The 60,567-nt window shown below is 43.3% G+C and overlaps 1 protein-coding gene and 1 pseudogene across 1 annotated transcript; both read right to left on the bottom strand.

The window, feature by feature from the left end:
* Positions 1-7,394: 7,394 nt before the first annotated feature.
* On the bottom strand, positions 7,395-14,260 carry LOC138784414 (extracellular calcium-sensing receptor-like). The gene is made up of 6 exons (XM_069959976.1): positions 14,178-14,260; positions 12,050-12,338; positions 11,112-11,930; positions 10,162-10,389; positions 9,947-10,070; positions 7,395-8,308 (listed from the first exon to the last, which is right to left on the bottom strand). The coding sequence occupies exons 1-6, from the start codon at positions 14,258-14,260 to the stop codon at positions 7,395-7,397; spliced, it is 2,457 nt and encodes an 818-aa protein (XP_069816077.1).
* Positions 14,261-28,950: 14,690 nt separating this feature from the next.
* On the bottom strand, positions 28,951-51,205 carry LOC138802654 (extracellular calcium-sensing receptor-like; annotated as a pseudogene).
* Positions 51,206-60,567: the final 9,362 nt, after the last annotated feature.

The raw sequence follows: 60,567 nt of genomic DNA, 5'->3' as shown, positions 1-60,567 counted from the left end.
AGTAGTAGTAGTGTAGGTAGTGCATTATATGGGCCAAAAAGTACCCAGAATGCTTCTTTAAACCCATTACAATTCAAATTGCACTTCATCTTGTCTTCATCTAAATTTTCTATTGATCACTCCTAGATCAGTTTAGGAATAGACTTTTTTGCCACTGATAAATTCTTATGGTGATGGTTGAGGAGATTCTCATTTTGCATATAATCACCTTTCAGAACCCAGAACACAAGGAGGGTGCAAAACGGGAAAAGGATGAAGAGAAAATTGTAAGTATCTGCAGACCTAGACCCATTGCAGGCCTGAGTCTCTATTTGCTTTCTATACAGAGGATCATGACGCGTAGGAACCCTGTAGTTGGAGGAGGGCCACTTAAAGGGGTAGTGCGGCGCTAAGAAATTATTCACAGAATAACACACATTACAAAGTTATGCAACTTTGTAATGTATGTTATGTCTGTGAATCGCCCCCTTCCCTGTGTCCCCCCACCCCCGCACGTGTACCCGGAAGTGTTGGTGCATTATACATTACCTGATCCGTGTCGCGCCCGTCCGCCATCTTGTGCCGCAACGTCATCTTCGGCCGGCCGATGTTCTCCGATCTTCCCGAGTGCCGGCCGCCCTCTTCTGCGTCATCAGATGCTCAGCCACAGTTATGCTCAGCCAATCACGGCTGAGCATCTGATGACGCGGCCGAAGATGACGTTGCGGCACAAGATGGCGGCCGGACGCGACACGGATCAGGTAATGTATAATGCACCAACACTTCCGGGTACACGTGCGGGGGTGGGGGGACACAGGGAAGGGGGCGATTCACAGACGTAACATACATTACAAAGTTGTATAACTTTGTAATGTGTGTTATTCTGTGAATAATTTCTTAGCGCCGCACTACCCCTTTAAGGCCCTATTCCATTAACAGATCTGACGACAGATTATCTGCCAAAGATTTGAAGCCAAACCCAGGAGTGGATTTGAAAAGAGGAGAAATCCAGTCTTTCCTTTATGACCTGATCTCTGTTTATAGTCTGTTCCTGGGTTTGGCTTCAAATCTTTGGCAGATAATTTATCGTCAGATCTGTTGGTGGAAGGTGGAATAGGGCCTTTACACCTGAAGATTTTAGGTTGGGTTCACACTCAGTGTTTTAGTCAGTATTTGGGACTCTTTTTAGGGATGATCGAACTCAAACCTTGTCGAACCTTCCGAATTTGATTCCTGATGCCTACCCATTCTGTGGGGAAGGAGGAGACAGCCTGGGTAGCGCCTGGAATTCCGAGATACAGACTTACGTAGGCTGTATCCCGGAATTCCAGGCGGTACTCAGGGTGTCTCCTACTACCCCATGGAACCGGAAGTCATCGGGAATCGAATGCGGAAGGTTCGCCGAGGTTCAAGTTCAATTGAACCTAAGACTTCTCGATGTTCGATCATCTCTACTCCTTTTAGCTTTGGTACTTTTACCAAATCCAGGAGTTAGTCTAAAACACAATAAAAGGTGCTGATCCATTCACTGCAATAATCCACCACTGGTTTTGGTAAAAACTTACAGACCAAATGAGTAACAAGCACTGATCAAGACCCATCCTTATTGTTTCCTAGTGAAGCAGTAAATTCCTCTTTGGGCTAGAGCTCAATATCTGTTCCTGCCCCCAGAAACCATTGTGTCACGCCACCTCTGTGTCACGCCACCTTTGTGTCACGCCACCTTTGTGTCACGCCACCTCTCAGATGGGTTTCTTGCACCTGAAGGGTCATGACCACTTGTTGGTTACAATGTCACCTTGTTCAGTTACAGAAGTAGTGAAACTATGCAATGTCACAGCCCAACATGGTGGCTTTCGGTTACGGGACCAAACAGACGTCTGAGATGAAGTCTATACAAGTCTATACAAGTCTAAACAAGGAAAGACAGAGATTTCTCCTCTTTTTTTTTTTTATTCATTTCTGACTTTGGCTTAAAAAACTTAAATCAAAAAGTTGAATTTGTGAACAGCCCCTAAGACTAATGTCGACTTTAATTCATATTCACAGACTGTAACATCAAGAACAAAAAAGGCAAATAGACCGTGGGTGTATCATGGGAGTGTACGCCAGTATGGCAAGATTTACCAGCCGGGAATTAGGAAATCAAATTTGTTAATGATCTGGTTTCCTGTTGAAACAAACTAGATTATTACAGCACTTGTTATCTCTATTGGCATTGATATATTTTACCTTTACTTGTCCAGGAGAACATTCTCTATTCTAAACTGCAACCAACACGTCCATCTTCTCACCAAGCACAGGAGGAACAGGGGGTCTATGATGCCGCGAAGAGTCCCGATCCCGTCAAATAAGAAGAGACAGACGTCTCCTGCTCGATTGGATATATAATAATGGCGGCCCGGAGGTCACAGAATAAAGTTGTTAAACTGCAAAAAGTTAATAACTCAACTAATATTTTTATTTTTGTGAAATTCTACCTCAAGGCTGTGATCACACACAGTATTTCTGTCAGTCTTTTTTCAACCAAAAACAGGAGTGGGATGAAAAAACGGAAACTGCAAATCTTTTCATTATAATTTTGCCCTCCTTTTTCCTCTCCCGATTTTAGTTGAAAAAATACTGACCAAAAGACAGAAGTACTACGTGTGAGCATAGTCCGTGACTGTCTCTCCGAGCCTCGGTTGTATTTATGAGCCTCAGTGTTGTAAAGGATTTTTTATGTGCTGGTTTGTCCTTTTTGTGACAGATAAACATTTTAGGAGTCTGATGGGCGTGGTCGTGTATAAATTGTCCTGGAACGCTGATCTCCAGGCAGATTGGAGCTGGTTATAATGCTGGTTTTCTCCTTAATATAATAAGTGGGTGGATTTTTTTATTACTGCTTAGTCCCGGATATTATAAGCTCTAAGTTCATAACTTCACACTATGTAAAAATGACGGTCGTTGTTATGAAAGATTAACGTCATTGTTACATAGTGTGAATATTGATGTTATAACGGTGGGACAGCCGGTCACTTGCTAGATGGGAAGTGTGACGCCACTTGTGGTGGAGGGCCGAGATACAGCCGGACCTTAAGGTTTTGTCACGTGACACCAGTGCCAGGTGGGCACACAGGTGTGATGGCACGCCTGCTTTTAAGGTGTAAGGCCAGTTGTACCCCTTTCCCCTGTGGTTGGTGTCCTGTTGGGTTGGTACCGGGTCCCTTGGGATAGTGTCGTCACGGATGATGTAGTCACAGGTGACCCGAGTGGTGTAATGACCCTCCCGAATAGTAGGACCCGCCACCCACAGGGGGGAAATGTCCCAAGGTTGCGGTGTATATGCTGTGCAGGTGGTCGTGAATAATCACAGACTCCTGATATGACGTTGACTTGTTTTGCTATTGGCAAATGTGCAACAGGTAATACAGATGAGAAGTACACGTGAAAGAATTCCAATAAATAACAAAAAAACACCAGATTTGCTTGATAAGTGCTGAGCAGGATGTAGTAGAGTTGATAAGGTTAGCGTAGTGGAGAGGAGAGAGCCCTGAGAGTCTCAGCCCAAGTAGTAATGTGCTCTGCCAGGATGTTGGAGTGTAGAGAAGACTTGTAGAAAAAGAAAAATGAGAAAACCTGTGCCTGTGTATTGACCTTCTTATAGTCTTTGCACCACCTTATGACCACTAGCATTGGCTGAACCGTACTAATAGGTGACACAGGCCCCAGACCTAGTTACCTGGGTTTCCTAGAGGGATAGCACAAACCTAGCCTAATAATGTAATCTAAGAGCCAACCTATTTGGTATAAAGCTGGGGCTAAACAGCAATTGCCAGTCTTATGACCAGAAACTCCATGTTGCATCGCCTGTGGTACTACCTGAGTGACTCCATCACTCATACAAGTGAAAAGGGTTGTGGTGTGGATCACAGGTGGCCATGACTACAGTCATGGCCACCTGTCGCAACAAAACCCTCTTCGCATGTATGTGAAGTCATGTGACGGGGGATCGATGTTCAGTGTCGGCCTCATTTAGTCTCTTCTAGTCAGAGCTTCCTTCCTTCTTTTCCGTCTTCTTTCTTCCTTTGATCCCATCTCTACCTCCTCCATGTTTTACTCCTTAAGGTTGATGGGAGATGTCAATCTCACTCCCCCTCGATGTTCTATATGTGATCGCGATATGTAATAACTATAACATTTGGTCCGTTAATGCCGTTCACACCACAATTGCAATTATCCAAACAGCAATACCAAATATTTTTAGGATTTCTTTTTCTTTTGCATTTTTATTTAAAAATTGAGGGAAGAGATTTGAATTTTTTATTATGGAAGGAATTTATGTATGTAAATAAAGCAACTATTTTTTTTTATAATCCGGAAGAACCCCTTTAAGACTAAAAGGGATATTCTTAACATCAAATGTTATCTCCTATCCATAGCATGGTAATGGGGTCGCTACCCCCGGCTTGGCTTGTTAGCGGCTGCAGGCGAGGTGCAGCTGGAAACACATAGGCCGGCAGGAGCACAGCAGGACTCACGTCTGGAACCAGGATAGCAGACACAGTGCTGGAACCACAAGCAGCAGGAACCATGGGCAGGAATCGGGGGTGAGCTGGATCACACACTATGGGAAGCATGCAGAGGCTCCAACAAGGAAGCCTGGAGCATGCGGAAATAAATAGGCACTGACTGCATGCAGCAGCCAATTAGGGTGAACTGGCCCTTTAAATTTAGAGCACGCTGGCGCTCACCCTAGGGAATAGGGATGTGCACGCTGGACGAGGGAGCAGGAGACTGGAGCTGGGACATGTAAGGCGCCCGGGGGGCAAAGAGATGGCGGCACTGGGCCAAGGAACGAGCTGTGGGAAGTGGGTGCAAGCATGGCGGGGGCCTGGAGCAGGGGACACCGCCACGGCTGTTACAGCTGCATTCCAGCGGGAGACTGTAGACCCCATTCTTGAGATCACATGAGGTCCCTGTAGTCCAAAACTCCCCCTCCATGAGCACACATTTACACTTACTAAGTCTTGATGTTGGAACGTTTTTAATAACTAACAATACAGCACCTTTAGGGTCAAGCGTTATTGATCCCCTAATGGGAACGGTGTATATGGTGACAAAATACCAAATTGGCCAGAATAAAAATATATTCAAAAGAAAAAAAAAGGTCCTTTACAAGTATATAATATAACTAAAACATACATTATATATCATTTACATTACAACTGTACCTATAATAATAATAATAATAATAATAATAATAATAAAGGCTCCCTAGATAGAATTCTCTTTTTTGTAGTAATTGCAAAACAGGAGAAAAAGCATGAGAGTATTAATAATACTGCAGCTCTACTACATACAAGGAAAAAAGGTCAAACACCGCCATCTGCTGGCCACAAGAAGGTACTGCATGTCATATAAGGGAACAAATCAACATCACTTATATATACTATACTATATGATGTATAGTTTTGTATCTGAATATTATAGCGTTAGACCTTTATCATATGTTTTCATAATATAAAATAATGGTGGCTGAAATCAAAATCTAAAAGTAGCAAATTCAATTGTTTTATCTGTAATTTTTACTTTCCCGGGTACATAGACATTTATGGGGTAACCACAGGATGGGCCACCTCAAAGAGCCTCATCTGTCCCACCCCTGGGAACCCCTATATTCAGAATTGGGGTCTTCCAATCAGCCACCACATCAAACTACAGAATAGAATAGTAACCCCTATAGAAGAGAGAGTAGAGAGATGCCCTAATGCATACCCCCCTCCATTCCTTCCCCATTATAAATATAGATGAGGGTCCGCACTTCTATCTGACATTATTGGGATATCCTGAGTACATAAATGTCTAAAATGGGAGTACCCCTTTAGGCAAATCAGTCAGTAGGGGCAATGTGTAAGACAAGCTGCTATATACTATGTATCTAAGTGTATTGTCTGTCTGCTGCACTAGTGTAACTAGCTCTGTCATATAGGTTACTGTGGTTAATACTTACGTAATGCCTGAAGAAGGTTCAACTTCTGGACCGAAATGCGTTGGATTGAAGTTTTTGTATCACTCTGAATAAATAATTATTAGAACCTGGAATCTGTGAGCTCCCCTTTAGACCCGGAGATTGGTTGTCCAAAGCCGTGTGCAATTGTTTAAGAGTAGAGATGAGCGAACCGGGTTCGGATTCAAGTCAATCCAAACCCGAACTTTCGGCATCTGATTAGCGGTGGCTGCTGAAGTTGGATAAAGCCCTAAGGCTATGTGGAAATCATGGATATAGTCATTGGCTGTATCCTTGTTTTCCAGACAACCTTAGAGCTTTATCCAAGTTCAGCAGCCCCAGCTAATCAGATGCCGAACGTTCGGGTTTGGATCGACTCAAACCCGAACCCAGTTCGCTCATCTCTATTTAAGAGTAATATTTCTCTTCATACCTACTACTGAGTGACGGACCCTTCTAACTAAGTGAAAGTAAGGAAGAAAAAAATAGTCAGCTAGATGTCTCAGAACTAAGCGATTCGCTAGGCTCGGCGGTCGGCTTGTAAACTTGCTGCCTTTGAACTCAGTGCTGCTCCATTCCAGGTGCCTGGAAAAGCTGGATCCAGTCCTGGGAAACTTCTCCCACTTACCTAGGACTGGATCAAGCATTTCCCACCACCTGGAGCAGAGTGGCACTGAGTTCAAAGGCAGCAGGCTGACCAGCCGACTGCCGAGCCTTGCGAAGAGATTTGCTTCTCTAGTACTGTAAATTCACTCATCCCTTCCCATCAGAACTAACTGGACACTACAGTAATAGATTTAGAACCAAAACTATAGCCAGAGCCAGGAGGAACCATCAGGGACAAAGTCAGGAAACATACCAGAGTCAGAACCTGGAGGAACAAAAAAATCTCAGGACCACAACCAGACCCAAAAGCAGAAAACATGCCAGGAGTGATAAAAAGGCCCACACCGAATCAGCGGAAAAAAACGGGTGTGAGCACCAAGGGAGCAATTACATGTGACTTTGGACGTGATGCAGTATGGGATGGTGGCACTGATCGTCATTGACCCGACAGTATCCATAGCTTCAGAGGGACATCATCAATGCCATGAGAAGAACACCACTGGACACTTAGAACCTTACACAGTTCTTCCTATCATCCTATAAATAGAGAAGTGACCGCGTCGGGTGGTTAGGTGAACATGACTTTTTTTTTTATTTTTTAGATTTTCAGTTATAATATAATAATTTGCTTTACAACACATCTCACTACAATAAAGTGGCCTTATGGTCTCGTCAGAAACGTTTCATATACATTGCTTACACAGTGTCCACCAAAATAGTGTCCATCCAGTAATTCATACCATGACAAGAACATATCAAATTCATTCTGATGTTTTCGACAATGTACCAAGGTCCACCAAGTAAATTTAAAAGGTCATTTCTATGTCTTCCTGGTGGCCCCTTTACCCAGAAGGTTCTGCCGGGAGTTGAGGTCCGGTCTTAATAATATAATATAGCATTTGGGGATAAATATACAACCTACAATCCCAGCACTGGAGGATAAAATCGCAAAAACCTCGACAGCCACCATCAACTTGCCTTGAGTGCTGACATAGGCTGGGACGAAGGAGATCCAGACGCTCAAGAAGATCAACATGGAGAACGTGATCCACTTGGCTTCATTAAAGCTATCCGGTAATTTCCGGGCTAGGAATGCCACGAGGAAGCTAACACAAGCCAGAAATGCCATGTATCCCAGCATGCACCATAGAAGGGCATCCGAGCATTCATTGCACTGGCAGATGATGACTCCCGTTTTGATCTTCATATTTCTTTCAGCAAATGGAGGACATTTCAGTGTCCAGCAGACGCAGATAACAAACTGGATGGAGGTGCAGAGAGCAATGGTTGAAGCTGGGACTTTAGGCCCCATCCAAGCCTTCATGTTGCTTCCCGGTTTGGTAGCTCTAAAAGCGATGACTACCATGATAGTCTTGGCCAAGATACATGAAACGCTGAGAACAAATATGACCCCAAAGGCTCCTTGACGGTAGCGGCAAGTGATTTTTTGAGGTTCCCCGATAAAAAGGAAGGAGCACAGGAAACTCAATGACAGACAAGTGAGGAGGAGGTAGGTAATGTCTCGATTGTTGGCTTTGACTATGGGCGTATCTTTTTGTTTGATGAACACACACAATATGCTGACAGTGACGAGGGAGCAGATGATGGCCGTTGTGGTCAATGTTATTCCAAGTGGTTCCCCATAGGACAAAAATTCAACAACTTTCGGGATGCATACAGTGTTATTTTTGTTTGGCCAAAGGTCGTCAGGACATGGAAAACAGTTGCTTGAATCTAGGAGGCAAATGAGATCAGGTAGAAAATATACAGTAGATAGGTATACCAAACAAATTCTATAGTGTCTGAAACTTAGTGTTGCTTAACGGGTCTGTCCACTTTTAGAATGGGAGTGTACCAGTGTTGGGACCCCAATCATCTGTAACCTACAGAAAAACTCATCAGCAAGTAATGAATTGATCTACAGCTCCAGGGGTTGTAAATATAATGTAGATCCTTGTAGTTACCCTGTGCCTGCAGTTATCCGGGCATGATGGGAGTTGTACTTTGCAATCGCTACTGGGTAGGGATCCGTATGTTATGTGACTACTACTTCCTACTTTCTCTTAAACTCACCATTTTCTCTGAAAATCTGCTCAAGTCTGCCTCGAGATGGATCAGCTTACTGAGGGATCAGGTTATAGTTGATTAGTCTAGGGAAGGCGGGGATAGCTCAGGAGAAACAAGAGGCAGACAGAAAGACGTGTAGTAGGAGTTTGTAGTGAATATCAGATCTCACTCCTCTGCTTTAAAGCTGAGTGCTGCTCTATAATGTCCTCCATGATGATGATGTTGCGTCTGAGGAGATGCTATACGGATATAAAGGGGCAGGACCCCCTCTTCTGTCTGTATGTAATGTGTGGAGACATCATGGCAGCTAGTCTACACCCACTAGATCAGGAAGAACTGGAAATGACAGATGATAGAAGGGAAATCTGGTGAAAATGCCATATACAAGTTATGTAATGGCAACTCCTAGCCATAGTTCTTAGCCAGTCAGCATCCCTGAAAAGGGTCTTGTGATGTAGTCTGAGTCATGTGATATGGTCATTTTTTTTATAGCTGCTGACATTTGGATTCTATAGATGGATTTCCCAGAAGTTGCTTTTTAAGCAATAGTCCATAAAGTTTAGTCAAATATATATATATATTTTTTAAACATAGCTGTCCATGATGAGATATGAATAACAAACAGCCTACTCTTTCCTTTCCGTGCTTCCCCGGTGTCCTCCTATGGCATGTTCAGGTCCCGGCCAAAATGATCCTGCCTCCAATTCGGAGACAGACTCGCCTGGAGGTGACAGCCCGCTCAGCCAATCATTGGCCAAGATGAGGCAGTACCATGGCCCGTGATTGGCTGAGCAGGCAGTTACTATCAAATGAGTCCATCTCAGAAGCAGAGGAGGGATTGTCTTGGCCAGGACCCAAACATGCCGTAGGAGGACACCAGGAGAGCACAGAAAGGTAAGAATAGGCTGTTTGTTATTTTCTCACCATAGATAGCTATATTTGAAAAGTTATGTTGGAGCGGAATACACCTTTAAAATTTAACTTTTTTTGCTATATCTTTTTTCAGTTGTTGTTGATAGAAGAGACACCTGTACAAAATGTATTGACTGTGTATCTTTATATGACCAAGGTTGGACAGGCCCACCAGAAACACAATAATGTTTGGAGCAAACCATGTGCCACTGGAATTTATTTATTAGATCTTACAGATGATCAGTTCTGTGTATCCAAAGGGATTCAAACTGTATGTGTACATGGTCTGTATAGATGTATAGATAGACCCTTGGAACCAAGTCTTCCGGGGGAACCCAAGGAACCTCAGCAAGACTTTATAAGTCTTCATTTCTACTACCGGATGACACTCACCTACACGATCCGATATTTCCCCTTCTGAACATGGAACACAGTCAAAGCAGCACATGGGTTGTCCATCTATATTGGCTTTTCGAAATCCTGGAGCACAACTTTCAGAACACACGGAGCGGGGGACCTAGAGAAAGAGAAGAATGTTTTTTTACCTAGCCAGTTCCACAGCCATCTCCTATGTGATTAGGTATCTAGATAGATAATAGATATTGTACCTCTTGTTGACCAGTGATCCACATAATCTCTGTGTTGTTGATGACCAGATCACTCTCTTGAGACTCCCGTAAATTGTAGCGTCCAACCTTCACAAAATTGATGGTTCCATCCAGGTTTCTGTGCCAGTTTATCACATCATAGTCCGTCGGTGGGTTTCCACTGGCATCAAAATACATTTCCTCTCCCATTGGATTCTTGAAATACAAATTCTTTATGGAGTAGACAATCTACAATGTGAATAGGTAGACAAAGAGATACGCATAAAAAGTTTGAGTTATCTTGAAAATTAATAAGTGGACATACCGAACGTTCAGGTTTGTCCAAACCCAAATGCTCTTCATCTGACTTCCACTGAATGGAAAAGTTGGATGCAGACCTAGGGAGTCATGGAAAACATGGATACAGCCTATATCCTATGGATGTATCCATGTTTTCTAGGACTCTCTAGGGATGCATCCAACTTTTCTAGTCACCAGGAGTCAAATGCCGAGCCTTCAGGTTTGGACGAAACAGAACCTGGTAACTTCCCTCATCACTACACAATAACATGCATTGTATACACATCAGGGTATAGTCAGTATATGTGCCAGAGCAGCCCCCCAATTCTGGCACAGCCACTGGTGGCAGCAGAGTAGTCATGTCCGCCTTTTTGTCTGCCACTCAAAGTAAAAAATGTAATTTAAAAAGTTATTTTTACCCAACAACACAGCAATCAGTACATCCGATTTTCATTATTATTATTATTATTATTATTATTATTATTATTATTATTATTATTATTATTATTTCAGCTTAAAACACAGAAAAAAGCTAGTTTCTAAAATATCCTGTCGGGCAGCGTTATTTAACCCCCCAAAAAAGTCAAAAGTCACAATTACAACTGACAATAACCCAGACTTTTTAAGAAAATATATACTGAATGTCGTAGAGCAAAATGTTTACTATGTACCTTCCAAGGGGTGATGTCTTTTAGAATTCTGCATGTTCTCTGTTGACTAGATGAGCAGAAAATGAGGTCATGTAGAGCATAAGCCATGGCGTATACGGCATTATACACCAAGTAGTGAACACTAAATTCAAATTCATTGAACTCATATTCGGTGCTTCTAAATCTGGTCAGTATCTCCTCCCCTGTGCACCACACCGTACCACCTTCTGCAGCATTACTTTTGTTGTGGAAACGGCATGCGTGGACTAACTCCCAGAAACGTTCAAAGAAGATGTCCTGAGGAAGTGAGGTGGAAGGTCGAAGTGCGAGTAAGTATTCCTTAAACCCTGGAATACCCATCTCATGCAAATACAGAGCAAGTGTCCCCTTCATCATTTTACTAAACTTCTTGGAAGCAAGAAAGGGGGAATTCGACCATGCTTGGGTACCAAGCCATATACGTTCCGTGTTTTCTCTCTCTAAAAGGAGGGCCATTAAAGGATGAACGAAAGGATCCCTGGAAAACACTATAACCGCTTTAACCGATGACCGAACGACCAAATCGGCAATGTTATTCAATTTGCTAAGCGGGGATGTCGGACCGAACGTTTCGTGAAATGCAAGGCACACTCCCAAATTTTGGAGATTCTCTTTAAGTACTTGAGAACCTACAATTCCATAGTCGTCATTCAGAGACAGTAAGCCAACCCAGTTCCACCCCATGTGGGCAACAAGAGCAGCCAGGGCCCTGGCCTGACTGTTGTCACTAGGAATGGTGCGGAAGAACGACGGATACAGAAGCCGGTTATTTAGAGAAGACACGGTGGCGGTATAGCTGATCTATGGGAGTAAAACAAAAAGAAAGCAAAAAATTATGATCTTCAGAAAGATAAAAAGCAGAGAATACAGAGAGAAAATTTCAGATCGTATGGAAATTCACATTAAAGGATGCTATTTACCTGAGGGTACATGTATGTTCCTAACACAGTAGCCATTGCCAAAGTGGAAGAGGATATGGCATCTCCAATAATGGCAAGAGGAACTTTCGGGCTACACTGGTAGTTAAGAATTGGATGGTCCTCTCCAGACAGAGTCCAAAAAGTTCCCCAGAGAGCTTCGGAAAAATGTGTACACGTGTCAACAATATGAAAGCCGAGAGATATATTGGGAAGCAAAGACTGGGCGGCATTTATCTCTTTCATGGCAAATAACATGGCGTGCATCCAGCTGTAGGATACGGTGCTGTATCTGCGTGAAGAAAGTAGGAAAAATGGATGAAAAATAGAGATTCAAAGGGAACTTCTAATCAAAAAGTCATGGATAACATTGGTGACGTCTATGATCCCAGACCACTACTGATTTCTAGAACATTTAGTTCCGTCCACTGAGAACATTTCTGGAAATCTGACTATGCCGAGCAAATCATCAGATATCACAGGCTTTCCTAAATATTGTATCTATAAAATAGACAAAATTTGGACAATTTTTGTGACCAAAAAAAATAAATTTTTTCAAACCATTTTAAAAAGAACAAAATACATAAGTTTACAGTTAATCAGTGCCCATGAAAAAAGTATTGCAGCATTGTTTTACAAATCCATAATTACATCAGTACATTCGGGCATAAACAAGTATATAACATGGCCGAAAGGGCTTCATAGAAACAATTTGTACAGTTATCACCCATCCCTTTCTCCCCCTGCCAATCCACCCACCCCAGCGAGCCAGCGGGAGGGGGGAAAAAAAATTTATAATAAATAAATACCTCTCCTATGTAAGCGGGGCCCACCTTAATCAGCCAAGATCCATTTTTGCCATAATTTTTTAACTTTCCTATTGCTAGGGACCCTTGCGACTCCACAGTGCCAGAGATTTGTAATTTACTTCTATTAAAAACGATCTCCAGTCTTCCAGTACTTATCAGCTGCAGTATGTCCTGCAGGAATTGGTGTATTTTTTCCAGTCTGACACAGTGCTCTCTGCTGCCACCGCAGTCCATGTCAGGAACTGTCCAGAGCAGGAGCAAATCCCCATAAGAAAACCTCTCCTGCTCTCCAGACTGGAGAGAATACACCACTTAATGCAGGACATACACCAGCTGATAAGTACTAGAAGACTTTAGATTTTTTTTATTTTTTTTTTTGTAGCAGTAAATTACAAATCTCTGGCACTGTCTGGTACCAGTTGATTTGATTTTTTTTTTCTTTTGTTGAACTACCCTTTTAAATTCTCCCTTGACATAAACCATAACATAACATTAATATTGTGGTGTTCTTCCTTACAATCATCATACATAGAATAATACTGGTTGGTTTCCAAATACGGACTCAAAGGTTGTTATTTATTTATGTTTTTTGAGGGGAGAATGTACATTTTGGAAAAAAAAATTACAATATTTGTATTTTGAGGTTTGTAGAATGTCCTTCATTTTGTACTACTTAAGCAAAATAATATATACACAGTGGTGCCTTGGATTACGAGCAGAATTATTGCACATTATAGCAGCAGTGTGTATAGCTGAGTGTGAGTGCAGGCACATTATAGCAGCAGTGTGTATAGCTGAGTGTGAGTGCAGGCACATTATAGCAGCAGTGTGTATAGCTGAGTGTGAGTGCAGGCACATTATGGCAGGAATGGAGAGGATGGGAAACACAAGGGCTGACAGAGACTGCAGGGAGGAATGAGTAGGGCAGATGTGGGCACATATATACAGCGCTCTGTGTCCGGGTAGAGAGGCTTTACAGCTATGGAGACATTACCTCCACAGCTCTGTCTATAGATACAAGCCCCAGCCTGAAGTGGATCTGCTATGATTTGGAAGGTGAGGGAGACTTCCTGGGTCAGAATATAGGGCTGTAGACCCCACTATATGCAGACCATGCCCCTCCCCCACTCACGCTCCCACCCAGTACAGGGAGCTCTTAAACCAAAGCAATGCTCTTACACCAAGTCACAATCTTAAAAAACTATGAGCTCTTCTTGCAAAACGCTCTCAATCCATGTTACACTTAAAGCAAGGTACCAGTGTATTATATTATATATATTCATTGCTTTAATTTAATGCATTGAATTGATTTCCTGGCAGACTGTATGAGCAGATCAGTCATGGCAGCCACAGAGGCCTTCAGGCCGTCAGCCCTTGGTATAAAGTAGGCTTCAGTTGAAATCATCAGGGCGAGAATACTTGTCCTGGTAAAAAGAACTTTACTCTCCCAGAAAAACATGTAGTGATGTATGAACTTGCTGAACGTTCATCTTTGTCCGAACGCAAACATTTGGTATTAGATCCCCAGAGACTGGAAAAGTTGGCTGTAGCCCTAGGGATGCCAAAAGAAATGTGGACACAGCCATAGTCTGTATCCATGCTTTCTCTCTAGGACTATATTCAACTTCTCCAGCTACTGAGAGTCAAATGCCAAAAGGACGGACCGGAACATTTGGCAAGTTCACTCGTCATTGATCATGTGATGTCGTTGATGGCCAAACCCCAAATATAAGAAGTCAAATTTAAAAAAAAAAAATTCCTAGTAAAGAAAATATGTAGGTTTAGAAATCCCGAGAAACACAACAAAGGATAAGGGTAACGAAGATGGACACTTACGGATTGCAGTGGAGGGGCTGGAGCTTTTCAGTAAATGAATATTTTTGCTCTTCCCATGATGTGTGCATAGGGAAAAACCCTGCTATTATAATGTCCCCATCCTGGATATATCCTTTCTTGGGGGGACTGTAGAGACCACAAGCGGGAGACTGACCAGAGCCGACATGTAAGAGTGTGATGAAGGTGAAGATTATGATACCCAAGACCATGCTGAAGAAGAAAACGTAGAAGAAGGTTAATTATGAAAGTGGTTAAGACCCAAGTCACATATTCTGACAACACAATAAGCTGCCAAGGTGCCCGAGTAGAGTAGTCAATACCTCTATGTGCCACAGTATGTATGGAGGTTTTGTTTGCATCCTGTGTGCCACCATATACTCAATGTATAAACTCAATGTATGCTCCTCAGATGCCGGATGGATGCTAAATACCAAGACACTAAAGAAATCATGTATATAGTATCTCCCTGGCAGTCATAACTGGTGGAAACCATAAAATGCCCTGAAAAGCATATGGTACCCATACAAAACCATACAGAACTCACATGGAAGTAATTGGAATTCATACCTAGGGTGCACTTCCTGAAACAATCCCTTTAAGGCTTGACATGAGCTTAACATGAACTTAGATATAGACCTCACAATAATTCCAGACCCCATATCAGAACCATAAATTCATCAAACCAAAGAACAGACCCCTTAATTAATCACACAGCCTAGTCCAGACCCCTTAACTCATCAGACCATCTACTGGATTCCAGACCCCCAGATTATTTCAGAGACTAGTCCAGACCCTCAAATTCATTAGACCCCTGACCAGACCCTCAAAATAATTGAGAATCCAGTCCAGACCCCTAAATTCCTTGGAACCTAGACTAGACCCTCTAATTATTTCAGAACCCAGTCCAGACCCACAAATTCATTGGACCCCGGACCAGACCCTTCAAATAATTCAGAATCCAGTCTAGACCCCTAAATTCCATGGACCCTAGAGTAGACCCTCTTATTATTTCAGAACCCAGTCCAGACCCTCAAATTCATTGGACCCCTGACGAGAACCTCCAGATAATTCAGAATCCAGTCCAGACCCCTAAATTCCTTGGGCCCTACACTAGACCCTCTAATTTCTAATTTCTTTCTTTCTTATAATTTATTTCAGAACCCAGTCCAGTCTCTTAGAGTCATTGAACCTTACACCAGACCCCAGATTATATCAGATCACAAATCAGGCCCCTAAATTAATCAAATATAGTGATACAGAAGTTGACTATGATCAGAAAAACCTACCAATAGGTCAGAAGATGACACCATGACAATATAAAGATATAGGCTGCATAGGGACATCGGAAAGAGATGGAGATACAGAAAGTAATGTGGTTGGGTAAATGAGGACATTGGGAAGACATGAGGATGCGTAAATGACCATGGAAATACACAGTGACGAGTTCATCAGGAAAACCGAAAGATGCTAAGCGTAATAAAAAGTCAGATATAGGCAGCAGGTGATCATGGACCGTACATAGAAACAAAAACTCTGAAATGGAGATAAGGTCTTCTTACCTTCAAACGCTTCTTACCTTCTATTGAGTTCAACGTGTTGGAGTGACAGCAAGTGCCTGCCTGACTGTCGCTCTCCGCCCGCCAGCCCGTTTGCAGCCTATTATATATATGTTCAGAATGTTTTGGATGTTGACACCTCTGGGACGATCTCCGATTCTGAATTCTGTTTACCACGCATCGTAATAGTGCTCAGAGGAGAAATGTAGCAATTACAGGGACGTAATAATTGTTCCCACTACTACCATTTTTGTAATTCCCGTAATTGACCGGTAATTTACATCCATCTTGTCCATAACAAGAGCCTTGGAAAAAATGTAGTGTTGACGGAAAAAAAAAAGTTATATGTGACATTGGTTCTACCAATTCAATGTGAGCCATAAAGTTATGTAGAAAAAGCTTATTCAACCGACTAGTTACTGTCAAGGTCATTACGTCCGTATTACTATGTATAAACTGATGGTTTTACCACTATAGCAAGGTATGGATTATCGTTAAAATATTCCATAGCTTACTGAATAGTTGAGGTCTGACCCAATGGGGACTCCATCGTTCAGAGAACAAAGAGGTCTCACAGTGATAGTAAGGGATAGAGACACCAATGGGTCCTTCAGTCTTCCCACAGCCTCTATCGTGAAGCCATGACACAGATGTAGACATAGCCTAATATAATACTACTACATTGAATACCATATGCCCATCACATGATAGAAAAGTGCAGACTGGTTAATGGAATTTCAATTTCAAGGAGAAACTTCTTACTTTTTGCCAAACCTCTCAAACTGGCTACTTTTACCTACAGATCTCTCGAAAGTGTTGAAATGGTTTGTATATATCTTCACAGAGCATAGAGACTATAGTTACTGATAGCTTTAACCCCTTGCCTCCGCAGCCTGTTTTGGCCTTACAGCCCTGGCCTATTTTTTAAATCTGACCTGTCTCTCTTTATGTAGTGATAACTCTGCGGTGCTTTTAAATATTGCGGTTATTCTGAGATTGTTTTTTCATTACATATTCCTCTGTATGTTTGTGGTATACTTTGCTTGATACACTTTTCTTTGTAAAAGAAAAAACACATTTGCGCAAAAATTAGAAAAATGTACATTTCTTTATACTCAAAATTCTCTTTTCCTAAGAAAAATAGTCATGAAACAAAAACGTATTATTACTGCAACATCTACAACATGTCTGCTTTATGGTGACGTCCTTTGGTGAACGTCCTTTTACTTTTTAGGATGTTATAGGACTTCGAACTTTTACAGCGATTTTTCAAATTTTCATAAAAATTTTAAATTCTGAATTTATTAGGGACCAGTTCAGTTCTGAAGTGGATTTGTGGGGCCTGTATGTTAGTTATCCCCATAAATCCCTCCACTGTAAAAAACTGTACCCCTCAAAGTATTCAAAGTAACATTTCATTAGTTTATTAACCCTTTAGGTGTTTCACAGAAATTTAAGCAATTTGGAGGGGAAATTTAAACATTTCATTTTTGGGGGGCAGATTTTCTATCTTAAAGGACAACTCCGGCGGGACCCCCCCCCCAAAAAAAAAAACACAGACACACACAGACACCATACTCACCATCCCTCCGGTGACGATCGCCACTCCATTCGTCCGCCGTCCGCCTCACCGTCACCGCCGTCCGCCGTCCAGCCATGTCTCTGACTTCCGGGTCCTGGGGATGGAAAAGGCTGCCAGTGCGCTTGCGCATCGGCAGCCTTTTCATTGGCTGGAGCGCATCACATGGCTTCCAGCAAGCTCAGCCAATCAGGGCTGAGCAAGCTGTAAGCCATGTGATGCGCTCCAGCCAATGAAAAGGCTGCTGGTGCGCATGTGCACCAGCAGCCTTTTCTCTCCCATTCACTCTCAATGAAGACGCCAAGGAGGAAGAAGACCCGGACCGCCCCCGACTCTGACGTCGTCGTCACCAGATGCCGCCCGGGAGAAGAGGACCGTGACGATCGTAATAGGTAATGTATACATTCTTTAACTTCCGGGCGGGGGGGGGGTCGGGGGTCCGAAAGTGGGGGAAGGGGGCCAGACCGGGTATTTAACCACATTACAAAGTTATATAACTTTGAAATGTGTGTTAAATAAGCTAAAAAAAAATTCGTCGGAGTTGTCCTTTAATCCATTTTTTCCTCTAACACAGCAAATACTAACTGAGAAATGGAACTCAATATTAAGTCCCCTTATTCCAATGTTTCTAGAAATCCCCCATATGTGGCCGCAGTGCGTCACCTGACTCAACCACAGGCCGCAGACATGACAGAGACATGAGAAATTTTGTGGCCTTTTTTTATTTCAATTTTTTTAGCTATTATACCATGTCACAGAGACCTTGCAGTGCCAAAATATTTGTGTAAGACGGGTTGATGTTTCCATTGCTACCATTCTGTGGGACATGTGACACCCTAATCATTTTTTATTACATTTTTTATGAGGTGGTACGAATAAAAAACACAATTTGGCAGCTCTTTTTCACCATTTTTTGTACGCCGTTTACTATACGTTACATATGACATGTTATCTTTATTCATCAGGTCAGTACGATTACAGTAATACCAAATATATGTATCTCATTTATAGGGGATCATTTTTAAAGGGGGATGGGGAATGTGTATATTTATTTATTTATTTAATTTATTAATTTATTTATTTATTAAATATATTTGTGTATTTATTTATGTATGTATGTATTTTTGTGCGTGTGTGTGAGTTTTAACTTTTACAGGTGCATCTATAATACATTACAGCACATGATCAGTGCTGTAATGTATTATATAGTGAATGAGCTGTCAGAACACTGACAGCTCATTCAAATGATCAGATCCCTGCCTCAGTGCAAGGGCCTGATCGTTCTAACCATAGCAGCCCAGACACATAGAGCAGCATCTGGGTTGCTATGGTTAACCCCCGGAGCCAAGCGATCGCTTGCACGGCTCTGGGGGGGGGGGTGTCGGAGGGAGCAGATCTCCCTCCGGATTCCTCATAGACGCTGCAGTCCCACAATCCGCGGCGCCTATGGGGTTAACTACCATGGGGGGAGTGCGGCTCCTCTCCGGACAGTGGCAGCAGGAGGAGGCTGTGTGAGACAACCTCCTCTCGCTGCCCAATCGCCGTTAGGGAGAGCTGGGTGGGGGCAGGGAAAGGATGACGTTCGGGGGAACATCATCTTGCAGGAACTACCTGCATTACATGACGTTTCCCGAACGTTATATTGTGGCCATCGCCATGCTATGGACTACATTGACCAAACTTTTGGCTTTCCGCCAAGGTGTGAGGAAAACCAAGATGTTGAACCCCATGTCAAAGGACCATAATATGAGTTATTTCTAAATACTGTGAAACCTCTTTGAGATGATCATCCCAAAACTACATTGAGAAGCAGTCTTCTAAACCGATGGACTCAAAGGCTAACCATATTATAAAAACATCCTATCAATCTGGTCTGAATGATGGGGTGGTCTTCTTACAGAGTCAAGACTTTGGAAAGGCCACAGGATTATGGGGGTGTATTGGATGTGTGGGTGTGAGAAATGGTTCCTGGGTGAAAACTGAATGGAGTGACCAGTCAAGTCCCCACCTCATGGCCTAAATAAAGAAAGAAAGAAAACCCAGACCCTGGCAGCAAGGTTATGTTCTGAATGCTTTTATTATTATTTATCCAGTGGTTCCGCCAACTGGTTAGGCTAAGAGGGGGAGACAGATTTACTTTAAGGGGTAAAAACAGCTCCACATTTCATAAGATATTAAAATGATTTATTCTTATCTTATTGGTGGAGTCCAGTCTATGTCTTCAGGTCCCTATGGACTGGCTGCAGTAGTCATGTGTTCATTTTACGGGCTCATGCACACTGAGCAAAGGGTGAGAAATTAGGGTATGTGCACACTGAGCAATTCTCGAGGAATTGAAGCAGAATTCAAGCAGAATTTGAGCAGAATGCAAGCGGAATTTAAGCCCCCATTGACTTCTATAGGATTTCTCTAGCAGAATCCCCAAAGATTCCTCTTCAATTCCTTACCTAATTCCTCACCTTTTACTCAATGTGAACCCACCCAAAGGGTATATGCACACTGGGCAATTGCACATCCAGGCAGAATTCAAGCAGAATTTAAGCCCCCCATTGACTTCTATAGGATTCCTCTAGCAGATCTACAGCAGAAAATTCTGCCCGTAAATTCTGCAGTGTGAACAACAGAGCAGAAAACCCATTGAACACATTGGGACTTTGCTCTGTACATTTTTTACGGGAGGAATTTCAAGCTGAATTTTGAGCTGAATTTCAAGCTGAATTCCTCGCCTTTTCCACAGTGTGCACATACCCCAAGGGCGGATTCCGCTAGAGGAATCCTATAGAAGTCAATGGGGTTTGAATTCTGCTGGTAATTCCGCTTGCATTCCGCTTGATTTCCGCGCGGATTCCGCTCAAATTCCGCCCAAATTCTGCCAGAGCAGAATAGGCGAGGAATTTCAAGCAGAAATCTTTCAACTACAATTCCTCGAGAATTGCTCAGTGTGCACATAGCCTAAGGCTATGTGCACACTGAGGAATTGTCGAGGAATTGAAGCAGAAAGTTTTCAGGCAGAATTCAAGCAGAATTTAAGCCCCCCCATTGACCTCTATAGGATTCCTCTAGCAGATCTACAGCAGAAAATTCTGCTCGGAAATTCTGCAGTGTGAACAACAGAGCAGAAAACCCATTGAACACAATGGGACTTTGCTCTGTACATATTTTACGGGAGGAATTTCAAGGGAGGAAATTCGGGAGGAAATTCCTTTTCAATTCCTCACCTAATTCCTCACCTTTTCCTCAGTGTGCATATACCCGGGTACGTGCACACTGGGCAATTCTAGCGGAATTCTGCCCGAATTCCGCCATAAAATGCGGGCGGAATCCGCATGGAATTCCGCCCGTGGTATGTGCACACTGAGCAATTCTCGAGGAATTGTAGCTGAAAGTTTTCAGGCAGAATTCAAGCAGAATTTAAGCCCCCCCCCATTGACTTCTATAGGATTCCTCTAGCAGATCTACAGCAGAAAATTCTGCTTGGAAATTCTGCAGTGTGAACAACAGAACAGAAAACCCATTGAACACAATGGGACTTTGCTCTGTACATATTTTACAGGAGGAATTTCAAGCTGAATTTGAAGCTAAATTTCAAGCTGAATTCCTCGCCTTTTCCTCAGTGTGCACATAGCCAAAACAGCAACCAGTGGAGGATCTAAGAAACATCACAATGGAAGAAGAGGGGGATCAGTAGGTTGTAAATAATAACTTCTGAGCTGTTTCTAAAATTTTGGAGACAGGAAACTTCTTCAACCTATACCTTTCTAGCTGCCCGCTACATTGGGCTTCAGAGTTTAATCTCTTCTCATATTCTTACGCACATGACCGTGATGGATATGGTGGACACATATCTATGACGGGTACAGCGTCAGACTGGGCCACCGGGGAGCCGGGGGATCCCACGGTGGGCCCCACCCCCTCCTCCCTCTTGCAGGGCCCTTCCCCTAAGCCAGAGATGGGCCTCCCGTTTGGAAGCTGCCTAGTGTCGGGAGCTCAAGGGGCCCCCTGCTGGCTCCCACACTGCTGGGGAAGATGGAGACAAGAAGACTGAAGCCTCCTGCCCTGCTGAACATGTGAGTGTGTGTGTATATACTTGTCTATCTGTCATCAGTGTGTGTCTGTACATGTGTCATGTGTTTATCCATGTGAGTGAGATATATGTGTGTGTTTTCTATCATGTATATAGTGTATATTATGTAATGTAGTTCTATAGATGGTTTATATGTGTAATCTGCATGCTTTTGTATCTGTGTATCTATATTGGTGAGTCTGTGTGTGTTAGTATGATTAGATGTATATATGTAAGGTGTGTTGTGTCTGCATGTTTGTGTATGTCTGCAGTATGTCTATTTGTGTATATATGTATGCAGTGTGTATGTCTGCAGTATGTCTATTTGTGTATATATGTATACAGTGTGTATGTCTGCAGTATGTCTATTTGAGTATATATGTATACAGTGTGTATGTCTGCAGTATGACTATTTGTGTATATATGTATACTGTATGTATGGCTGCAGTATGTCTGTGTATATATGTATACCGTGTGTATGTCTGCAGTATGTCTATTTGTGTATATATGTATACCGTGTGTATGTCTGCAGTATGTCTATTTGTGTATATATGTATACCGTGTGTATGTCTGCAGTATGTCTATTTGAGTATATATGTATACAGTGTGTATGTCTGCAGTATGTCTATTTGTGTATATATGTATACTGTATGTATGTCTGCAGTATGTCTATTTGTGTATATATGTATGCAGTGTGTATGTCTGCAGTATGACTATTTGTGTATATATGTATACTGTATGTATGGCTGCAGTATGTCTGTGTATATATGTATACCGTGTGTATGTCTGCAGTATGTCTATTTGTGTATATATGTATACCGTGTGTATGTCTGCAGTATGTCTATTTGTGTATATATGTATACCGTGTGTATGTCTGCAGTATGTCTATTTGAGTATATATGTATACAGTGTGTATGTCTGCAGTATGTCTATTTGTGTATATATGTATACCGTGTGTATGTCTGCAGTATGTCTATTTGTATATATATGTATACAGTGTGTATGTCTGCAGTATGTCTATTTGTGTATATATGTATACAGTGTGTATGTCTGCAGTATGTCTATTTGTGTATATATGTATACCGTGTGTATGTCTGCAGTATGTCTATTTGTGTATATATGTATACTGTATGTATGTCTGCAGTATGTCTGTGTATATATGTATACAGTGTGTATGTCTGCAGTATGTATATTTGTGTATATATGTATACTGTATGTATGTCTGCAGTATGTCTATTTGTGTATATATGTATACAGTGTGTATGGCTGCAGTATGTCTATTTGTGTATATATGTATACAGTGTGTATGGCTGCAGTATGTCTATTTGTGTATATATGTATACAGTGTGTATGGCTGCAGTATGTCTATTTGTGTATATATGTATACAGTGTGTATGTCTGCAGTATGTCTATTTGTGTATATATGTATACAGTGTGTATGGCTGCAGTATGTCTATTTGTGTATATATGTATACAGTGTGTATGGCTGCAGTATGTCTATTTGTGTATATATGTATACAGTGTGTATGTCTGCAGTATGTCTATTTGTGTATATATGTATACAGTGTGTATGTCTGCAGTATGTCTATTTGTGTATATATGTATACTGTATGTATGTCTGCAGTATGTCTATTTGTGTATATATGTATACTGTATGTATGTGATGAGAAGTTCACACTTTGGAGGTCCAGTTGTGCCGGAGATCCGTGAGGCTTGGGCTCTGATCAGCTGAGGATTCTCACATCACAGATGATAGGTGTTGTAGTAGATATCACAGTAAGACTTTAATCAATGGATGACGTGTTTCATCAGATGAGATCATCAGATCTATTGAGGATTCCCTTAGAAACACATTATCCATTGATTTGTCTTACTCCTACGTCTACTACAACTCCTATCATCTGTGATGTGAGAATCCGGACTCAGCTGATCAGCGCCCAAGCCTCACGGATCTCCTGCACAACTGGGACCTCCAGAGTGTGAACTTCTTCTCAACTATTGTACCGACTCAAGAATAAAGATATAAGCAGCAGACACAAGTGGGATAATGCCCCCCTCACCAGACTGCACCCCCTCCGGAGCAGCAGCAGCAGTATCAGTGATAGGTAGGATTATGCCCCCCTCACCAGACTGCACCCCCTCCGGAGCAGCAGCAGTAGTATCAGTGATAGGTAGGATAATACCCCCCCTCACCAGACTGCACCCCCTCCGGAGCAGCAGTAGTATCAGTGATAGGTAGGATAATACCCCCTCACCAGACTGCACCCCCTCCGGAGCAGCAGTAGTATCAGTGATAGGTAGGATAATGCCCCCCTCACCAGACTGCACCCCCTCCGGAGCAGTAGTATCAGTGATAGGTAGGATTATGCCCCCTCACCAGACTGCACCCCCTCCGGAGCAGTAGTATCAGTGATAGGTAGGATTATGCCCCCCTCACCAGACTGCACCCCCTCCGGAGCAGCAGTATCAGTGATAGGTAGGATTATGCCCCCCCTCACCAGACTGCACCCCCTCCGGAGCAGCAGTATCAGTGATAGGTAGGATTATGCCCCCCCTCACCAGACTGCACCCCCTCCGGAACAGCAGTATCAGTGATAGGTAGGATTATGCCCCCCTCACCAGACTGCACCCCCTCCGGAGCAGCAGTATCAGTGATAGGTAGGATTATGCCCCCTCACCAGACTGCACCCCCTCCGGAGCAGCAGTATCAGTGATAGGTAGGATTATGCCCCCCCCCCCTCACCAGACTGCACCCCCTCCGGAGCAGCAGTATCAGTGATAGGTAGGATTATGCCCCCCCTCACCAGACTGCACCCCCTCCGGAGCAGCAGTATCAGTGATAGGTAGGATTATGCCCCCCTCACCAGACTGCACCCCCTCCGGAGCAGCAGTATCAGTGATAGGTAGGATAATACCCCCTCACCAGACTGCACCCCCTCCGGAGCAGCAGTATCAGTGATAGGTAGGATTATGCCCCCCCTCATCTGACTGCACCCCCTCCGGAGCAGTAGTATCAGTGATAGGTAGGATTATGCCCCCCTCACCAGACTGCACCCCCTCCGGAGCAGCAGTATCAGTGATAGGTAGGATTATGCCCCCCCTCATCTGACTGCACCCCCTCCGGAGCAGCAGCAGTATCAGCGATAGGTAGGATTATGCCCCCTCATCTGACTGCACCCCCTCCGGAGCAGCAGCAGCAGTATCAGTGATAGGTAGGATTATGCCCCCCTCACCAGACTGCACCCCCTCCGGAGCAGCAGTATCAGTGATAGGTAGGATAATACCCCCTCACCAGACTGCACCCCCTCCGGAGCAGCAGTATCAGCGATAGGTAAGATTATGCCCCCCTCACCAGACTGCACCCCCTCCGGAGCAGCAGCAGCAGTATCAGTGATAGGTAGGATTATGCCCCCCCTCATCTGACTGCACCCCCTCCGGAGCAGCAGCAGTATCAGCGATAGGTAGGATTATGCCCCCTCATCTGACTGCACCCCCTCCGGAGCAGCAGTATCAGTGATAGGTAGGATTATGCACCCCTCATCTGACTGCGCCCCCTCCGGAGCAGCAGTATCAGTGATAGGGAGGATTATGCCCCCCCTCACCAGACTGCACCCCCTCCGGAACAGCAGTATCAGTGATAGGTAGGATTATGCCCCCCTCACCAGACTGCACCCCCTCCGGAGCAGCAGCAGTATCAGTGATAGGTAAGATTATGCCCCCCTCACCAGACTGCACCCCCTCCGGAGCAGCAGTATCAGTGATAGGTAGGATTATGCCCCCCCTCACCAGACTGCACCCCCTCCGGAGCAGCAGCAGTAGTATCAGTGATAGGTAGGATAATAGCCCCTCACCAGACTGCACCCCCTCCGGAGCAGTAGTATCAGTGATAGGTAGGATAATGCCCCCCCTCATCTGACTGCACCCCCTCTGGAGCAGCAGCAGAGGCAGCACTAAAGTAGTAAAAATTCTTCGCTTTAGCTCTGAGATAGGCAAAACATTGCACAAGAGGGAGTTAATAAAGTCACAAGATTTTTGACAACTTTGGTGCTATCTTCGCTGCTGAATTATTGTACCAAGTCTCCTGGTTCCGTTGAAAGGGCCGCAAGCGGCATCAAGGTGTACAAACCACCGCTAAAGTGACTGGCGGTGTTGGGCTTGTAGCATGACCGCCCGAGGTGAGCAGCAAGTTTAGCCACTTACACACATTTGTTCTGCAGTAATACGCTATGTGCGCCGCATGGTGTTCTCTCTCTTCTACTAGTATAAAATGGCAGATTACATCTTAAAGCCATGTTCACACAACATATGTTTTGCATAAATCTTAGCTGTTGTTGCAATTTGCAATAACAGCCGCGATTTATGCAAAACATACGTTGTATTGGAATGAATGGAATCCCAGACGGGGCGTATACACATAGTATACGCTCCAGCCGCATGAAAAACTGACATGTCATTTTTCTGCGGCCGTACAGACATGGCAGTTCACACAATGGAGTGTGCGGCTCCGGCCACACGCTCCGTTGTGTGCAGTGGTGAATTCGGATGCGGGTGCACTCTGGTGCACCTGCATCCAAATTCAGCAGAAATGAAGATCATCCGGCCAGTACTGCAGTACTATCCGGGATGATCTCCAGTAACACCGGCTGCTCTGTGACCCGGCTGCTCTGTGACCCGGCTGCTCTGTGACCCGGCTGCTCTGTGACCCGGCTGTCATTATAAAAACTTTTGACATCATGCAGATGTGTGAAATGTTTCGATCAGTCGGGGTGTCCGTGCTGAGACCTCCTGTGGTGGCTAGATCATCACGCCATCAGTCATGTTACACATGACGGGCCCATAGACTATAATGGAACCCCTCTCCTATAATGAGTGCTCAGCCCCTCACTTGCATTATGATGGACTGAGTGACATTCTGGACATTGTTGGGTGTCTCACCCCTGAGACAGATTAAACTTTTAATCACATCTGTCTGACATTTTGTATTGACCTTAAAGGGGTACTCCGGTGAAAAATATTTTTTTAAACTAACTGGTGTGAGGAAGTTATACGAATTTGTTTATTACTTCTAATTAAAAATCTCCAGTCTTCCCGTACTTATCAGCTGCTGTATGTCTTGCAGGAAGTGGTGTATTCTCTCCAGTCTGACACAGTGCTTTCTGCTGCCACCTCTGTCCATGTCAGGAACTGTCCAGAGCAGGAGAGGTTTTCTATGGGGATTTGCTGCTGCTCTGGACAGTTCCTGACATGGACAGAGGTGGCAGCAGAGAGCACTGTGTCAGATTAATAAGAATACACCACTTCCTGCAGGACATACAGCAGCTGATAAGTACTGAAAGACTGAAGATTTTTAATTAGAAGTAATTTACTAATCTGTAACTTCTGACATCAGATTTAAAAAAATATATATATATATTTTTTTTTTACCAGAGTACCCCTTTAACGCTTTAATGACCACTGATGTGCTTTTCATGATGGTCCTTTAAAGTCTTATTCCAGCCCAACAGCTTGTAGTGAGGCAAAACCGTCATGGGTCTCCTCTGCTGGAGATTGTAATAGAGGAGCAGACTAGATGGTCATTTTTTTCCTTCATCTTCTGAGGCTGTGTTCACACATTGCAGTTTTTACAGCAATTTTGTTGGAATTTCATTAAAGTTTCTACCTAAATGGTGAAGTTTTACCACAACTGCATGAATCAGTAACAACTGTAGAAGTGACTGGCAGTGCACTAGCGGCGTTGCTGGTCACATACACAGCTCTATGCAAAGTCGCTGTACTAACGTGAAAGGTTTGGCGCTAATTATGTCTTTATATGTTGGGTGATATAAAGCACCAAAATAAATAAATAGAATTGGTAACATAAAAATGTCTGAACTGTTAAAAACCCTACCTGAATGACCAGCATGTGTAAAACAGGTCACCCACTCACAGCTGGTTTTTATCCCAGTGATTAAAAACCTCTGACTGTAATTTCACCTTTAAATTATCTGCCAATCTTAAGGGTTCACATACTTTTATACACAGATATTGGATCATTTTCAAGTTTAATGTTTTTGACTCTTTTGTGGATTTGGTTCTTCATTAACTTTTAAGACTTTTTAGGTCAAACGTTTGAAGAAATATAAAAAATTCTGAAGAGTTTACAAACTTTGAGCCCCAATTCATCAATATGTTGGAATCCTCGTGTAATGATGCGATATCTCCATGTTCTTAAAGAGGTCTTCTGGGACTTTAGTTATGATCACCACTTAGTATCGTTCCGAAAGTTAGTATGGTCTCCTATGTGTGCATGGGTTTTCTCCGATACTCCAGTTTCCTCCCTTACTCGCAAACTTACAGATAAGTGAATTTCGATTAATGGGGACAGGGACTGCCTTCTGCAGAATAAGTTGAAGCTATATAAATAGAGGAATTATTATTCAAAAGGTTGTCCGGGAAAAATCTACTTTTTCATTATCCACAGGACAGGGGTTCCAACCTCATTAACCACACCAAACTCTAAATCGGGCCCCCGGCTTCTCTGTTATGAATAGAGCTTTGGGTATGGCATGTGACCCTCGGCTCTATTCATTCCTATGGAGGTGCCAGAGAGAGAAGATCAAGCACTCTTCTGGCTTACTCGGCTCTCTCCGGTGGCTCCATAGGAATGAATAGAGAGGTGGGTCACGTGCTGTGAAGCCAAGGGCCCGATATGGAGGTCGGACCCCCTGCAATCTCGTACTTTTCCCCTATTCTGTGGATAAGGGAAAAGCTGATTTTTCTAAGATAACCTCTTTAAATACGTGGTGCACCAACGGGCATCATATGATTGATTACATAGGCACATTGGCTTGAACTTGGCTTGAATAGTGTCTCGTATTACAGCCCTTTCCCCTTGAAGTGATTGGGACTGAAGCATTGTGACAGAAACAGCTACACATGTATATATGACATGGTGCCATGAGAAAAGGGAAAACAACACTCACTGGAACACCATGACCCCTTCAAACTCAATAGTGGAGTAAAACAGGAACTGTCGTATATATGTCAAATTTTCTATGGACTAATCTAGTCAGTTCCTTTTCTACACATTCTATAAAATTTAAGTCTTTGTTTTCTAGGTGGAACTTTTACCCAGGAGACTCTTGGGGGTGTTCAGATTGGGTCGAAATATTATAATATAACACTTCGGGAAAAAGAAGCAAGTTAAGATCCCAGCACTGGAGGTAATGATTCCAAACACCTCAACGGCTACCATGAACTTTCCCTGGGTGCTGAGATAGGCCGGGATGAAGGAGATCCAGATGCTCAAGAAGATCAACATGGAAAAAGTGATCCACTTGGCGTCATTGAAACTGTCTGGTAGGTTCCTGGCCAGAAAAGCAACTATAAAGCACACACAAGCCAGAAATGCCATATACCCAAGCATGGTCCACAACAAGACATCTAAACATTCATTACACTGAAAGATGATGACCTCAGCCTTTATCTTATAGTTCTTCTCAGGAAACGGAGGACAAAACAGAATCCAGGAGACACAGATGAAAACCTGTATGCAGGTACAGATTACAATGACTACAGATGGCACTTTTGGTCCTAGCCACTTTTGCATATTGCTTCCAGGTTTAGTTGCCCGGAAAGCTACGATAACCATCAGAGTTTTAGCGAAAATACAAGAAACACAAGCGACAAAGACAACTCCGAAAGCTGCTTGACGTAATAGACAGGTTAATCTTCTAGGTTGTCCGATAAAGAGTAGAGAGCAGAGGAAACTCAAGAACAGGGAGGCGAGGAGGCTGAAGCTAAGGTCGCTGTTATTGGCTTTAACGATAGCGGTGTCTTTGTACTTGACAAATATATACAAGACTCCAAGGCTGGTCAAGGAGAAGAAGATGGCAGTAGAAGTTAAGGTTAAGCCAAGTGGTTCCCAGTATGATAAAAACTCAATGTCTTTGGGAAGGCAAATGGTTTGTTGGCATTGGGCAAAGTCTCGTCAGCACATGGGAAACAGTTGCTTGAATCTAAGAAACAAAAAACACAACATATAAGTGAAATTTGAGGGGAAAAAACATGAAATTCTTGGCCTTAATATAACAATAATAATATAAATATCTTGATTTTCAGATGTGTTTATTACAAGGTGGGATGTGGGTAAGAAGAGTAGGTGACCAACTAGGGCACCATTGAAGGGAACAAATGATGGGGGGCCATTATGTCAGATAAATAAAGGTGCCCATACACTTTACACTAGACAAATCGGAAAACTTTAGTATAAAACGTATGGGCACCTTTATGGCGACCTTGAGACCAAAAGATGATGGAGGAGGAGTGCGATGGATTCTCACTGACGCACTCTTTGTTCTTCATGCCAAAAGCCGATGCAAGAGCAGTCTGGTGGTGGATCACCTCTCCTTTCTCCATAGGGAGCACGTGAACATTGGTTCTTGCCAAACATTCTTTTGTGGTGGAGGGATAGTAGAGAAAACTGTTGGCTGAACAATAATTCGGCTGATATTTTTTGAAGGTGTATAGGCACCTTAAGTGTGCTAGGGATTGGCAAATATAGCTCAGAAAAAATCCCCAAATTCCCTTGTAAAGTTGTGTATGATGTCCTTAGGTCTCCTAGACTTGAAATGTTTAACGCTAGTAGCAGTCACCGTCATGTTAAGAGATTCATCTGAAACAAATTGCATTCACTAAATTTCAAAAAATTTGGGAAATCAATTCCTTTATCTTTAGTCAATAGTGTACCTGTTTGGTTGGATATTTCACCCTCTGAACAAGGAACACAGTCATAGCAGCACATCGGTTGTCCCTCTTGAGCAGCTTTCCGGAATCCAGGGGAGCAGCTTTCACTGCACACTGAGCGGGGAACCTAGAGATATTAGATAGAAGGTTATGTAAAGAACTTAGAGTGTTCTGCTTATTATGTTGTCTTCTCTTGCATTTAGAAAATTCTACCTCATTGCCCCCAGTGATCCATCGGATGGCTGTGAAATTGATGCTCAACTCCGTTTCTTCACCTTGACCTAATCTGTATCGTCCGACTGTCACAAATTTAATAACACCATCTGCGTTCCTGTGCCAGTTTAGAAGGTCATAGTCAGTTGGGGGTTCTCCATTGGCATCGAAGAACATCTCTTCTCCCATTCGATTTCGGAAATAAACACGCTTCAGGTGGTGGAAAACCTAGGGGATCAAAACGTTCCATATTTCTAAGACTAGAAGATAACTTTAACTTTAAAATTAACTTACATTCTTTCTATGTATATATCTATCTATCTTTTTTATGTTTCACCACAGTTAAATTACAAAAAGTTTTCAATACAAAAATGGCTTTGTATCACTGTGTTGTGACCCCTGTACTACTTTTGTATTGTCTTGTAATGTTAGATCTGTGATTTATTACTTCTGCCTGCCTATAGCAAGCTGTAATAATAGTGTCAGGAATGTGCAGTAGCCTGGTGTGAACTGGGCCTGCTTTTAACTCTTGTGTGACACACCCGCTTGCTTCTCAGCTTCCGGCAAGACAGGAGTTACACTGAGCTCTGCCAGACTCGATTGCTGCAGCTGAGCAAGTCCTTTGATTGACCGGATTGTCCGGAACCTTGAGGATCAGAGCGCCGGTCCAATGGGGATCTGAACTGGGCCCTTGATCCTCATAAAAGAAAGCTGAGCCAGTCCTTCTCTGCTGGTTATTAAGGTTCATTCCCTGATCCCAGCTCCCCCTGTCTATTCCTGTGATCCCTGTACCTATCCCACTTGACCTTTGACTATCCGTTTGCTTACCGACTTTGTACTGCATTGCAGTTTGATTCTGACCTTGCTTGTTTGACTATCCGCTATTGTGTTTGTTTGTCTGTCTTGTTCTGTGTGCACGTATCTAGTACAGGGAACGTCTTCGCGATTGTCCGTGGCTGCCTAGGTCTAATTGAGGCAAGTAGGTAGGGACAGTGGGTGGGTTCAGATTAAGGGCCCACTGTCTTGTCTTGTTTTCACCTCCCTGTCCTGACAGATAGATCTTACATGGCAGTCATGGAGGCCTTCAGAAGACAACTGATCTACATGTCCTCATTGTGTTGTAGGGAAACCTATCAGACATCCCTCATCCCTATCATCCCTCGATGCCACAGTCATCACTGATTACCACATTTAGGGGTAAATTAACAAGAACTAGGTAGACAGTCGCAGTCGGTGACCGCTAGCTTCTAAGCCTACTCCATACTTCCCCAACAAACATCTTTCATGGTGGTAAGGTCTTTAATAAGTTAAAAAAAAACAGCATCATAAACTTTACCTGCCATGGCTTTATGTTGGTCAGATCTCCACAATTTTTATAAGTGGGAGACTCCTGGTCAAGAGCACATTGGTAGATAAGATTGTGGATGGCATAAGCTACTGAGTATACTGCATTGTATATTAGATATTGGGTCCTGAAGTCAAAGTTATTGTTGTCATACTTGCTGTTCACGAATGATTTCAGTCTTTCCTCACCCGTGCACCACACAGTCTCGTTGTCTCCGCTAGACCCCCCATTTGGCCATCGACAGCCCACAACTGACTCCCAGAAATCCCTTACGAATATATCTTGAGGGAGTAAAGCAGATGCTCGAAGTCCCAGAAGAAATTCTTTAAAGCCTAACATGTTAACTTCATGCAGTTTGAAGCCCATGGCTCCTACCAATAAATGGCTGTATCTCGGGATAGACAACATTGGTGAGGTTAACCAGCCGCTACTCGCAAGCCAGATTCTCCCCGCATCATTTCTCTTTATAAGTAATTCCATCAGCTGGTTTATCTGAGGGTCCCGAGAGAACAGTATAATGACCTTCGCAGAGGACTGAACAATAATGTTTGCTATGGTTTGAAGTTTGGCAACGGAAGTTCCTTGCCCGAATGTCTCATGGTAAGCAATGCACACACCCAACTTCTGCAGTTCCTCTTTAAGGATTTGCGATCCCTGAATTCCATAGTCATTATTGAGGGACAACAACCCAACCCACTTCCAGCCCATGAAGAAGACCAGTTTGGCCAAGGATTTTGATTGCTTATCATCACTGGGAATAGTACGGAAAAAAGATGGGTATAAGAAGCGATCACTCAGTGAGCTTACAGATGCGCCATAGCTGACCTGGAAACATAAGAGTTAAAAATATGTAAAATTTTATTCAGAATCTAATGTGTGGATTAAAAAGGCATTAAAAAGGCATTAAGTCCTTAAATAGATATTCCAGTGCTACTAGAGTTGGGGGGGGGGGGGAATAGAAAAATAACATACTCACCTAGTCCTGCTACTTCCCCAGCTACTGCCCACCTCCATCTGGTCCCCTGATCTCTTTTCTTGATTCTGAGAGAAGTGCACAGGAGCTGTACCTACCACCTCAACCAATCACTGGCCACAGTGGTGTCTCATCAGTAAATGGCTAAGCCAGAAGGTACTGATCCCAAACACTCATCTTGAAACAGGAAAAAAGGAGGAAGATCGGGGTCTAGACATATGTAAACAGGAAGGAGCGGAAGGGAACTAGGGGTAGGTAAGTATGATTTTTTATATACTGTATATATTTCTCCTCATCCCCAATGGGTTAATTGTTGGTCTGACATGTGGTCCACACCTGGGGATACCTGTAGACGCCCAATATTGTGGCCATTGCTATGGAGAGAAGAGATATTGGGTCACCGATGATGGCCAGAGGCACCTTCTTATTACACTGGTAGTTGGGAATGGGGTCATCTCCTCCTGTTAGAGCAATAAATGTCTCCCAGAGAGCCAGCGACATGTGTATACAGGTATCAAACATCTGGAAGCCGAGGGTGAGGTTAGGAAGCAAAAATGGATTGGTGTTTATCTCCTCAATGGCATAAACCATTGCTTGCAGCAAAGTGTAGGATACAGTGCTGTATCTGCAAGACAAAAAGGGGACATTAGATAGATAGATAGATAGATAGATAGATAGGAGATAGATAGATAGATAGATAGATAGATAGATAGATAGATAGATAGGAGATAGACAGATAGATAGATAGATAGATAGATAGATAGATAGATAGATAGATAGAAGATAGATAGATAGATAGATAGATAGGAGATAGATAGATAGATAGATAGATAGATAGATAGATAGATAGATAGACAGACAGATAGATAGATAGATAGATAGATAGATAGATAGATAGATAGATAATAGAAAGGACTCACGATTCGCAGGTAATATGATGGTCTCTCTGGGTAAATGAGTATACAGGATCTATGTATGATACATGCACTGGGAAATGTCCTCCAATAATAAGATCACCGTCCCTTGAAAATGCCGCCTCCTGTTTGCCGTGAAGACTACATGGAATAGATTGTCCAAATGAAACCAAAGACAAGAGGCCGCAAACACAGAATCCCAGCAACGTACTGAGAAGAAGCTCTAAGAAACACATCAGCATCTGAAAAAGTCAAAACTGAGGACTTTATATACTATCATTGTTTCGAATCGATCTGTCTATCTATCTATCTCCTATCTATCTATCTCCTATCTATCTATCTATCTATCTATCTATCTATCTATCTATCTATCTCCTATCTATCTCCTATCTATCTCCTATCTATCTATCTATCTATCTATCTATCTATCTATCTATCTATCTATCTCCTATCTATCTCCTATCTATCTATCTATCTATCTATCTATCTTCTATCTATCTATCTATCTCCTATCTATTTATCTATCTATCTATCTATCTATCTATCTATCTCCTATCTATCTATCTCCTATCTATCTATCTCCTATCTATCTATCTATCTATCTATCTATCTATCTATCTATCTATCTATCTATCTCCTATCTATCTATCTATCTATCTAGTAGGGACTAGGGTAGTAGCTGCAGTCCTAGTACAGGTGCATTGGGTGCCTGCAGAAAAGTCTTGACCAATGACTTTCTTGTTAGCTGCTGTTCACAAAGTCTATCTCGGCGGACTTTGTGAACAGTCTCCTAAAGTGCAGCACACAAAAAACGTGATGTTTCAACGTCCTCTCATCGTCATTTTCAGCGTAGCATTTTTTGTGTGCTGCACTTTTTCTTTTATATTTGATTTTTTGATGGAATAAATTGCACCTGCTTTCACTGAATTAGCAGTGCTGCCGACTATATGTGGAGACAGGTAAAAAAGGGAAATTACTGTGAATTTTATATGTTTGATCATTTTAAAAAGAGTATTATTATTATTATTATTATTATTATTATTATTATTTTTCCTTTCCTTTTACATGTATAGTATTGGTGTATTTTATATAATACAATGAATGTCCCTCGTCCTGTCTCTTACCGCTATGGAGTGAGGTCTGCTCCTGGTAGGTTCCTGGATGTCACTTGTATAAGGAGCCGTATATATATATATATATATATTTGGAGAGACGCCTTTTGGTGACGGCTTTGGCCTCTGGGGCAGCAGTTATAATTGTACATAATCTCACAATCCTCATAAGATGGAAAGTATAATAATAGTTTAATGGAAAATCTAAATATACGTTTCGGGATAGGAACTTGTTTGTTTGCCGCCATTTAGATTATAAAGTATCCAGAAAAAAAATATATACCCAAGAAAAATTAAAAAAATATTGAGTGAAAGATATTGATATGTTGACTGTTTTCACCAAGGGCTGATCCCCCTAATGCAGGTTGAGTCCATCACACATCATTGTACCGGGACGGGTGGGTCAGGTCCTTCAATCACCGGTGGCCGAATGATCATTCAGTTATCTCTCATGTTCGGCCCCCATCCTCCCCATATACAGGAACGTTTGTCAAGTCGGCATGCGTGTGCCCTGGAAGGCGGGGCGCACATGCCGGCAAGGAGAGGACACACCAGGAGCAGGGAGAGTTGAGGTGTCTTGAGGAGCTGAGCCCCAGCATGCGGGCTATGGTGTCCACAGAGAACCTAAGGCACCCCCTGGCACGGGTTGCCACCACGGACATGACAGTACCCCCCCCCCTTTCACTCCCCCCCTTTTCTTGCCTGTAGAAACCCTGATTACGGTCCAGGATATTGGTCTCGGGCTCCCAGGATCATTCCAGTCCACTAAAAAGAACCATTTTCCCCTAACTGTCTTTATAGCCAGGGTGCAGGGGCGTAACTAGAAATGGCTGGGCCCCATACCCAAAATTTTGATTGCCCCCCCCCCCTTCCCAACTGACCACTAAGCTGTCAAGTCTAGTCATAACTGCAGGCACTCATCAGGAGTGCTTGCAGAACCCCGGAGGCCCCCTTGGCCATCTGGTGCTCCAAATCATGACAGCTCAGGGGGCTCAGCGTACTGCAAGAGCAGGCAATGGGGCCTTCTGATGTGGTGGGCCCCACAGCAGCCTCTTTGGTTGCTACAGTGGTAGTTACGCCCCTGCCAGGATGTCCCTAACAGTGCTGCGGAATCTGTTGGCGCTATATAAATAAAAATTATTATTAACAGTGTAAATGTCAGAGGTGACCGCTTGGGCAGCAGGAGAAATGGATTTACTTGAAGTGCGATTGAGAATCACCGGCTTTAGGGTGGAAACATGGAAGGAGTTCGGGATTGGCATGGTGGATGGCAGTGTTCATAGGCAACAAGGTTGATGCGTTTCAGCACCGTAAATAGTCCAAGAAACCGTAGGCTCAACTTGTAGCTTGTAATTTTTAGATGAACATATTTGGCAGAAAACAAGACTTTGTCACTAGGAACAAAAGTTGTGGAAGGTCTCCTCTTCTTGTCTGCCTGGGACTTTATCTGACCAGATGCATGCATTAGAGATTGACGCCACAGACGTAAAGTCCTTGACCAGCTTGCCCACTGCTGGTCCCTCGGAGGATGTAGACGAAGATGACGATGTCATCCATAGACAATAATCAATGGAGATGCTCCTGCAGAGCCCGAGCCCAGAAGGTTGTAGGAGAATTCTACCTGACGTCGAGAACAAAGTGCCCGCCAAAACCTGGAGACAAACTGAGATTCACAATCAGAAACAATATGCTGTGGCCGTCCATGCAGCCAGAAGATGTGCTGGGGGAAAAGACAAGCAAGGCGAAGAGTAAAAGGCAAACTGGGAAGGGGTAAAAAACGGGACATTTTAGAAAAACGGTCTGTGAGCACCCAAATGGTGGTGGAGGAAGGTCGGTGACTAAGTCATTAGCTACATGCACCCAAGGGGGATCTGGAATAAGCAAAGGCTGGAGCAGACTGGCTGGTGTTAAGCAAAAGACTCATTTTGGGCACAGATGGTGCAGGAGGCCATGTAGTCCTTTACAAGCATTAAAGGGGAACTACCAGCAGGTTAGAAAAATCTAACCTGCCGATAGCCCCCAATTGCACACAGGGCACTGAGAATGAAGGTAAGTCTCTTAGCACCATCCTCGGCACCACTTCTGTGCTGTTAGTAGTTTAATGGTCCGGAGCATGTTAGGAGCACCGTCCTGCCACCAGAGCGCTGATACGGCCCGCCCCCTGCATTGATGATGATTAGATGGAGCAGGCAGGCCAGGGGTGGATCCAAGCTCTGGGGGCAGCGCAGTGCTCCTAATGGTGCTCTGGATAGAGCATTAAACTGCTAACAGTAGTGACAGAGCCGAGGATGAAGGATGAAGGACACTAAGTGTGGCAGGGAGCGGAGCAGACTTTAAAGCCAGCAGCCTGGTGAGCAGATTGCCGATAGGAATAAAGCAATTTGCATCATTCCTACTGTAAATTCGTTCAACTGATAAGTACTGGTAGACTGGAGATTACAAATCTATATAACTTTCTCAAACCAGTTGTATTCAAAGAAAAACATTTTTGCCGGAGTACCCCTTTAACCCTTTGACGACCCATGATGTATCTCATACGTCATGGCGCTATTAGGGGATTTCAAAGAGGAGCCGTGACCCCACTTTGAACCACCGTGATCCCCGCTGCTTTCTGCAGCCTGAGACCGCGGCTATTAGCGGGCGCTGCAGATCGCTGTGCCTGCTAATAAGGACATTCAAATGCAGCTGTAAAACATGACAGCTGCATTTAAATGCCCTCCATAGCCTCTCCATGGTGGTCTAATGGGATCAAGGAGGGGGAATCCCTTCTCCTTACCCGGCCGGGCCTCACTGTCGGAATGACGCTGATCCTCGGCTTGGTATTCTATAGATGTGGTCTGTAGCAGAACAAAGTAATAGAGCACCAATGCAATAGATCAGTGCTCTATTATATACACAGCATTGATCTCAATGGGAGATCAGTGCTGTGTATATAGAAGTCCCTCAGGGGGCTTAAAATTAATGTGAAATTTTTTTTTTTTTTTTTTTTAAGTGTTTTTATTAAAAAAAAAATCCCTTCCTCTAATAAAAGTCCAAATCACCCCCTTTTTCCTATTTAAAAAAATAAAAATAAATAAAAAATAAACATGTTTCGTATCGCCGCGTGCGTAATCGCCCAAACTATTAAGTTATCCCATTCCTTATCTCGCACAGTAAACGGCATAAGCGCAAAAAAAAATCCAAAGTGCTAAATTGTGCATTTATGGTTGCATATACGCAAACAAGGTACCGATAGAAAGTACAGATCATGGCACAACAAATGACACCTTACATGGCCCCACAGACCAAAGGATAAAAGCGTTATAAGCCTGGTCATAGAGTGATTTTAAGGAACATTTAGTTTTTTTAAAAGATTAAAATTTTTCAAAAGCCATCAAATAAAATAAAAGTTATGCAAGTAACAAATCGTTGTAATCGTAACAACTTGAGGAACATGTACAACAAGTCAGTTTTACCATAGGGCAGATGGCGTAAACACAACCACCACCACCCCAAATTTAAAAAAATTGCATTTTATTTTCAATTTCACTGCGCATATAATTTTTTTCACGGTTTCACAGCTAGTTTTTATACAAAAATTCGAAAACGAAAGTGCAAAAATGAAAATTGGCTTAGACCTTGAGACTATGTTCACACTACGTATATTTCAGGCAGTATTTGGTCCTCATGTCAGGTCCTCATAGCAACCAAAACCAGAAGTGGATTGAAAACAAGGAAAGGCTCTGTTCACATAATGATGTACGTAGTGTGAACCCAGCCTAAGGGGTAAAGAAAATGTCAGAATCTTAGTGTAACTGGGATTTTATTAAAAAGTTTTTCCATGCAAAGACACCTATAGAAAGCACCTCTGGGGCCGCACCTATCTGACTGGGCATGGGGATGTCTCTTTTCAATCATGTCCCCATAAAGATTTCTCCACTGCTCCTTAGGCAGAAAACATATAAGACATCAGGCATTGTGGTCACATGATTATGTCACCTGATCAAATGGACGGGGAAAAAAATAATCCCTAAAAAGCCCCATTTTCCTAAGAATAAAAGTGGTCCCCAATCCATAAGGGATAGTTAGAGGTGGCTGTTGCGTGACGCCTTAAAGAAAGTGCAGTACCAACTTCTACCTCTAGATGGCACTGCTGCTAATATTTTCGAATTGTTTTAATTCTTTCTATGGAACAGATGATTCCAGAAGCAGATCTCTTTTCTATCAGAGTCCAGAGACTAGCTCTACTACAAACCTCAAAGTTCTTTTATTCCAATATGCTAAATCTACAGGGATTGAGGAAGGTGAACATGGTAGGGTTCAGATATGGGTAACGACCAATGGTACTCAGGGGTGCCTCCGACTTCAGGTACCCTAAAAGGTATTCCCCTCTGATGGTGTTATCCCCTATTCCCCTTGATTGTCGTTGGCTGCCCCTATGGTCGGTAACCTTCGGGGGAGTTAAGGGTCGCTTGGGCACTTGTCACGGTAGCCTGGAGTGGTAGTAGACCCACCCCGAGTTGTTGGTACCGCCACTCACAGAAAGAGGAGATAACCCAAGTATTGGATCGTGTGTAGGTGCAGGCGCTAACAGAGTAGACCAGAGTCCTGTGTGTTTTAGTAAAAAATATAATACTTTACTGTGGAATTAATCAGAATCAACAGTACACGTGATGAAAACAGTGCAAATCTTGACATATAACGTTGGTGCTGACAGTGAGGTAGAATCGGTGCTTGCAGTAAAAGGTGCTTTGTAGAGAGAGAGAGGAGTTGCCAGAGGAGCCCTGCCCAAAGTAGTAAATGTGCTCTGTCAGAATAAGTGTAGAGAGAGAGGAGATAAGAAGATACTCATATTTACGGATGCCTATACTGGCTCTGAACCACCTTATGACCCCTAGTTGCGGGATACCCGTCCTAGGTGGGTAATACAAGCCCCAGTCGCCAGTTATTTGGGTGTATGTAGCAGATTTCCAAGGTCTCCCAGTCGTCCTGCAGTGCGCAGTAGGATACATAGGCCTTTTAATGGTAGCTTTGTTCTACTGGGGTCAATTCCTCGTGCTTCAGGTAACTGGCCTGCATGTATTAGAGAGGTTCCTGTCAGGGGTCCTAGCCAAAGCAAGGCCCTGGCTTAACTTCGGTAGGAGATTGGTTTGTTTGCTTCTTGTCATACTGAATACAATATTCAGACTGCACACTTCCTTCCACCAAAACTAAATGCTTTAACAGGGGCTAAACTAACCCTCCTGTGAGTGGTGGGGCTAAGTGTGTGTGTGAGAGAGAGAGAGAGAGAGAAGAAGAAGAGATAGGACAGAAGAGAACTCGGACCTGAGATTGGTCAGCATATAACACATGGTACAAACAATTCAATCCTTCCACTCCTTCAACTGGGCAACAGATTAAGCAGAAACAGTAGTGACACCTAGAGGGGAAAACACAAGATAGCGCCATCTAGTGACCACTACACCATGCTGTTACTATAACAACTTTATCAACCGCTTATAGTAATACTCTCTTTGGGACCTTTAGGACCCTCCAAGCATAGGGACTCAAAATCCAATAAAGTCTTTGCACCTACTGACCCCCATTCTCACCCCCATCACCACTACCTATGTGGCCTCTGGTCGTGTTTTACATTGGTCCAACTCAATAAATCTTATTTAAATTTCAGAAATGTTTGAAATGCTTTGAGGACCTTCCTGCCGCTATTATAGCAGTATATAATATTATAGTAGGATGAGAAGCCGGGGAGCCTGTGTTACTATGTGTAGCAGCAGCCGCTGCCGTATAATTATAGACCTGGATACAACATTGATGATATAACAGGTGAATAGTTACCTGTTCATTATATCATATAAACCTCCTAATCATTTATAATTATATACACAGAAACTGCAGGGACATCCCTCTAACCTGCTGAGAGTTTCCCTTTAAGACCTACAAGGAGTTTCTAGCTTCCACATCTATAAGCATTTAGTGATCAGTGACAACATTGTTGGCCCCATCCAAGGAGGCTCCGATAAATACGTAACTGATGGGGAAATCCAGATATCTTATTTCCTGATCTGCAGCATCACCGTGATGGGTCATTTTCTTTAAAAAGGGTTTTCTGGTGGAATTATGATTTACTTAGTATAGAACATCAGGGGGGTCTCACTCCTAGGACCCAACTATTCAGCCTATCTATCTATCTATCTCCTATCTATCTATCTATCTATCTATCTATCTATCTCCTATCTATCTATCTATCTATCTATCTATCTATCTATCTATCTATCTCCTATCTATCTATCTATCTATCTATCTCCTATCTATCTATCTCCTATCTATCTATCTTCTATCTATCTCCTATCTATCTATCTATCTATCTATCTATCTATCTCCTATCTATCTATCTATCTATCTATCTATTATCTATCTATGTCCTATCTATCTATCTCCTATCTATCTATCTATCTATCTCCTACCTATCTATCTCCTATCTATCTATCTCCTATCTATCTATCTATCTATCTATCTATCTATCTATCTATCTATCTCCTACCTATCTATCTCCTATCTATCTATCTATCTATCTATCTATCTCCTATCTATCTCCTATCTATCTATCTCCTATCTATCTATCTATCTATCTATCTCCTACCTATCTATCTCCTATCTATCTATCTATCTATCTATCTATTATCTATCTCCTATCTATCTATTATCTATCTATCTATCTATCTATCTATCTATCTATTATCTATCTCCTATCTATCTATCTATCATCTATCTATTATCTATCTCCTATCTATCTCCTATCTATCTATCTATCTATTATCTATCTATTATCTATCTCCTATCTATCTATCTATCTATCTATCTATCTATCTATCTCCTATCTATCTATCTATCTATCTATCTCCTGTCTATCTATCTATCTATCTATCTATCTATCTATCTATCTACCTACCTATCTATATCTATCTATCTCCTATCTATCTCCTATCTATCTATCTCCTATCTATCTCCTATCTATCTATCTATCTATCTATCTCCTATCTATCTATCTATCTATCTATCTATCTATCTATCTCCTATCTATCTATCTCCTATCTATCTATCTCCTATCTATCTATCTATCTATCTATCTCCTATCTACCTATCTATCTCTATCTCCTATCTATCTATCTATCTATCTATCTATCTATCTCCTATCTATCTATCTCCTATCTATCTATTATCTATCTATCTCCTATCTATCTATCTATCTATCTATCTATCTATCTCCTGTCTATCTATCTATCTATTATCTATCTATCTATCTATCTCCTATCTATCTATCTATTATCTATCTCCTATCTATCTATCTATCTATCTATCTATCTATCTATCTATCTATCTATCTCCTATCTCCTATCTATCTCCTATCTATCTATCTATCTATCTCCTGTCTATCTATCTATCTATTATCTATCTATCTATCTATCTCCTATCTATCTATCTATTATCTATCTCCTATCTATCTATCTATCTATCTATCTATCTATCTATCTCCTATCTATCTATGTCCTGTCTATCTATCTATTATCTATCTATCTATCTATCTATCTATCTATCTATCTATCTCCTATCTATCTATCTATCTATCTATCTATCTATCTATCTATCTCCTATCTATCTATCTATCTATCTATCTATCTATCTATCTCCTATCTATCTATCTATCTATCTCCTATCTATCTATCTATCTCCTATCTATCTCCTATCTATCTATCTATCTATCTCCTATCTAACTATCTATCTATCTATCTATCTATCTACATATCTATCTATCTATCTCCTATCTATCTATCTATCTATCTATCTATCTATCTATCTATTATCTATCTATCTCCTATCTATCTATCTATCTATCTATCTCCTATCTATCTATCTATCTATCTAGATATATTGAATCTTGGAGCGGCACCACCTTTTCCACGGTGTGTTGGGTGCCAGCGGATAGCCGAGAAAAGGGACTTGACGATTTTACACTCATGTTAAATGAGGTTGACGAGACAATTAAGTTTACATGTACACGTGACGAGACCAGAATTAATTTCTTGGATGTCCAAATGACTCTTGATGGTAATAGGTTGAAAACTACGTTATTCTCTAAACCCACTGACTGTAATAATATCTTACAGTATAAGAGTTGTCACCCGAGGAGAATGATTAGATCATTACCTAAGAGTCAGATGATAAGAGCCAGAAGGATTGTGGATGAACCCGAGGACTTGGAATTAACCCTAAACCAAATGAGCAGACAGTTTAGTGAGAGAGGTTATCCTAGACAGCTCATAGATAACTGTAAATCTTGTGTGGAAGGAATGGACAGAGACACATTATTAAATAATACACAAAAAAGTGAGAAACCACCACGTATACCCTTTGTGTCCACATATACTCACTTATCACCAAAAATTGGACAAATTATAAACAGACATTGGTCCATAATCAAACGTAGTTTTCCTAAGATAATAGAGTTTCAAACTCCGCCCCTTTTATCTTACAGACGAGGTACAAACTTTCGTGACAAACTAGTTAAAACAGATGTATCTAACAAGAAAAAAGATACTCAGAGTTATCTTACACAACGCAGACTGGGTTGCTTTCCGTGCCTGGGATGCGTTAGTTGTAGATACATGGTGAAGGGCTCCGTTTTCATACATCCTAAGACAAAAATGGAATACAAGATCAACCATTTTCTTTCCTGCAGATCGGACTATGTCATCTATATTTTATGGTGCCCATGCAACAGGATTTATGTGGGAGAAACAACAGGTGAATTTAGAGTTAGATTCACCCAACACAGGTATAGCATCAGGAGTAAAAAGATGGATCTCCCGGTGTGAAAGCACTTTACTGAAGTGGGACATCGGGAGAGCGACCTGAAATTCATGATTGTGGATAGGGTCGAGATGCCTGCGAGAGGAGGAGACAGGCAATTACATTTAAAGAGACGTGAACTACAGTGGATTTTTAAAACTGATGCACTTACCCCAAACGGTTTAAACGTTGAGTATAAGACCCTAAAACATATGATTAGATAGGAACTGCCAATAGTATGTTTTCTTTTCTGTGGTGTCTCATGGTGTAAAGTGTTATAACAACTAAAAGATCTTCTTGACACTAACCTGTACTTTATGTTTTAGATAATATTATTTATGAAAGATGGATTGCGGCGGGCTGGCTCACTACCCATGGAAACTTTAGCAAGAACCAAGGCATGCATGATAACATTTACCAGTGGATTTTTCCAAATAATACAGCCACTATTCAGAAGCGGCGTTTTTCGGCTGCGATATCTTTCGAGGAAGCAATACACGGGAGGAGGCCTGGAGAGGTCACAGAACGGAGGGAGGAGGCGGCTCCGGGGAAGGTATAAACCCGTGGTGAGGCCATACTCCCTATCTGTCCTCAGTACCGTGAAATGTCTTTCCTTAGATCTGTTAGTGACTGTTCATACATTATGCATTTTTTTGTAGTTAGGAACAGGGGAATAGACAGCTTGAACTAGCGAGATCGCGGTACCGTACACTAATGTGTACTGGGGTGATGTGATCCCACATAGAGCTGTCTGAAGTACCTTGCTCCCAGGATACTACTGCTCCTAACATGCATATTTGCTCTTACACCTGATGGGTGTGAACATGTATTCTTGTCAACACTCTGCTGCCGAGGTTCCTGACTTAATTGGGTGTGAGCCGCAACCGTTACAATCAACATATACTGGATACAACTATTGGACTTTATGTATGACTCGCCGTCTGGCTCGAGCTTATTATGTTTTTATCACTTTCACTATACACTTGTACAAGAAATATTGTACCTTAACACATCAATGGAATTTCTTTAACAAAAGCTTTGTTTGTCAATTAATTGTCACGTGCACTTGTGCACCTATCACTGTTGTAGATTGATCTACTCACCTGTATAAGAGGATCTGATGTATGTAGTGTGGTCACGCTTGAAAAAGACGACGGAGGTCGTTGAAACGTCGCTATTTGACACTTTGCTGTGCTGTTTCACCATGGAATAAATCACATTTTTTGACTATTCTGGAGTGCCGTGGAGATTCTTGTCATATATCTATCTATCTATCTATCTATCTATCTATCTATCTATCTATTATCTATCTCCTATCTATCTATCTATCTATCTATCTCCTATCTATCTATCTATCTATCTATCTATCTCCTATCTATCTATCTATCTCCTATCTATCTATCTATCTATCTCCTATCTATCTATCTATCTATCTATCTATCTATCTATTATCTATCTCCTATCTATCTATCTATCTATCTATCTATCTATCTCCTATCTATCTCATCTATCTATCTATCTACTATCTATCTATCTATCTATCTATCTCCTATCTATCTCCTATCTATCTCCTATCTATCTATCTATCTCCTATCTATTATCTATCTATCTATCTATCTCCTATCTATCTATCTCCTATCTATCTATCTATCTATCTATCTATCTATCTATCTATCTATTATCTATCTATCTATCTATCTATCTATCTATCTATCTCCTATCTATCTATCTATCTATCTACTATCTATCTATCTATCTATACATCTATCTCCTATCTATCTATCTATCTATCTATCTATCTCCTATCTATCTATCTATCTATCTATCTATCTATCTATCTATCTATCTATCTCCTATCTATCTATCTCCTATCTATTATCTATCTATCTATCTATCTCCTATCTATCTATCTATCTATCTATCTATCTATCTATCTATCTATCTATCTATCCATCTATCTCCTATCTATCTATCTATCTATCTATTATCTATCCATCTATCTATCTATTATCTATCTATCTCCTATCTATCTATCTATCTATCTATCTATCTATCTATCTATGCTCTGGGCTCTATCTAAATCCTAACCCCCCCCCCCCTTTTTTTTATATGGGAAATGTTTGAGATTCTCCAAGGATCTTCCCGCCTGTATTATAGCAGTATAATATTATAGTAGGATGAGAAGCCGGGGGGCCTATGTTACTATGTGTAGAAGCAGCCGCTGCCGTATAATTATAGACCTGGATACATTGATGTATATAACAGGTGAATAGCTACCCGTTCATTATATCATATAAACCTCCTAATCATTTATAATTATATACACAGCCGAAGCTAAGAAGCCGGGAAGGGATTATTACTGTATGAAGAAAGCAACACACTGTACTATACCCGGTATCTATCATACACAGCGCTGAGTCTGGGGTCCCTGGGTGGGGCTGGAGGGGGGCAAATAATAAGTAATTCCTAATGTAATCTATAGAAATAAATAAAACATGAGGGCCATGTACTATAGGGACCCTACATAGGGGACTATCTACCAAAGGGGGGATTACACAGGAGGCCATCTTCCAAAGTGGGGACTACACAGGGGGCCATCTACCAAAGGGGGGACTACACAGGGGGCCATCTCCCAAAGTAGGGAGTACACTGGGGTTCATCTACCAAAGGGGAACTACACAGGAGGGGGCCATCTTCCAAAAGGGGACTACACAGGAGGGGTCAATCTACTATAGGGGGACTACACACAGGGCCATGTACTAAAGGGGGACTATACTGGAGGCCATCTACAAAAGGGGGGACTAAACAGGGGAAAATTTACTGAAGGGGGACTACACATGGGACCATCTACTATAGTAGACTGCACAGTGGGCCATCTATCTCCTGTTTATAAGTGGCAAAGTGCCCCCTTGGATAACGCCAACAATGCCATCACTTATCACAAAATTTTTATAGATGTGAAACCTAAAAAATCCTTATAGATCTTGAAGGAAACCTGTCTTTTACTTTTATGTTGTCATTGGGGTGGTAAGGAGCAGATTAAATGTACTCAGGGCCCTGCGCTGTCCACCCATCTTGGGCCCCCTCCGCAGACACACTGACTTGGGACCCTAGAGCGATGGGCTGGCTCGCATCCTTCTATAGTTGATGGCCCCCAGTGTAGTTCCGCTATAGCAGATGGCTCCCTCCTGTGTAGTCCCCCTTTGGTAGATTGCTTTAAGTGTAGTCCCTCTTTAGTAGATGACCCCCATTGTAGTCCCTACTTTAGTAGATGGCCCCCTGTGTAGTCTACATATAGTAGATGGCCTCTTGTGTGGTCCCCCCTTTTGTTGAGGGCCCCTTGTGTAGTCCTCCCTTGGTACATGGTCCCCTGTGTAAACTTCCTATAGTAGATGGCCCTGAGTGTAGTCCTCTTTAGTATATGGCCTCAGTGTAGTCTCTTTAGTAGTTGGCCCCCAGTGTAGCCTGTCGTAGATGACCCCCTCCTGTATTTTCTCCCTATTGTAGATGGTCCCCTTCTTTGTTGTCCCCCTTTACTAGATGGCTATCTGTGTAGTCCCCATTTAGTAAATGGCCTCCTGTGTAGTGCCCCTTTGGTAGATGGCTCCCTGTGTAGTGGCCCTATAGTACAGGTCCCCTGTGTAGTCCCCCCATAGTAGGTGGCCCCCAGTGCAGTTCAACTTTAGTAGATGGCCCCCTATTTAGTTGCCCTATAGTAGACGGCCAACTGTGTAGCCCCCCATAGTAGGTGACCCCCTGTGTAGTCCCCCTTTAGTAGATGGTCGCATGTGTAGTCCCCCTATAGTAGTTGTCCCCCAGGGTATTCCCCAGCTCCCAGTGTAGCCCCCATTGATTAGATGGCTCTGAGTGAAGGCCCCTTTTGTAGTAGATATCCCGCAGTGTAGTCCCTCTATAGTAGATGGCCCTCTCCTGTGTAGTCCCCCTTTAGTACATGTTCTCCTGTGTTGTCCCCCTATAGTAGCTGGCACCAAGTGTAGTCCCCCTATAGTAGATGGACCTCTGTGTAGTTTCCCCATAGTAAATGGCCCCAAGTGTAGTCCCCCTATAATAGATGGACCTAATTGTAGTCCCCCTATAGCAGATGGACCCCCTCTGTAGTGCCCCCTTTAGTAGATACCCCTCTCCTGTGTAGTCCCCCTTTAGTAAATTGCCCACTGTGCAGTCCTCCCTTTAGTAAATGACCCCTGTGTAGTCTCCCTGTAGTAGATAGCCCCTGTGTAGTCCACAATAGTAGATGGTTCCCTGTGTAATCACCCATTAGTAAATGTTCCCCTGTGTAGTCCCCCTTTAGTAGATTGCCCTCTCATGTGTAGTGCCCCTTTTGTTACATGGCCCCCTGTGTAGTCCCCTTAGGTAAATGGCCCCCAGTGTAGTCCCCCCTTTGCTAGAGTGCCCTCTGTGTAGTCCCCCTTTGATAGATGGCCCCCTGTGTAGTCCCCCTTTGGTAGATGGCCCTCTGTATATTCCCCCCTTTGGTAGATGGACCCCTATGTAGGCTCCCTATAGTACATTGCCCTCATGATTTTTTTTTCAATACATAAATCAATACATATATTCAAAACATAGGAAATGCAAATTATTTGCACCCCTCCCCCCCCGCCCCCAGCCAGGGACCTATCTCCTATCAATCTATTGTCTATCTATCTATTATCTATCTATCTATCTATCTATCTATCTCCTATCTATCTATCTCCTATCTATCTATCTATCTATCTATCTATCTATCTATCTATCTCCTATCTATCTATCTATCTCCTATCTATCTATCTCCTATCTATCTATCTATCTATCTATCTCTCCTGTATGTTTCCCACTTGTTTTGCTGATGACATTCCCTCTTACAGCTCTGGTCTGGGTCGGCCTGTGTCCCTGGGCTCATTATTCGCAGTGCACACAGCTGACATACTGTATAGCAGATCTCTAGCTGTATACCCGCTGGGGAGCTCACACATCAGGCTACAACATGTCTCACCAAATGAAATAATTGCACAGATTATCCTGCGCCTGACACCCCCGACTCGCCCTTTGCACGCGTTTCACAATTCCCATTGCTATTTAGAGAGAAGCAAAGCAAATTAAACAATCTGCTCTTTGCACAAGTAGAAAAGAAAATCTCATAGAGAATAACTTAACCCCTTCACCTCACCTGTGAGTGATAAACACAGAGTGTGCATAGTGCGGAAGCCTCTAGAACATATGATTTATTCCACACTGCTCTATACATTAAAATGTAGTGAATTTACGTATTTTATTGAATTTTCGGAATAAAAAACAATACAAATTGTTATAACTAGAGATGAGCGAACCGAGTTCGGGTTTGAGTCGATCCAAACCCGAACGTTCGGTATTTGATTAGCTGGGGCTGCTGAACTTGGATAAAGCTCTAAGGTTGTCTGGAAAACATAGATACAGCCAATGACTATATCCATGATTACCACATAGCCTTAGGGCTTTATCCAAGTTCAGCAGCCACCGCTAATCAAATACCGAAAGTTCGGGTTCGGATCGACTTGAGCATGCTCCAGGTTCGCTCATCTCTACTTATAAACAATATAAAAGTATGGGAACCCCTGATTTGGAATATTTTACCCAATAAAAACCCATAAACCTCAGTATTTATCTTTAAAAAAAAAAAATCCTGCAATTTTCAAGATTGGCCTGCAAGTCCTTAAAGGGAGAAATTCCCTATAAAGGGGTATTCCGGCCCGGGGGTATTTTTAAGCTATAGCCGGGGCGGGGGTGGTTATGGACGGCGGAGGTCACTTACCTCCCCGGTTCCAGCGCCGGATCCCGGATCGTGCCAACCGGTACACTTGTCCCGCAGCCGCTTCTGGGTGTGAGCTGCGGCATGAGACGTGACGTCCGCCGTCCATAATTACCCCCTCCCCGGCCATAGCTTAAAAATACCCCCGGGCCGGAGTACCCCTTTAAGAGTCTGTAGGTACTAGTCTTGAAAATACTCTGAAAATACTCGAATACTTCGAGAACAATAATGACAGACATTGGAAATCTATATAACACACCCCCTTCCCATCTATCGGCGGAGGGTTTGGAGGCCGCCATAAACCTTAGAGAGTCTGACCACAATTGTGATTTTGGTCAACTTTGGTGTGAAGCATATGGGCACCTTAAACAGAGCAGACCCTAGAGCATAAATAGAGACCCTAAACAAGGCCTCTTAAATTGAAACCTAACCCTAAGAGCATCCCCCCCCCAACTAAACTTAGACAGCAGACACCCTAAACTATGCAATGCTTTTCAAATAGGGTTCTAGGGTCTGCAATGCGTTAGTAGTTACTAATGGTCTGTAGTTACTCTGGTTGGACAGTAGTACTCACCTCCCTGATCCCCTGTTGCTCCCCCAGCCACACTTCTCTGGAGCTCCAGTGATAATACAGCCGGACAACATGTGACTGATACAACCAATCATATGTGTCCACATCAATGAGGTCACAAATTTAACCAGTGACTGGCTGCAGGAGTCACATGTTGTTCTGACATCGTGATCGGACATGGTGGAGGACATGGGAGGCAGAAGCAAGGGAGTAACAAGATTAGTATGACTTTGTAAAAAAAAAAATATTTAAAGGGGTACTCCAGCGTGGGGGCGCTTTTTCGCTGGGACGAGGTGGCCGAGGGAAAAGATGTCCACTCACCTCCCCGGTGCCAGCGCATGGCGGCGCTCCGGTGCCCGATTCCCGGCCGCTTCTTGATGTTGGACGCGGGCCCGAGATGTGACGTTTCAGGTCCGCTCAGCCACTCAGTGAAGGAGGCGGGATCCGTGTCAAGTTCACTCAGATCCCGCCTCCTTCACTGAGTGGTTGAGTGGACCTGAGACGTCACATCTCGGGCCCGCGTCAGACATCAGGAAGCGCCTGGGAACCGGGCGCCAGAGCGTCGCAATGCGGGACCCACCGCTGGAATCGGGGAGGTGAGTGGACGTCTTTTCCCTCGGCCACCTCCTCCCCAGTCCCAGCGAAAAAGTGCCCCCCCCCCCCCGCTGGAGAACCCCTTTAAAAAACTTGAGGTTGGACCACCACTTTGACTAAGATTAGGCCCCATAGACTAGACCACTAAACATTGGCAGAGCCAAACCTCCCAAACAACTCCGGACTAGAACACTAACCTAATGCAGAGCCCAGAACCTCTAAATTAACCCTGTCCCCAAACCAGGAGCCTTAAAGGGGCGGTGTCAGAAGTGTTCCACTGTTTGCCTCTCTGACCTGTGACCCTGTGGTTGCCAGGCAACAGTGCAGACACTTTCCCACAACCCCCCTTGCTTGCCTGTGAAGTATAAAAGAAACTGCCAGTACTAATCAGACAGATCATGTGACTGGGATTGAACTGAGCATGTGCGACCCAAGAAAATGGATGCCTAGCAGGCCGTTACCAAGGACAACAAATTAGGAAACTAAGCAGCACATGGGGGGATTAGTGAGTTGATATTTCTCAAACCATACATTATAGGAAATGCTTGTAAATTTGATTTGTTTTATTAACCATAATGCATTAGTATAGACCGAGTTTTCCAAGTTTTCTTTAAATAAATTAGAAACCATATCCTCTAAGTAAATACAGAGAAGACCCCCTAAAAATGCAAATGCCAGATCAGAACCAAGAAATAAGTACGGGGGTATCGGCTATCCTGAATAAATCCGCATCCAAGACTAGACTCCCTACAGACCCAGGCCAGATTAGTTAAACTAAGGCAGATCTTCGGGTGCCCATACATCTTAAGTCAGCCCAAGCTGGGTTCAATCAACAGTAAAGGGTGTATGGGGTCTCCCGATCTGCGCTGACAGGTGATGGCAGGACAGTGAAGGGGCAGGCATGCTGGATTTTTGTTACTTGACCCTATTGTTCTCAGAGGGATAATCCGGAGCCAAAGTTGTCTGGCTTCTCTCCCCATAAGGCCCCATACATAAGTACAGACCCCAAACCAGACTCAGCTGATACTCATCTCCCTCTATTCCTGCTGTGTCGGACAAGGTCCTGGGGTCCTGGTGTCAGTAACTACACAAAGCAAAGAAGGAGACAAGTACAGAGATGAGGATTCAGTCAAGAAGCGGGAAGTTATGAAACGCATTAACTAATAATATACAGAGCTGTATAGGCTTTACAACCAGTATCAGAGTCGTAAAACCAGTATCAGAGCCATATAACCAGTATCAGAGTGGTAAAACCAGTATCAGAGCCGTATAACTGGTATCAGAGCCATATAACCAGTATCAGAGACATATAACCAGTATAAAAGGTGTAAATAACAACCAGTATCAGAGTCGTAATACCAGTATCAGAGCCGTATAACCAATATCAGAGAGTATAACTAGTATCAGAGCCGTATAACCAGTATCAGAGATGTATAACTGGTATCAGAGCCGTATAACTGGAATCAGAGCCGTATAACCAGTATCAGAGCTGTATAACCAGTATCAGAGCCGTATAACCAGTATCAGAGCCTTATAACCAGTATCAGAGCTGTATAACCAGTATCAGAGCCGTATAACCGGTATCAGAGCCGTATAACCAGTATCAGACCTGTATAACCGGTATCAAAGCCGTATAACCAGTATCAGAGCTGTATAACCGGTATCAGAGCCGTATAACCAGTATCAGAGCTGTATAACCGGAATCAGAGCCATATAACCGGTATCAGAGCCGTATAACCAGTATCAGAGCTGTATAACCGGTATCAGAGCCATATAACCAGTATCAGAGCCGAATAACCAGTATTAGAGCCGTATAACCAGTTTCAGAGCCGTATAACCAGTATCACAGCCGTATTACCGGTATCAGAGCCAAATAACCAGTATCAGAGACGTATAACTAGTACCAGAGCCGTATAACCGGTATCAGAGCTGTATAACCAGTACCAGAGCCGTATAACCGGTATCAGAGTTGTATAACCAGTATCAGAGCCGTATAATCAGTATCAGAGCCGTATAACCAGTATCAGAGCCGTATAACCGGTATCAGAGCCGTATAACCAGTATCAGAGCTGTATAACCAGTATCAGAGCCATATATACAGTATCAGAGCCGTATAACCAGTATCAGAGCCGTATAACCAGTATCAGAGCTGTATAACCAGTATCAGAGCCGTATAACCGGTATCAGAGCCGTATAACCGGTATCAGAGCCGTATAACCAGTATCAGAGCCGTATAACCAGTATCAGAGCCGTATAACCAGTATCAGAGCTGTATAACCAGTATCAGAGCCATATATACAGTATCAGAGCCGTATAACCAGTATCAGAGCCGTATAACCAGTATCAGAGCCGTATAACCAGTTTCAGAGCCGAATAACCAGTATTAGAGCCGTATAACCGGTATCAGAGCCGTATAATAACCGGTATCAGAGCCGTATAACCGGTATCAGAGCCGTATAACCGGTATCAGAGCCGTATAACCGGTATCAGAGCCGTATAACCAGTATCAGAGCCGTATAACCAGTATCAGAGCCATATATACAGTATCAGAGCCGTATATCCAGTATCAGAGCCGTATAACCGGTATCAGAGCCGTATAATAACCGGTATCAGAGCCGTATAACCGGTATCAGAGCCGTATAACCGGTATCAGAGCCGTATAACCGGTATCAGAGCCGTATAACCAGTATCAGAGCCGTATAACCAGTATCAGAGCCGTATATACAGTATCAGAGCCGTATATCCAGTATCAGAGCCGTATAACCAGTATCAGAGCCGCATAACCAGTATCAGAGCCGCATAACCAGTATCAGAGCCGTATAACCGGTATCAGAGCCGTATAACCGGTATCAGAGCCGTATAACCAGTATCAGAGCCGTATAACCGGTATCAGAGCCGTATAACCAGTATCAGAGCCGTATAACCAGTATCAGAGCCGTATAACCAGTATCAGAGCTGTATAACCAGTATCAGAGCCGTATAACCGGTATCAGAGCCGTATAACCGGTATCAGAGCCGTATAATCGGTATCAGAGCCGTATGACCGGTATCAGAGCCGTATAAACAGAATCAGAGCCGTATAACCAGTATCAGAGCTGTATAACCAGTATCAGAGCCGTATAACCAGTATCAGAGCCGTATAACCAGTATCAGAGCTGTATAACCGGTATCAGAGCTGTATAACCAGTATCAGAGTAACCATATAACTTGTATCAGAGCCGTATAACCAGTATCAGAGCCGTATAACCAGTATCAGAGCTGTATAACCGGTATCAGAGCCGTATAACCAGTATCAGAGCTGTATAACCGGTATCAGTGCCGTATAACCAGTATCAGAGCCGTATAACCAGTATCAGAGCTGTATAACCAGTATCAGAGCCGTATAACCAGTATCAGAGCTGTATAACCAGTATAAGAGCTGTATAACCAGTATCAGAGTAACCATATAACTTGTATCAGAGCCGTATAACCAGTATCAGAGCCGTATAACCAGTATAAGAGCTGTATAACCAGTATCAGAGCCGTATAACCAGTATCAGAGCTGTATAACCGGTATCAGTGCCGTATAACCAGTATCAGAGCCGTATAACCAGTATCAGAGCTGTATAACCGGTATCAGAGCCGTATAACCAGTATAAGAGCTGTATAACCAGTATCAGAGTAACCATATATCTTGTATCAGAGCCGTATAATAATACTACTATTATATAATAGTACAGAGCCTGTATCCCGCTCCAGTATACAGCAGGGTAATGGCCGCACCAGCCGCCTCCTCCCATTCACCAGTTATGCCGTCACTTTTGGAGCTGGGATCCCCAGAGCGGCCTCTCCCTCCCACTGGGACAACAATTATTCAATTACCAGTAAATTGCTCCTAAACTGGTTTTGTCCCTGAGTCTAATTAAGTGTGAAGAGACCAGAAGCGTCGGCTCCAGCTGCCACCTGCCCCAGCGCCGCAGTCACATGACCATGACGACACCGAGTGCAAGGGAAGAGCAATCAGTAGTGACTGAGTAACGGAAACCATTATATTATATCATCCCAGAAATAATACAAACGGTGAACTATCTCCTGTATATAGTGACATAGAGCATGCTGCTATAACCTGGGTATATACTGTATATAATGATATATATACAGCTGGTATAACCTGGGTATCTCCTGTATATAATTATATATGTACAGCTGGTATAACCTGGGTATATACTGTATATAATTATATATGTACAGCTGGTATAACCTGGGTATCTCCTGTATATAATTATATATGTACAGCTGCTATAACCTGGGTATATACTGTATATAATTATATATGTACAGCTGCTATAACCTGGGTATATACTGTATATAATTATATATGTACAGCTGCTATAACTTGGGGATCTCCTGTATATAATTATATATGTACAGCTGGTATAACCTGGGTATATATTGTATATAATTATATATGTACAGCTGGTATAACCTGGGGATCTCCTGTATATAATTATATATGTACAGCTGCTATAACCTGGGTATATCCTGTATATAACTATATATGTACAGCTGGTATAACCTGGGGATCTCCTGTATATAATTATATATGTACAGCTGCTATAACCTGGTGATCTCCTGTATATATTGATATATGTACTGTTGGTATAACCTGGGGATCTCTGGTATATAGTGATATATAGCATGCTGATATAACATGGGTATTTTCCAATTCTTTTCCATTTTTGACCATATTATCCACCATAACCTTCATCTTACGAATCTCTCTACTTCTTGAAAACATTTTCGGGAAGAGCTGAGTGCGGTCAGGCTGGAGAAGGTCCAGCAATAACTCTCTAAAGAGGTTTAACTTGGCAGATCGAGATTTTTCCCGATAACTTTACCTCACGGCTAAATAATTTCCTGCTCATAGTAAGAAGCGATGAGGATATGTGCTTCCCACTTACATTTCCAGTATCTGAGGGGTCGGGGGCTCTAGCTTGGGACCTGCATCAATTACCCATAGCAGAAGGTGGCCACAGGGGGTGTCCCTCTCTCTAGAGGAGAGAAGCCGCTACATGTTTAACCCCTTAAGGTCTGAGCCAATTTCCATTTTTGCACTTTCGTTTTTTCCTCCTTGTGCTTAAAAGGCCGTAACACTTGCATTTTTCTACCTAGAAACCCACATGAGCCCTTATTTTTTGCGCCACTAATTGTACTTTGCAATGACAGGCTGATTTTTTGCATAAAGTACACTGCGAAACCAGAAAAAAATTCAATGTGTGGTGAAATTGGAACAAAAAAACACTTTTTTAAAAAAATTTAGGCAGGTTTCGTGTTTACGCCATTCGCTCTGGGGTAAAACTGTCTTGTTATATATGTTCCTCAAGTTCTTTCAATTACAAAGATATATAACATGTATAACTTTTATTTTATTTGATGGCTTTTAAAAAATTAAAACCTTTTAAAAAAAATAAATGTTCCTTAAAATCGCTCCATTCCCAGGCTTATAGCGCTTTTATCCTTTGGTCTATGGGGCTGTGTCAGGTGTCATTTTTTGCGCCATGATGTGATCTTTCTATTGGTCTCTTGTTTGCGCATATGAGACTTTTTGATCGCTTTTAATTACATTTTTCTGGATTTAATGCGACCAAAATTGAGCAATTTTGCTTTTTGGAATTTTTTTGGCGCTTACGCTGTTTACCGTGCGAGATCAGGAATGTGATTAATTAATAGTTCGGGCGATTACGCACGCGGCGATACCAAACATGTTTATTTATTTATTTGTATTTATAACATGGGGAAAAGGGGGGTGATTCAGACTTTTATTAGGGGAGGGGGCTTTTTGTTCATAAAAATACTCTTTTTTTTTACACTTATACTAGAAGTCCCCTGGGGTTACTGCTATTCCCCCTGGTGGACTTCTAGTATTACTGCACTGATCTCTCATTGAGATCTATACAGTATAGATATACAGACATTAGTGGAGATTTATCAAACATGGTGTAAAGTGAACCTGGCCAGTCCCTCCAGACAGCCGCATCTTTTGCAAGTACAGTGAGCTTCCGGCACAGGCAGCTGGCCACACACCAGCCTGGAAGCTCACCGCTGTAGCCCCGCGGCGCCCAGACTTCTCCTCTCTCCTGTTTGGAGGTGGACATGTGACATAATTGCATTGTCCCAGAACAGCCCTTCTTATGCTCATACTTTTATTATAACCAGTTCTGTTCTGGAAAGCTATGGTCCACTGCAAACTGCGTGTATTGTGTCACCCCTGCAGTATTCAGGTCTGCTATTCCATTCATTTATTGCATGTGTATTCAGGTATCAGTGCCTAATGGTATTATATCGCCTCCTAGTGTTCAAGTATGGTACTTCTCATGTATACTTCTCTGTATATGCCTAATGGTGTGATGATGCAATGGCTGGATGTCACGTGACTGTGCCCTGCTTCCATGGTAACACCAATGGTCATCGAGCTTTTGGCTGGGGTTACCATGTGACTTCCTGTGCTACCTCAGTCTATCTCCTGTCCCAGAGGGGATAGGGTGTGTTGCTCTGCTGTTCCTGTTCAGTCGAGTCTTGTCCTCCACCTTCAGGAGACAAGTTGTGGTGTAGTCTATCTCCTGCCCCACAGGAGACCAGTTCTGTGTCCTTCCTTTCTCCCTGCTAAGAGAGAGGCCTGTGTGTGCTCTGCTGCTCCAGGCCACTGGCTGTGCTCCTGTCTCAAGCCTCAAGATTCTCATCTGGGTGTCGATTCTTCAGTCATTCCTCAGTTCACCTCCTCATCGTCTTCTCAAATCATCAACAGCAAGTATTTCATTCAAGTCTCCTTCCACCCAGCATCTCAACTTCAATTTCACTACTACTCCCATCATTCAGCTTGCTACTCTCACAGCCTATTGCAGCATCACCCATTACTCTGCTTTATTCAAGATTGCCTTATTCCCGGTTGCATCCGGAGAGACTGTTGCTACTAGTTACCACCGTTACAATAAATATACAACTACCGTTGTTTCTGAACCTTAGCATTGGTGTGATAATTGGTGCCCTGACTAAGGACAACGAAGAATCGCATTCCCAGTATTCCCGCAGGGTCAGGAGCCCGATTTCCAGCTGTATCACCCTCGTGCCTACACCGTGACAACCCTATATCCTACAGCTACCCCGGTTCCTGCCTGTTAGCACCATCTATACTGCGGAGTGGCCCTTAGGGGCCAGGGCATCGCATTTGGCGTCACGAACAGGATTACGATCACATTGTGTGCCCCCCAAGACTGTGCCGCAACCCCAAAGAGACTTTGCCACTGTCACGGTGGCCCAGGAAGGGGTTAAGGCCGCATTTTGCCGGTTCCCGCACGCGCGCGCGCGCCCCCCTCAGGCTCCGCTCCCCGGCCCTTCAGCAATTACCTCTGGTGTCAGGGGAAAGAAGATTCCTGCTGAGTCAGACAGTACTGACAGGTGTGACCCCTGGGCCCGTCACCACGCCTGCTATTTCACCTGTTCCAGCCGTTCAGGCCGTGCAAGCTTCTCTCACCAGCCCCCTGGTTACTCCTGACCTCCTTACTCACGTAGTCAGCTCTCTATGTCAAGCCATTCAGGAGCTAAAGGGGACCTCATCCATCTCCTCCTCTCACTCTACCTCCAGCCAGGCCCTGTCTCTAGAGTCATCTCCCAGGCGCCCACGCTCTGCCCTATCCATACCCCACAGGGCCCCACCTCGAGAGCGGCCCTACTGTGACTACTGTCGGCGACATGGACACTACCAATCCCAGTGCTTTCAGTTAAACGGGCCACCCCCGGGTCCGAGGGCCAACACTCGGGAGGTAGAATCTCAGGCCCGCAGGAGTCACAATGGCTCTCAAAATTCTTATCACAATGCCCGCATGTGACTCTAAGGATAGACGGTGTGCCTCTTGAGGCCTTGGTGGACACTGGGTCCCAAGTTACTACCATCCCCAAGCATGTTTTTGAAGCACATTGGGACCGCAGGGTGTTGTGTCCAGTGGAGAAGGCCAGGTTGAAACTGATTGCTAGTAATGGTCGGCCTATCTCAAAACTAGGGTATTGGGAACCCACTATATGCATTGGTAACCGGAGGTTAGCCCAGCAGGGGGTTATAGTCACTGAGGCTCAAGAGGACAGGGGTGTTACAGTCTTGGGCATGAATGTCATTCGCCATATATTCTCTGAATTAGTAGCTGCCCTGCATAACTCTCTGTCTCAAGCTTCTTCCCCCTACAGACAAGCCATCCAGAAGACTATCAAGGCGCTCACCGCTCAGCAGAGGTTTGTCAATCACCGTGGGGAGATTTGTCGTGTCCGTACTAAAGATGCTCGCCCCATCACTATCCCAGCTAACAGTGAAACCCTTATCTGGTGCAGGGCTCGACCGGGCCTAGACAATGCCGACTACGAGGCTCTACTAGATTCCATCGAGATTGAGGGGCAACCCCTTGTCATGGCTGCCCGAAGTCTAGTGACCGTCTCCAATGGTCAGGTTCCAGTACGGTTGGTCAACCTCAGTGCATCTCCAGTCGACCTACCTAAATTTACTACGGTCGCCATGCTCCACCAACTCGACCCTGTGAAGAGACTATTGCCAACCAGAGGTCGATCAGGACATCACCAGGAGAATCCAAACAGTCCCACGCCCCTTGGTGGGATGCCCTCAATATCGGGGATGCCAACACCCCAATCGAGCATATTCAGGGGGTACTCAAAGTTGCCAAGCGCCATCACGAGGCCTTTAGCAAGCATTCACTTGACTTTGGTAAAACTGGTCTGGTCCAGCATCGAATTAATACCAAAGATCACCCTCCTATTAAGGAGAAGCACCGGCCTATTCCGCCTGCCAGCTATCAGCAGGTGAAGAAACTGCTCCAGGAAATGAAGGACATTAACGTCATCCAGGAGAGCCAAAGTCCGTGGGCTGCCCCTATTGTCCTCGTTAAAAAGAAGGACGGCACCATAAGATTCTGTGTTGACTACCGGAAGCTGAACACCATTACTCACAAGGATGCCTATCCGCTGCCTCGGATAGAGGAATCTATTGCTGCTCTGGGTTCAGCCGCCTACTTCTCCACGTTGGATCTCACCAGTGGGTATTGGCAGGTGCCCATGGCTCTGGAAGACCGGGAGAAGACGGCATTTACTACCCCCATGGGACTCTATGAGTTCACCAGTATGCCGTTTGGGCTCTGCAACGCCCCCGCCACCTTTCAGCGGCTAATGGAGAGGTGCCTCGGTCACGTCAACTTCCAAAGTGTATTGCTCTACCTGGACGACGTCATTGTCTACTCTCGCACCTATGAGGACCATATTCATCACTTAGCCGAAGTGTTTCAAGTCCTTATTGACCATGGCCTCAAGATCAAACCGTCGAAGTGCCATCTCCTCAAACCGCAGGTGAACTATTTGGGGCATGTTGTAAGTGCCGGGGGAATACAACCTGACCCCGAGAAGATTTCGGCTGTGGAAAGCTGGGGCATTCCCAAGACGGTGAAAGAGGTGAGAAGCTTCCTTGGATTTGCGGGCTATTACCGCCGCTTCATACCCCACTTCGCCCAGGTGGCTGAACCACTCAACGAGCTACTCCGCGGCTGCCCTCGAGAGAACTACAATCGACGGCTACCCATAGAGTGGTCT

Source organism: Dendropsophus ebraccatus, chromosome 1 (assembly GCF_027789765.1).
Source record: "Dendropsophus ebraccatus isolate aDenEbr1 chromosome 1, aDenEbr1.pat, whole genome shotgun sequence".
Classification (NCBI taxonomy): domain Eukaryota; kingdom Metazoa; phylum Chordata; class Amphibia; order Anura; family Hylidae; genus Dendropsophus; species Dendropsophus ebraccatus.
Note: the sequence above shows the minus strand (reverse complement) of the source record. Positions and strands in the feature narration are given on the sequence as shown.

Excerpts from the sequence above, each read along its gene's own strand:
- LOC138784414 (XM_069959976.1), bottom strand. The coding sequence starts at position 14,260 with ATGATTTCAACTGAAGCCTACTTTATACCAAGGGCTGACGGCCTGAAG. Across the intron at positions 10,390-11,111 it reads AAGACATCACCCCTTGGAAG|ATTGTCTACTCCATAAAGAA; the intron begins GTACATAGTAAA and ends TTCACATTGTAG. Across the intron at positions 10,071-10,161 it reads GGATCACTGGTCAACAAGAG|GTCCCCCGCTCCGTGTGTTC; the intron begins GTACAATATCTA and ends CTCTTTCTCTAG.